Source organism: Carassius carassius, chromosome 22 (genome assembly GCF_963082965.1).
Source record: "Carassius carassius chromosome 22, fCarCar2.1, whole genome shotgun sequence".
NCBI classification, from domain to species: Eukaryota; Metazoa; Chordata; class Actinopteri; order Cypriniformes; family Cyprinidae; genus Carassius; species Carassius carassius.
In genome coordinates, this window is record NC_081776.1 from 5,211,374 (window position 1) to 5,271,624 (window position 60,251).

Here is a 60,251-nt window from a genome sequence, read left to right on the forward strand (position 1 = left end):
TAAACCCTGGGCAAATAAACGCCACCCACCCACTCTTAATCCCACTCATGTCTGATAGTAAATCACACATCTGTTAGCATTATCTCATTGCAATGAGATAACAAAAGTCGAAAATCTGTGTTGACATTATACTTTAATTGTTTTCTTAATTCAATGTTGTCGTTACATATATATGTATATGAAAATTGTAACTGAAATTATAGCTTACACTTCTATTATTTTGACTGTAATTTTTTTGAAAGGTTGAGATTTAATCAAATTTAATTAAATGATATAAAATATTATGCCAATAATATAAAAAAAAATAGTATTTTCTGAAAATATACTCAGTTTATTTATATAAAAAAATATTATTGCAAACATTTCCATATTATTTATAGCCTACAGCATACAACCACTTTAACTAGGCTATAAGCCAACTGATTGACTATTGATTAGACCTCTACTTGAACTGGTCCTACAAGATAAAAACGATATCGATAACGATAAAAAAAAAATATTGATCTTAATTGATCATTGACTTCCACAGAACTGATCTTAAGGGGAAGTCGTGGCCTAATGGTTAGAGAGTCGGACTCCCAATCGAAAGGTTGTCAGTTTGAGTCCCGGGCCGGCAGGAATTGTGGGTGGGGGGAGTGCATGTACAGTTCTCTCTCCACCTTCAATACCATGACTTAGGTGCCCTTGAGCAAGGCATCGAACCCCCAACTGCTCCCCGGGTGCCGCAGCATAAATGGCTGCCCACTGCATTACTAAGTTAATTGTTCATTTAAGAAAAGTCTGGACTGGTTATAAGTCCACTTATGTTGAACACATGCACAAGCACACATACACATTTTCCTTCCAATAAATTCTAACTGGGCTAAACGTATTGCAGAACATGGTATTTGTTTCCCCCTAAGGTTCCAAAGACAGAGTAGAAATATTTCCAATTATGTGGGTTCAGGTGTGCAATAATTTCCCTTATTCAACTGCACTAGGCAAAATATAAGTGTGAGCACAGAGCGTGTTTATGTTACATGCATCAGTGTCACATCAAGTGTGCATTAGCATGATTCCGCCGCACCTCTGCTGCATGGTCATAATTTTCTTTCCGTTCGTCAATGTTCCGTCTGGCTGCCTCCATCTGACAGTTTGACTGCTCGCTTCGGTCTGCCTCTCCATACTGATATCCTCCATAATATCAGCCCTCCTCCCTCGTATGAGGGAATTTGGGGAAAGTTTACTTTACGGGCTCATATCCTTCTCGCTAATATTAACAGCTGCTGAGTTCCTGATATTTTGACACGTTTTATCAGAGTCGCTTACCGCTTTGGGGAATGACATGCCATTGGTGTCTTGTTTCAGCGTTTATTATTATTTCTTTGATTTTTATAGCTCTCTCTCATGCTGTCAGGCACTATGAAGAGATTGAGAGCTGGGTGCACTTCTCCACTGATCAATTATTTAACATGCAAGTCATTGCAATAGGTGAGAAAAGAACACCTACATTAATAATCACAGTGGGAGATGGTGGAAGAAAAAGAGAGGGAGCAAGAGAGTTTATGATAGAGGGAGAGAAAAAGGATGAACGGCTGTCTAAGGCACTTTTAGACTGCAAAACAGTGAATCGCGACCATAAAATCTGTTCTGGGCTGCAGATAGAAGGGGAAAATAATGCTAAATAAAATTTATAAAAATCAACTCTACAATATAAGCATTCATAGTTAAGAGTACAATATAAATAGGAGGATAAAATGCTTCCCATTAGCCTGTAAACAACACTATAGGATCAAATCCCTGTGAATACATGAAAAATTATGCCAAATGCATAAATGTAAACCTTTTGTTGTTGAAGGTTGTTAACTTTAACAATAACTTTTAGTTTGGCACAAAGTACACACGTATCTCAAACAGTAGCAACAAGAATAAACATGGTGTTGCAATACAATATAGGCATGCATATTTAAGACAATAATATAAATATTAGAAGAAAATGCTTCCCATTAGCCTTCTAGCAACACCAGGGTCATGGGTTCAATCCCCTGTGAATGCATGAACTGATATAAATTTATGGCTAATGCATAAATGTAAATTTTATGTTGCTGAGGTCAAAGATTGTGCAACTCTATTTGGCATACTATAGTAGTAGAGAGCATGATGCTAACAATGCCAAAGTCATGGGTTCAATTCCCGGGGAATGCATGAAATAATAAAAATGCTAACAAATTTAACCCAAATGCATAAATGTAAATCTTTTGTTGTTAAAGTCAAAGGCTGTGCAACTCTGCAGTAGTTTGTGTAATGTGTATGTTGTTTTCTGTCTACCCTGTTTGACCTAGTTTTTCTTTCCTAGTTGTCATATTAATTAACTCATCAGTTCCTTTGTAAGTAAACCCTTAGTTCACCCTTTGTTGCTGTCCATTCTCATTCTCAAAGTCATGGGTTTGGTTGCTAGAGAATGCATGAAATTATAAAAATGTCAGTCAAATGCGTAAATGTAAATCTTCTGTTGTTGAACTCTCTAGTAGTTTGCGAATGTAATGTAATTTTAATGTAATTCTGTAGCTAAAACAGTAGAGCATAATGCTAGCAACACTAAAGCCTAGTGGTTAGAGCGTTGGACTTTTACCCGAAGGTTGTGGGTTTAAGTCTCAGGTCAGGCAGGAATTGTAGGTGGGGGGAGTGAATAACCAGCGCTCTCTTCCACCCTCAATACCACGACTGAGGTGAGACGAACCCCCAACTGCTCCCCAGCCCCACAGCACATGGCTGACTACTGCTCCAGGTGTGTGTTTGTGTACACTAATGTGTGTGTGCACTTGGATGCAGAGCACAAATTCCGAGAATGGGTCACCATACTCTGGGTTCACACGTTACTTCACTTCACTTTATTGGTTTGATTCCCAGGGAATACATGAAAACTGTACAAATTTCAAATGCCAAACAAATGGCAATATGGATAGGTTATGTGATGTCTAAATTCTTAAATAAAATGATCAAAACTACATAAGATGAATATTATATCACCCAAAATATAGTTTCACTTGCAACAAGAATAAACATGTTTTGTGCAACACAAAACCTTTAAATGTGTATACTTTTGTAACAATTTTGGACCTGCTTTGACTCACCACTTAGTCCGATCTGGATCAGATCTGGGTCCTGAAGCAAACCCAGTAGAGCAGCAGTGTACTAGAGTAAAATGAGTGTTAATGCATTGTCTTGTCAGTCCTGGTGTATCACTGAATGGGAGAGAGGCTTCGGTCAGTGCCAGAATTGCCATCTGCCGAAGTCCTCTGTGAATGCGCTAGTGTTAAGAGCCCAGCCCGGGCTCCATTAGCCACACACATACACACACACACACACACACACACACACACACACACACACACACACACACACACACACACACACACACACACACACACACACACACACACACACACACACACACACACACACACACACACACACACACACACACACACACACACACACACACACACACAGAGGATATGTGTTAATGAAAAACTATGCACTCTATTATAGGACCCACTCGGACTGAATCTTAAGGGACTTTGTGTGGTGGATTAGAACATTTTCAGGATGTAGGGCACTTCATGGGAGACTGTGCTTTGATTATGCATGACTGAAATAGGTGTCTGTGTGCGTGTGGCATGCTTTGCTTACTGTGCAACGTATGTTTTTGAGGTTGAAAGTTCTGTCCCTGGAGTGACCCTCCACAGTGAATTCCCATGTGAGACTGCTTTTGGAGTTACCTTGACTTCCTTTCTATTTTTTTTCAGCTCCAGGACTGCACAATACACAACAAGACATGCTTTCATAAAAAATGTCAAATGGTGCACTCAGTCACATACAGATATCTGACGTGGATAAAGCACCAGGCAAATGTCAAATGATATTCAAGAAAAGTGCAGTCAAAGTGCTAATTTACCCCATGAAGCAACTTTTCTCCTTGAATAATAATTGTTTTTTTAGGCAATTTTTTTTTCAAAGGTACTATTTATTTTCATATATGTAAAACATTTTAATGATAAAAAAATAAAGTTTTATGATCAATATCAAATTCAAAAATATTCAGTATTTAATTTTTGAATTAATTTTGGAATAAAAGAGCGTGACTTGATTATCAAAGGCCATTTTTGTGTTTATCTTATTTCTGTTCAAGGGATAAATGTATTAATTTGTATCAGTCAGATTAAGCCAGAAGGCAGGTGGTTTAAAAAAATGCATTCCTACTTTTTTTTTTGCAAGGTTGTTTGTTTTCCACATAATGGAATTGAGGAATTTATTAAATCAGAGGAGGCAAATTAGACCTACAGAGACACTTTCTTTCATTCTCCCTTTCACCACCTTCCACTCGTTCTGTATCTGTTTATCCATTTTGCACTCTTTTTCGCCCAATCCCTCTTTGAACCCCTTGTACAGACTCTTTCTTTGTTCTTTTTTCATTTCTTTCCAAACAGTCTCCTCCCTCTTCTTCAGAGTTTGTCTCTGTAACACCTCCCTCCTCTTCACCACCATCACATTTGCAGTATGAGCAATAAAACAGACAATTGTACATATACATTTATATTCAATAGGGATATTCAATAGACCTCTATTGAATTTATTTAAAGTTATTACACTTCTGTTGTACTTCTATAAAGCTATAGTCTAAATATATAATTTCTAATAATAAGTTAAAATCATGCTATACGTTTAAAAATATACATTTTATTCAATAATAAATTAATATTACAATGAAATTATATATTATATACATTTTTTATTCCTAAATTCCACATTAACATCCAAGTTACCCTTGTCATCTACCAAAAATCCAAAATAACAGATCTTTGCAGTATATGTGGTGATTATTGTTAGAAGAAGCATTGTGATGATCAAAACAGACTGATGCGCTTAAACACATACACACAGTGTACTCCTTCACACTGGCATCAGTTATCAATATTCTATTAGAACTGCAGTCCTCCACCTCAGAGACATCAGCACAACACAATATGGTTGTATGATATCTATATTGTGTGTCAGACACCCACTATAGTCGTTCTACTCTCTTTCTCATTCTCTTAATTTCCCTCCTCTGGCTCTTCTAGGCTTTTTACACTTCAAACTGTTAAAAGTTAACATGAAATTGACTCTGTTTACTTTTTCTTATTGGGTACCATTTTTCATTTATAATGCTTCTGCACTGACTTTCCTTTCATCACCAAATTCTCTTAATGTGTATCCCCTCCTCTTCATATAAAGACATTTATTACCATCAAATCAAATCAATAGTGATACTGTCCCACCTTTATTTTTCTTACTAAATATTATTATTTTAATTTTTTTTACTCAGGAAATTAGTTGCGTAGTAGAAGTACAATTTGTGAATGCCATTTAATATTGACTTTTACCCAGGATATCCTGACTTTACTGTAATTTACCAATGTTTATATATATAACATAACATAACATAACATAACATAACATAACATAACATAACATAACATAACATAACATAACATAACATAACATAACATAACATAACATAACATAAAGCAGTACAATGAAAATGCATTAACTAATTTCATTAATCTAGTGTAACAACATAAAAAAATAGCCCTGGTGGAGGTTAGAAAAAATAAACAAGGAAAAAGAAAGTGATCATCTATTAGAGGTGGTGCAGGCTGCAAATCCACACATTTTGTCACAGATGCCCTGTAGTTCCTGTTTAATTATGGACGTCTAATTGGCACATGGTGACACTGGCAATAACACTCATGAAAATGTTTTGAGGTCTGGTGGTCCTCTCGCCATTCACATGCACATACACACACACACACAGACACACACACACACATGCTGTAAGCATGGCCGGATTCCAGACTCAAAATGAAGCCAGTCAGTGGACGACCACTTAATGGAAACCTGGCTCTGACGAGAGAGAACAAGCGAGAGGGAGAAAGCTTAAGGGAACACACAACGGGAACGATGAGGGGATAAAATAAGATAGATGAATAGAAATGAGATGAGATCTCTATCTTCAGCTCATTAATTGTTCAAGATATCCGCTCCTATCTCCTTTGTGATTTTAACAAACCATCTAATTAGCTCTAATTTCAGGAAGTTTAAGCCTTGTGAACTTATTTACATATATTGTAAAGAAATTCCGCTTCATTTGATCTTTTTTGTTTTACATTCTAAACCGGCTGCAGTCTCACGTTTCTTTTAAGTTAGTTAAAGATTACTTGATGTAGTTGTAATTGTTCTGCTTGATGGATATAAAAAAGTCCCCCCCCCCTTTATGCTGTTTTGATACTTATTACAGAAGTTTGTATTAAAAAAGGCATAGTGAAAACAAAAGACAGACAAGTCGATAAAAGAGATCTTCTTCCTCGGGCAATGTCTGCGTAGAGGTGAAACCGAGTGATAATGCAGTCATTCGATCACACAATCTGAGAACAAATGAGCCCTCATTTTGTCTCCTCTGAGCCACTACCAGGAGTTTGAGCTGCTAGTGCCAGCTGAAAGCACATCTGGGAGGAGACTCTCGTTTCAGAGCCTGATTTGGCAGCAGACCTAATAAGGGTTCAATTAAAGCAAAAGTTCTTTGGGCGACAGCAGGATGTGATTACCCAGGAGTCACTGGGGTATATATAGTAGCTGTTCCTCTTTCCGTGTACGGCTGCCATTCTTGTGCCAGGACCTGAGGGATGATCCATTTGCACGAGGCATTATGACTGACTCCTTTCCCTCTGCTGAAAAGCTGCCAGGTTTCGCAGTCCAACTGCAGGTGTCGAGCTAATGCACACCCCTGAAGCTGTAAAGTACTGTCGCACAGTCATTATCTAGAGGAATTCACTAAGAATGAACAGATAGATTCTGTTAGAATCACTTTATTTACTCGAACAGTTGACTTGTTGAGGTTTTTAAAACTCTTTTTCTGTGACCTCCGGGGGCCAAAAGGGGCTGCTTTGGGCTCTGCAAAAAGTTTGTATTGTTGTTTATTGTAATCTTTTTAAACACACACACACACACACACACTTTTTATTGTAATCTTTTTAAACACACACACACACACACACACACACACACACACACACACACATATATATATATACACACACATATATATATATATATATATATATATATATATATATGTGTGTGTGTGTGTATATATATATACTGTATAATATATATTTATATGTGTGTGTGTGTATGTATGTATGTATGTATATATATATATATATATATATAGAGAGAGAGAGAGAGAGAGAGAGAGAGAGAGAGAGAGAAAGAGACAGGGACTTTGACTTAAAAAAACACTTTAATATCAAAAAATACCAGTTTATCTTCCCTGCATCCATCTCTCCACCCTAGAAAGTATTTCTGACTGTGATACAGTTATACCCATGTCTGTGGTTATCCTGCTCATTCCTGGTGCTTTGGGCAACAGACTCGAAGCAGTAAGATCAAGGCGTACACATCAATTGCAGTGCATAGCTGTGAGATGAAAGACAGGGTAAGGGTGCAGAAGTTCAGCTGGCCCGAGGCAGTTTCACCAGCTCCTGCCCATGTGGCTTTTTAACTTTGCAGATTGGAGATAACCTAAAGGCAGTGACCGGGGCTCTCTGCCTCTTCACCTACAACAAATATGGACACGTCCTTCAGCTCGAGCTGCTGAGGAGAATAGGGAATCGCTTTTTAAAGAGAGCAGTGGAAGGTTTCAGATGGCAGGAAGAGAAAGAAACGGAGTGAAAAATATAAGGATTATAGGCTGATGAATCCAACAGCTCTTATACTTCTGTTCTGCAGGTCCAGGTATTAGGATGCGATCACAACTTGATTGAGATCAATCAGAGATCAGGCAACAGGGTGATTATGACAGAAAATGGAAAGTGACAGAATATTCCTTCTTTCTATCAAGGACTTTTTCCCCCAAACTTTGTGCCTGGCAGTCAAATTTCCTCATCAGGATTTTGATGGGACTCATGGGCATACGCAGTGACAGGTTCATTTCTACAGCGTCTAATTGCTTTCAGCTTTCGCTCAGCCAGGTCCCTCATTAGTGTGCATTTAGCACACATACAGTAAACCCAAGCAGCCTGCTTCACACCCTACCTGACTTGTAAAAATGATATAGTGATACTCTTTTGCTCAAATATTTAGTTTACTGCAAAACCCTATTTTGTGTAAGAGTAGCTGTGGAATAGTATGTTAAAGCTGCTTCTGATTACATTATAGCCCATGCAAGTGGTAATCAACAAGTTGCACATGGGATGGTTTACACCAAAATTACAATTCTGTCATCATTCACTCACCCTCATTTTGTTCCTAAAGCCTTAAGAAACGAGAAATTGTGAATGATTTACTGGTTGTTCTTTCCTGTGCAATTGCAATGAATGCACTTCAAAACTTTGATTTTGACTTACTGAAAAATATATAATAGGCCTAATAATATGCTAAATTAAAATGGAATTGTTCTGTATAATATACATATATATATTATTTATTTTATATACATTTTCATATATTTATAACTTGCACACGCATAACAATATGCATGCATTGTTTTTATATACATTTTAATATAAGTATTACTTGAAAAGGCCTAAGAGAAGTGTGCTTTTCTAGTTTAACATGAAACTTACACTAGGCCAGATATTGTATTAGTATTATTAGCCATATTACAAAGTGACAGATTTATTTGTGACAAAACACCATAGTTTTATTGGACACACAGTCTTTGACAATCACCAAAAGTTATTGAGAGCTTTTAAAAGTTGATATGATTACTTTTTTGTCCGTTTAGCATTATTTTCTGCTTGCTGCATGTGACCACTTTTCTGCTTAATTCTGTTATCTTTGCAGTAGGTTTTCAATAAGTATTCTGACCTGAACTGACTAAATCATTAGACCGAACAAAAAAGGCAGAGCTTCTGCTTGAGTGACGGGTGATATAATGCATCGAGATGAACCTGAACATGACTACAGAGAGGAAAGTCTCCAAGACGGGAAGGCAGATAATGTCTTCACCCAGACACCCAAAATAACTGTGTGAGTTTCTTCGTATAGACTTCAGTCATAAAAAATAGTGTCTCAGGAGTTTAAAACGAGATTCAGCACATTCATTGCTTCTCAAAAAACAGACTGTCACAAAAAGACTGGCTCATTGTTGGATTATGGCAAACTACATTTATACATTTAAACCATCATCATCTCTCTTTGCATCTTGCAGTCATCAGGTAATCAAAACCGACCCTATTTACTTTTTAATGGACACCCTGGTCTTATTATGAATAGGTATTTGGTGCATATTATTCTAATCAGATATTTTTTTAATTCATGTTTTATTTTTCCCTATAGTTCTATTTTTCAGCCCCGACCCCATCAACTCCTAATGGATTAATTACACTTTTCCCCATTGACTATCATGTTTTGACCAGAAATATGCACAATTATAGAAAATATATTGCTTAATATTAATAGTATGTTTTTGCATGTTTAAAAGAACTGCAAAAACAATGACAGAAACTGTTTCCTTTTCCTGAAAGTGCTTTGGGTACTTTGAATACACTCACCTAAAGGATTATTAGGGACACCATACTAATACTGTGTTTGACCCCCTTTCGCCTTCAGAACTGCCTTAATTCTTTGTGGCATTGATTCAACAAAGTGCTGATGGCATTCTTTAGAAATGTTGGCCTATATTGATAGGATAGCATCTTGCAGTTGATGGAGATTGTGGGATGCACATCCAGGGCACGAAGCTCCCGTTCCACCACATCCCAAAGATGCTCTATTGGGTTGAGATCTGGTGACTTTGGGGCCATTTTAGTAAAGTGAACTCATTATCATGTTCAAGAAACCAATTTGAAATGATTCAAGCTTTGGTACATGGTGCATTATCCTGCTGGAAGTAGCCATCAGAGGATGGGTACATGGTGGCCATAAAGGGATGGACATGGTCAGAAACAATGCTCAGGTAGGCCATGGCATTTAAACGATGCCCAATTGGCACTAAGGGGCCTAAAGTCTGCCAAGAAAACATCCCCCACACCATTACACCACTACCACCAGCCTGCACAGTGGTAACAAGGCATGATGGATCCATGTTCTCATTCTGTTTACGCCAAATTCTGACTCTACCATCTGAATGTCTCAACAGAAATCGAGACTCATCAGACCAGGCAACATTTTTCCAGTCTTCAACTGTCCAATTTTGGTGAACTCGTGCAAATTGTAGCCTCTTTTTCCTATTTGTAGTGGAGATGAGTGGTACCCGGTGGGGTCTTCTGCTGTTGTAGCCCATCCGCCTCAAGGTTGTACGTGTTGTGGCTTCACAAATGTTTTGCTGCATACCTCGGTTGTAACGAGTGGTTATTTCAGTCAAAGTTGCTCTTCTATCAGCTTGAATCAGTTGGCACATTCTCCTCTGACCTCTAGCATCAACAAGGCATTTTCGCCCACAGGACTGCCGCATACTGGATGTTTTTCCTTTTTCACACCATTCTTTGTAAACCCTAGAAATGGTTGTGCGTGAAAATCCCAGTAACTGAGCAGATTGTGAAATACTCAGACCGGCCCGTCTGCCACCAACAACCATGCCACGTTCAAAATTGCTTAAGTCACCTTTCTTTCCCATTCTGACATTCAGTTTGGAGTTCAGGAGATTGTCTTGACCAGGACCACACCCCTAAATGCATTGAAGCAACTGCCATGTGATTGGTTGATTAGATAATTGCATTAATGAGAAATTGAACAGGTGTTCCTAATAATCCTTTAGGTGAGTGTATTGTTTGCTCTTCTGAGAAATAGCTTGTGATGTTCCTAATTTGTATGGATAAAAGCATCTGCTGAATGATTAAATTACTATTATTTAAAGCATTTATCTTCTTGAATGCAATTATTTTCTTTATTTGGATTTCCCTTTTCTCAACTACATGATATTGTAAAGTCCAAATGCTATGTTTTCAGGTGTTCACTCAAACCATACAAACATTGTTAAGGGGAGGGGTGAGATCGCTTCAGGGGACTCAGAGTTGTCTGAGGGCAATTGAGTTGATCGTGTGGGCCACGAGAGAATCACATTAGAACAAACACACTGTTTATTCACTTCCTTTTTTTTACCTACTCGATCACTCTGTTCCTGCAGTTAGCCACCATCTGGGGACCCCCCCGCCATGCGCTCCCTGCTTTTAGAGGACAGAGGGGTGGAAATTGGCACTAAGTGAAGAGATGGCATGCGCGGAACAGAGGGAACAATTTTAATTAAAATGTTTGCCCAGAAAATAATCTCCAGAGTAGCCTTGTTAATTATGACTAATGCCTGCAAAGGTAGCACATGCAAAACGCATGGCGTGTGGGGGTGTTCACCATAGAAACGTGCACGGACGTTGTTTTATCCCCCTCAAATGGAAGTGGGACATCTCTCCTCCTCCTTTTGTTCCTTGTTAAAGCAGCTTGTTTGGCCACCCGGTGATGTGGCTTTGTTGTTAATTGGGTCATTGCCTTTACTGCAGTGTGCTTACTCTCCAACCCTGATGTGAAATCCCAGGTGGGCTGTAGCGCAACACAAACTTACACTCATATACACACACTGTCCATATGTGCGCTTGCCTGTATACACACGTACGCATCAGTGCATTATCAAAGGAGAAATGAATATAGGAGAATTAGAGGAGGTAAATGCTGATTAGAAGCTGAAATATGAATTCACGCTTGCTAAACGGAGACGTCTGCGGGTGAATTTGTTATGTGGTTTATGAAGTCACCACTAGCCTTTGATGGTTTTAATTTATTTGAAAAACACATAATCTAGTCAAACAAACTTTTTTTTCCATGAACCAGCAGCAGACAGTTGACCCTTTGCTCACTAAGGCACCTTTCTGAATAGTTTGGGGAATGGGCCAGCGATTTACAAGAAAGCAACCGAAATTCATTCATTATTAATCAGTCTCCTAAAATAACCGATTGCTATAGTTGATTAAGAACATTTACAGGAAACCAGCAGAACAGTGAATTAGCAACCTCTCACAAATTAAAGGTTAAGGTTAAGGTCACCAAATAAATTCATCACATAACATGTTAGTGCAGCTGTTAGTGAAGTTTGTGTGTTAAACAACAGTACAATAGAAAATAGAAAGTCACAAGTATTTGAAAATAAAGTTGCAATTATGAGAGAAGGACATTACGAGATTGCAATTAAACAGGAAAAAGTCACAATGTATTATATAAATTATATTATGAATTTTTTTAAATGTGATAAATAACTAGATACTAGTTATCTAATTACCTTAATGTTTTATTTTTATTTTTTTAAATCTGAGGTGGGTACAATGAGTAAGATAAATAAAACAGGTCATTTTGAGACAGTTGAAAATAATAAATACATTGCTAGAAAGTTGCAATTATAAGATGTACTGTAAATTTGCAAATGTGAAAAAAAAATTGGAATTGAGAAATAAAGTTGCAATTATAAGAGAGGAGGACAGAACTGTGAGATATAAAGTGTTTTAGGCACAATTAATAGTCACACTGTAAATAGATAAAAGTTGTAATTGTGAGGAAAAAGGCTAAATTGTGGGTGGGTACAATGAGTATCTGATGTGAGATTTGATGAGGGGAGATGAGAGATCTTATTAAATTACTGTGCCACGTCATCAAGAAAAAACAACAAAAACATTCAACTTTCCATTTTCTTCTAAATGAGTGACATTCAGAGGTCAAAGTTGCTGCAAAACATGACTAGAAGCCATTTCTCTGAAAACAAAAGCATCTAAAAAGATAAAATGATAAATCTATGACATCTGTTTTTGTTGTGCAGTATGTCGACTCAGGGTCTTTCTCCTAATCTTTAATCTGTCTCAAAAGCACAAATCCTTTTGGAAATCCACAACCCCTTTCTCCAAAGCACCTCAAATATTTATTCAGTGTTCTGATGTTCCTTTGCTTTTATGAAATAATCAAAAATGTTTTAAAACGCATGCACCACCTTTCTCAGAGACGGTCGGGTAGGCGCTACTTCTGTCTTTATGGTCTGTAAAGGAACGAAGGGTGTGTGTGTGGGGGGTGTCTTTTCTTAATAATAAAGCCAGTGAGCCGCAGATCAAACAGCGGTTTGGTGTTACAGCAGATAGTAATGAAGCTCGGCAGCAGGTCTGGAGTCAGACAGAGCCGCATGCAAACACTGAGGAGAAGAGCGCAGGGTGCCGGGACGTGCTCCGATTCCTAATACTCCTGCCGCTGTGTGTGTGTGTGTAAATTTTACAAGCCGTTCCTGAGAGTGGTGCATGAGAGATCTGCACAGTTATGAGTTAAAGACAGAGTGCTGTGCTTATTCATCATATATAGATACAGACACTGTGGTCATCCGAGCCAAAAATTTCAGGTGGTCTTAAGGAAATTTAGTAGGCGACAGCCTCTTTTTGGCATTGCTCTTTCTCTATAAAATATTGTATACAGTGACATCACTTTCTTCTCCAGGACCAGCATATACCAGAATGAAGTTCAAAATAAAGTCACAATGTCACATATAAGAGGTCACATTGTGAGATATAATCATTTTGAGAGCAATTCTGAGAAATAAAGTCGTAATATGAGATTAAACATTGCAATTGTCAATTTGAAGTGAGATGTGATGTGTTTTATGTTGGTTTGGTAATGGTCAAGCCAGTAAATCAGCAAAGATGTGCTGGTTGACCAGATTTTATGAATAGCTTATACAATATTAGTCGATATATACGTACATTAATATATACGTTAACTGCAGGATCAGGAGAGAAGGGGATCTTGTGCACTGGGAATTTGACTAAACCTCACAATACCATCTTTCTCTAGAGCTATGCAGATGTGAATAGCCTAATATCAACAGTCAGGGCACTCATTTTGCCTCTATAATGTGCAAGGTTCTCTGCAGAGCACACACACATCCTGAAAATCATCCCATTTCTTGCTTCATGAGTCATTGGAGAAATTATTCACTGCACAAATATAGCTTACATGTTCGTCGTATCTCATTAGAGCAAACAAAAGAACAGAAACACTGAATAATTTTGATTTCTAGATGTTCCAGCTAATTATATTCTTTGGAGGCTGCCTGCAAGCAGCAGGACATCGTTTTAATTTGTATTCTCTAAAAACCCTATTAAAAGGAAGCCAGCCAAAAAGTTCTCTATGTTCACGGCACTTGTTTTTTTTTGTTTTCCAGATTGTAAAAGTGAAGCAAGGTAATTAAATGTAAAGTGGGCAGCAGTACTAGTTTTTATATCATCTGTTGTATTCAAAAGCCAAAAACAAACACAGCTCACCTTTAGAAGTGCATCCTTAAATTTGCTGCTCTCACTTTGAAAACAAACCAATTACAGCAATATGCAAAGTAAATATTAGTAATATTTTAAATGTAATATGTGTGAAATTCAGAGATAATATATTCAAAGGAATCACTGTAGGCATTACTCTGTGTGGGCCACAACAAACTAACGAACATGAATTCTTGGAGCAATTCATTAAAGGCCTTTTTAAGCTTTCAGCTAATAAAAATACCACAACAAGGGTTCATGATCCAAAAATGAGACTCAGGTCTGATCTGACATGCCCTCATCACTGAAAACCATGAACAAAAACACACAAGATAAAAGAAAGTATATAAATGTTTTGTGCAGTGAGCTACTGGCTGTTAATAAGATAAGATAAAATGATAGAACGATTGACAGATGGATACAACAACTAATAGAATGAATGAATGAACAATCAATAAATAAATAAATAAATAAATAAATGATCGATAGACAGAATGGATGAAGAAATGAACAAACAATCTAAAGATAGACAGAACACACAAACAATCCATAGACTGAATAAACAATCATTTGACAGACAGACAGACAGACAGACAGACAGACAGTTAGATTATTTATAAAAATAATTTCTGACATGTTGGTGTTTTATCTTTTACTGCTTATAGCTGGATAAAATGAAAACTGGGTCTGTCTTAATTTCATACTGCAAAGCAACAAAATGTGATTATTTAAAAGGGGGGTGATTTTTCTATACCCACTGCAGATTGATTCAGATTTGGTATTTGATGTCCAATGTAAAATCTGGGTTCTGAAACAAAACCAGACGTTAACCAATGATATGAAAATAATCGTATCCTTTTTGGGATCATTCCAAGTTCTCATATCTAAAATGAATATTTCCTTCATCTTTTAAAACAGGACTTATAAACCTTTTAAAATCACCATGGAATGTAGTGTAACATTCTTGACAAAGAGCTGGAGAAATCTTTGATATGCAGAGTTACAAAAACATGCAAAGAAATGCATCTTCCACACAGATATTTATATTAATGTTCATCTGTGCAACTGGAAGCTGCGTATCTGGTGATGGTGGGAGATCAGTTCTCTTATTCAAAGTGGAGGAAAACCAAACTGAAGACCAGACCAAAACACAGCACGAGCATGCATGCGCGCACACACACACACACACACACACACACACACACACACACACACACACACACACACGCACATGCAAACACACATCAATCCAACCAGAACGTGTTTAGAGTCATGTATTTTGTCAATCTCTCTGCATGCTAATCTGATGATGGATTAGATGTTGGAGAATGTGATGGATTTTGGCAGACCATCTTCACTGCTTTCCACTTCACGGACAGAGAATCTGAACAAGACTTGTAAGACAGTTTGAAGTTTGTCACCAATGCACAGCACCTGCTGGAATTCAAACCTAGCACCAGCACCAGCACCAGCACCAACATCTACACAATAACATTAGCCAATCCTATGGCATGGCAGGAATATATTGCGTCTAAAAAAATACATGCATGTACATGTTTAGAAGAGCAACAGATGAAGTATGATGACAAAGTGTAAATGTCAAATAGGCTAATTTGGATTCAATAAAATAAGTTTTCACTGAGCGTGTATCTAACCTGTTACATCAAAAACTCATTTCAGAATCTCAGAACAGATGGCTTGACATGTCCAAGATCTTTCTGCTATGCTTCATATTCAGTCATCAGTGCGCCTGTAGTAGCACTTCTCAGTATGAGAATATGCAAACGACTCTATAACCATATATTCACTGCTATTTAAGTTCTCGGTCTCTCCACAGATTTATTACATCATGATCATGACATAATACTGACAGATTTGATGCCATTGCGATGATTGACTTCAAAAACATGTTTTAATTGCTTATTGACAATCACCATATGCATATGCATGAAGCCCATTAAATTCGGGAAGTCGTGGCCTAATGGTTAGAGAGTTGGACTCCCAATCGAAAGGTTGTGAGTTTGAGTCCTGGGCCGGCAGGAATTGTGGGTGGGGGGAGTGCATGTACAGTTCTCTCTCCACCTTCAATACCACGACTTAGGTGCCCTTGAGCAAGGCATTGAACCCCCAACTGCTCCCCGGGTGCCGCAGCATAAATGGCTGCCCACTGCTCCGGGTGTGTGTTCACTGCTCTGTGTGTGTGCATTTCGGATGGGTTAAATGCAGAGCACAAATTCTGAGTATGGGTCACCGTACTTGGCTGAATGTCACTTCACTTCACTTAAATCTCCTAGCAGAGTTTAAATGTAACATAAAAAAAATATACATATATATTTTTTATTCTAGGTTTTTCTCATTTGTTCTGGCCATTTACTAGTGATTGTTTTTATTTAAAGAATGACACCTAATAAATATAGCATTTAAGGAATTTCAGGGAAGAAAGAAAGAGAAAAACAGAAAAATGAAAAAACATATGATATGTTTATTGATGTTTTTAATATTTTGTATTTTAAGATATGCATTCAATCTTAATCTTGTGCTGAATATGTGACCCTGTTATGTTTTTTTACACATTCCATTATGAATTATATGAATTTAAAACAGCAATATTTGACAAAAAATTGTGTGTAGTTTACATCAATCTTCACAGCTAACGAAGTGGCATGTAATATATTGCAACATCAAGAACGGGTGGCACAATATGGTCATATCTGATTGTTTTTTTCACTCAGTGTCTATGGTGGTTACAGCCCTGATAAAGAGAACAAAAAGCTCTGTTCAAAGCTGTCTGAGGAGACAATGTTTGTGTCTTCTTAATCAAATGAGTAGATCAGTTGATAGGATCATATCTTTTCCTTTTTGATTAGAAAGCATAAACCTTAGGTGAAGAGTTATGTGTTATTTTGTGATTCAGTCCATTTACCTGCACTTTAGAGAGACAGACAATATTTTAGAAAGTAAATAATGAATGTGTAACGAAATTCAAGTTCAGGTTCAAGTTTAAGGTATTCATGAATTGTAAAATCAATGTTGGATAATGTCATAATAACTCATCATTACTACGACCTCATCCTACAGGCATGATGTCATCGGTTACTCTCTAACCAGCATCCAGAGCACAGATTCATATTGTTACTTAGTAGTTCAAGGAGCCCAGTGCACCTTAAAAATGATTATGTAGTGCTTCATATTTTAAATTCATTTTGTTGAATACACCAGATATATTCATTCTTTTATCCTAGACTATGAGACCTTGGAGAGAAAACCAAATAATTGCCACATTACATCCATTGTCAGATCTCTCAAAAGCATTATATACAGTGAGACAGTCAGTGGACACAAAACTTGAAGAGAGGAATGAATCATGACTGACTTTTACCGATCTTCTAGATCACTTTGTTCTTGCTTGACTGTACAAAAAAATGACTGTTTGAAGTTGTAAAAAGATAAGATTATTGAAGTATGTTTAAATATGCTGTATGGAATTTTTTGACTGTGCTAAAACATAAAAATACCATAATATGTTTGCAGACATTTAGGAAACATGTTAAGTTCATATACTTGTTTCTATGGAAAACAATGCTACAGCCAGTTATTCTTAAAATATGTGTTCTGTATCGGAATGTCTGTATTTGTTTTGTTCTGTGTGATTCCGCCCACTGCCAGTTTACCCAGTAGTATTTTGGTTGCCAGTTGGCGGACATATTGTAGCCATGGAAGCCAGCAAACGGACTGACCTAAAAAGCCTCGACATTCAGCTAAAAATCTCCATGACCAGAGACATATTAAGACACAAATAAAACAATTAAGCGACTTACAAAGGCTGGTTGCCTTTCATCGTCAGTAGCCTAGGTTCTCTTGTGTGTCCTAATCTGGCAACCCGCTTGAGGTCCGAGTCTGAGGAGGGCGAAAGAATCAACTCTCTCAACCGCTAGCTTTCAAAATTATAAACCACACCTTTAACAAGGAAACACTATTTCAGTATTCAAAATTTGTCATTTAATGTTACTTGCCATTTTTTTTATTATTTATGAAATAAAAAAACAATTATCTATTTCTGAGTGAAAATTGTTTCTACAAAAACTCAGCACAAACTTGATTTAAGCATTAATTGATCTATCTTCATTATTTTCTGCTTCGTGTGATTTTGCCCACCTAATATAATAAAGAGAATGTAATGCTAAATATATGTAACGCCACATGCTCAAACAGAGGCCTTGATAGAGGTTAAATACAACATCAAGTGGTGGAGAGATAGCTTCGGTACAGGACACTTTGGACATCATCAAAACAGCATTAGTATAATGATGTATCTGGTCTGTTGATAATAGTGCAAATGCCCTGTATGTTGGTAAGAAAAGATAGGCGGGCATCAGATTGGTTTAGAACTCAACAGGGACCTTCCACCCTGAGACTCTATTCCGACACTTTCCTTATGACAGATCTGGGAGCTTTCGTCATTTTTGGTATGGAGAAAGAACCATCGCAGAACAAAAGAGTGACTGGTTTTGTGTGGTTCCCAACAGAGTAAGTCCTTGACACCCTAAGCCATGCTAAAAGTGTGAGGGAGGGTCTAAACCTGGCAACCCGAGATAAATTTAGCATTTTAAAATTTCTATTTCAGCTGCAATATTCTGCATTATAAACAAAATGACTAAACATAGTTGTAAATTACAAAAGGTAATTAAGATGTCTGCTATTGTTCTTCGTCCATATCAAGGCATTTGTGTGGTGATGAAATAATTTTAACATGTAATTTATCCTGTGTTTGTTAAGGTCTAATATGACGATTTGGTGCTTAATAACAATTTCTCAGTATTATCAGTTGAAAACAGTTCTGCTGCTTTTTTTTTTTAGGATTCTTTGATTAATACTGCATGTTAAAATAGAAATCTTTTGTAATATTATAAATGCCTCCACTGTTACTTTTGACCAATTTCATGCATCCTTTCTGAATAAACTTCTTTCAAAAGAAAAAAAAATCATGAAGATCAATGAAGCTTAAAATTATGGTCAGAATTATATAGCTAAACATATAAGAAGCCTTTTTTTCATGTTTAACCCAAACCAGCTGAGATCAAAGCAGCAGAGTCATCTTTCAAAATTTGTAAAGAGTGTGATTCAAGTGTAATGAAACTAAGGGAATCCATCACTTTAGAAAGGTGCCACATATTTCATATTGCATTATATTTATGATCCAGCGTAGTGCTGGATCTAAATACTGAATATACACATATAAATATTCATTTTATACATATACATAACGGATAGTTTCCTACAGTCTTCAAGTGAAAGACTGCATTTGTTTGAAGCAATATATAGATAAATATGATTCATAAAGTATATAGCCTAAAAATGTGCACGTAACATGCCCATGAATATAAGTATATAGATTCATATTATTTTCAATGTAAAATCAGAAAGGAAATATTTTAGGCAATGAAACTTTAATGTTTTATGCATTTTTTTAAAAACTAGTTTTAAATATTCAATATATAATTGAATATTTAAAGTGGTCATATGATGCAATTTCAATTTTTGAGTTACAAGCTCTTGGTGCATAAAGAAGATCTGTAAAGTTGCAAAGACTAAAGTCTCAAATCCAAAGAGATATTGTTTATCATAGTTAAGACTAATTTATTTTGAAAGATGAACCTCACGATTATGGGAAGGGGCATTACATTTCCGATCCAATCATAATGCATTTGGTCAGCTGGCCAATCAGAGCAGACTGCACTTTTTGGAAGGAAGGAACTTTGTAATGTTGTAATGTAAAATGTTTGAGAGAGGCGGGGCAGAGGACCTACAATAATGTACAGTATTTGAAAAATAATGTGTTTTTTGAACATTGAAGCATGTCAACATATTCTGTTTCACCAAATACACACAATAATGATTTTTAAAATAGCATCATATGATGCCTTTAAATAATAGTTTTTAATGTTTTGCTGTGTGAATGTGATAAAAAAAATGTATTTACATTTTTAATATTTTAATATTATTTGATATAGACTACAGCACTAAAGTGGACATATGCAATAAAAGGTATATAAAAGCCCCTATAAAACAGTATATTCTCCTGCATTTACTTACCTGTAATAAGTAGTGAAATGTATTCAGGTCTAAAAAAAAGAGTACACTTTGTAGTCATTAAGGATGACACCGTAGCAAATATCAACATTCAGTTCTCTTACGAGAGCTCTCTCGTACTGCGTCTTAGCTAAGACGCTACGGGAAAAGTCTCTTTTCACGAAATACTGAAGCAAAAAATTATCCTTAATTTTGTATTTTTGTAAAGCGCATTTGCAGCAGTACACAGCCATAGGTGAGACGGCTCGTTCGCTCATTGGCTTGTTCTGCGGCAACTGCACAGCCTATCGAGCGCGGGCTGATGCAACATCAGACCAGCACTTCTTGCCACTTCCCGCCGAAACGGGTGTGGCCCAACCTATAAAAGGAGCTCGAAAAGGCTGACTCACCTGATTTTTCATCTCTTCAGCGAAGCTCACGCATCGCTGGATCACGGAGGAAGCAAGCGCCGTCTGAGAAAGCACATCAGCAGGACGAGCCATTCTGAAGCTGCTGGCATCGCCGCCTTCCACTGCCGTTCCTGCTGCGCTATCCGGCGCCTATATCCTTTCAATTCTGTTATATCCAAGCTGTTCTTTATGTGTGTGTGTGTGTTCGCCCTGCGACACACACTCGTAAAAGAGCTCGCGTCTTTTTTAAGATGCCTTCCTGCGGCTCGTCAGAGCCCCACTCAGCGAGGGAGACCGGTACGTCATCTGTGTCTCCTGCCTGGGTGAAGATCATGCAGCGCTCGCGCTCGCTGACGGCGGATGCCCCCACTGCGAGCTGTTGCCATGGTGACTCTGAGGACTCGCCTGGCCTTTTTCTCTGAGCCTGCATTCTCCGCTGCGCTGAGGCGCCATAAAAGCATCGCTTCCAGCGGATTCCGGAACCGTCTTCAGCTCGCCGGTTTGCCCTGCTTCACCGGCCCCGCCTGCATCGCTTCCCGGTGGGCAGCGCCCGCTGTTTGCCGGCGCGTCGTCCGAGGAAGTCGATCTCAGGGCCGCGTCGGGGGAAGAGGACACGCGCTCTCTGCTAACTTCGGGCAGTGAGGGCTGGGCGAGCTCCGAGGATCTCGCGCCTTCTGCTCAGAAGCCCAGCAGACGAGCTGACATCGAGAAGGAGCCGGGGCGAATGCTCGTGTTGGCCGCGATGAGTCTCGGCCGCGAGTGGTTTGCACCAGCGCCCCCCCTCTCGTTCCCGGCTGGATGGTATTTCCCTTTTGGATGAGCGTACTTCTCAAAGCCCGCCTCATTTCTTCCTGAGCTTCACGAAGAGGTGGCGAAGGCTTGGAACGCTCCATATTCAGTGCGAACTCGTTCGTCTGTCTCAATAGCATTCTCCACACTGATGATGCTAAAAACAGGAACTACTACTCACTTCCACCGGTGGAACAGGCGATAGCGACGCATCTTTGTCCGCCCTCTGCTGGACGGCGGCAAAAGCGGTGTTGCCATCTAAAGCCTGCTGTGTGACGCTGCGTCGGCACTACTAACGATGGCTGCTTCATCGAAGCGCAGGTGTACGAGTTCCGCTGTGGCCGAGCTCTCACCCAAGCGCGCCGCTGTTTCAGTTCCAGGAATTGTGACTGTCTCAGCGTTTTCTGCAATGCGCAAGCCTGCACAGTTGCCCGCTTGCCTGCACACAAAAGCCGTTATCACAACAGCTTCAGCAATGCAGCTCGAGACCCCCGTTCTCGCTCTACCGGCCGTCGCCCCGCGCAGCGGGGACCGCGGCAGAGGATTACGGTGAGGCCGGGAGCCCCGAAGCTATCCTAGGAAAGCCATCTACGCATGCTGCATGACGCTGCGTCGGCACTACACACGATGGCTGCTTCATCGAAGCGCCGGTGTACGAGTTCCGCTGTGGCCGGGCTCTCACCTAAGCGCGCCGCTGTTTCAGAGACTCAAGTCGATCACGCGCACTACATAGTAGACGTGCCCACTCCTCAGTGCCCACAATCACTATGTCACACGCGTCATGTGGTTTCTGTAAAAACGAAACCCGTGCACGTTCGTCCGGCCATGGCCGATGGTGCTATAAATGTAGTGACGATGCCCACTCCTCAGTGCCCATCTCCACATGTAAGCACAGCCCTGCACACAGGGCCTGCGCCCATAAAAGCGACTCAAGTCATTCCCGCACACTGCATAGTAAGCGTGCCCACCCCTCAGTGCCCACAATTACTATGTCACACGAGTCATGTGGTTTCTGTAAAAAAAAAAAAAAAAAAAAAACCCGTGCACGCTCGTCCGGCCACGGCCGATGGTGCTATAAATGCAGTGACGATGCCCACTCCTCAGTGCCCATCTCCACATGTAAGCACAGCCCTGCACACAGGGCTCGCGCACATAAGATCGACACAGATCGGTCGAGCGCGCCGCATAGTAAACGTGCCCACTCCCCAGTGCCCACATACACTATGTCACATACGGCGCGTGGCTTCTGTAAGAACGAGGCCCGTGCACGTACGCTCTGCACAGGCAGACAGCGAGTTGAAAGTGGCATATGCAGCCCACAGTCACTCGCAGACAAATCGAGTCCCACGGGACCTGCTCACCCTTCCCCCAGTCGGTTAAGCGCCGGGACGGGGTCGAGGAGGAGCGATCTGCCCGCTGTGATCAGCGCGCTCCCCACCTCAAATGCGCAGCACACCGGAGCGCCGCCTTTGCCATGTTTAACAGAGCGCGCTTCGCATCCAGCCCTTAGCCATTCATGCAGATGCATGGTCAGCGCTTCCAGGGGTTTCGGATTGGGTGCTAGCCATTATAAAGAGACGCTACTCGCTACAGTTTTTTTCGACGCCCTCCGCGCTTTTCAGTGTGCGTCGAAACTACGGTCAAAACAGAAGTAGCACACATACTTCGGGCCGAAATATCAAAACTGTTGAGCAAAGGGGCTGTAGAGCCTGTGTCTCAAGCTCAAAGCGAGGGGGGGGCTGTACAGCAGATACTTTCTGGTGCCCAAGAGAGACGGGGGTCTCAGGCCCATACTGGATCTAAGACAGCTGAACAAGGCATTGATGAAACGCAGTTTCAAAATGCTTACGACCAGGAAACTCCTCGCGCAGATTCGCAAAGGGGACTGGTTCATGTCAATAGATCTGAGGGGACGCGTATTTTCAAATACAGATAGCGTCAAACCACAGGCGATATTTGAGATTCGCCTTCTAGGGCCAGGCATACCAGTTTACAGTCCTCCGTGGCTCCTCGTACGTTTACGAGGTGCATGGATGCAGCGCTCGCTCCTCTCAGACTCAGAGGCATACGAGTGCTGAATTATTTGGATGACTGGCTGGTTCTGGCCCGATCACGAGTGGAGCTCGTGGACCACAGGGCCGTTTTACTCGATCACCTCGAGAAGCTCGGCCTCAGTGTCAATTGGGCGAAGAGTTCGCTGAACCCCAGTCAGGCGATCCTGTTTCTGGGTATAGTTCTGAACTCGTGTTCCATGACGGCGCGGCTGTCACCACAGCGCGCGATGGGCATTCAGCGCGCAGCAAATTCTTTCCGCTGCGGCGCGACCGTGTCGCTCAAACACTGTCAAAAGATGCTGGGTCTCATGGCCTCAGCATCTCCGGTTCAGCGGCTGGGCCTGCTCCGCATGCGCCCCCTGCAGTTCTGGCTGAAGGCTCGGGTGCCGCGCAGAGCGGGGGCGTCTGGCCGGCTGCATTTCAAGGTCGATCAGAGCTGTGTTGCGGCTCTAGCACCTTGGACAGCGAACGGCTGGTACCGATCAGGTGTAAGCCTGGGGACTTCCCCGAGTGTGAAAATGGTGTCGACGGACGCCTCCACTTCGGGATGGGGAGCGCTGCTCGAAGGCAGACCGTCCTTTGGCCTATGGTCAGAACGGGAAAAGCTCCATCATATCAACTGCCTGGAAATGCTGGCAGTGGAGAACGCGCTGACGCGCTTTTGTCCCCATATCAAGGATCACCACGTCGTAGTCCGTGCGGACAACATGTCCGTGGTGTCCTACATAAATCGCCAGGGCGGTCTCGGGTCCCGAAACCTGTGCAGGCTGACGGAACGCCTCCTGGTTTGGGCTCAGCGCAACGTGTGCTCGCTGAGAGCAGTGCATGTGCCTGGACTGCAGAATCTGGGTCCAGACAGGCTGTCCAGAGGCAATGTTCCTACGGGCGAATGGTCTCTACACCCGCAAACAGTCCGGCTGTTGTGGGAGAGATTTGGCATGGCGGAGGTGGACCTCTTTGCGTCCCACGAAAATGCTCACTGCCCCGCGTTCTTTTCCAAGAACGAAAGCGCGCTGTCACGGAGATGGCCGTGCTGCCCGCTTTATGCGTTCCCTCCCGTCTCCCTCCTTCCGCAGGTGATAGAACGGGTGAGAGAAACGAGATGTTCAATACTGCTTGTAGCACCTCTTTGGAAGAACCAACCATGGTTCCCAGATTTGATGCAGAGGCTGAATCCTCCCAGACCTCCGTCAGTCCCTATGTGGGACCTCGCGGCGGTTTTGGAGGCCTTGAAGGGTCCCCCTTTTGAGCCTATCCAATCGGTTAGCCTTCAGCATCTGTCGTTCAAGACAGTATTCTTGTTGGCTCTCGCTTCTGTGAAGCGTGTGGGTGATTTGCACGCGCTCTCGGTGAGCCAGTCGTGCTTGGAGTTTGGGCCCAATGACTCAAGGGTCATACTCAAACCTAGGCACGGTTATGTGCCGAAATCCCTCAACACACCGTTTCGGGCTCAGGTTATTGCCCTGTCTGCCCTGCCGGTGTCAGGGGAGGATGGAGACTCGAGTCTTCTTTGCCCTGTCAGGGTTTTAAGAGCTTATGTGTCTCGCTCTGCTGCCTTTCGGCAGACGGAGCAGCTGTTTGTCTCGTTCGGTGGACGTTCCAAGGGAATGGCTGTTTCGAGACAGACTCTATCCAGATGGATAGTTGACGCCATAGCATTAGCTTACGCTTCCAGGGGCCTTCAGTGCCCGTTGGGCGTCAGAGCACACTCCACAAGAGGCGTCGCCTCGTCGTGGGTGTGGTCTACTGGGATCTCCTTGCAGGATATATGTATGGCGGCAGGTTTGGCCTCGCCGTCTACATTCATCAGGTTCTATAACCTGGAGGTCCCCGCCTTGCAAGCAAGGCTGTTGTCGGTATAGTCGAATCAGGGCCCTGAGGGGAATTCTGAGTTCACGGACGCTATGCGCTGCCGACTGTTATATGGGCAGTATTGCTTAAGACCCGCATTGCCACATTGGTCAGGCCTTGCCTCGGCTGTGTGATGTCATATTGCCGCATCTACGGATTCTGCTAGATATAGGACGGAGGGCTTTTTCCCTTTTCTGTCCTGGACTCTCTGTGAGTCCCTCAGGTGACTGTGCACTGTAAATCCTGGGCGTTGCTTCAGGTTTATTGGTGTGTGATCCCTGCGCGTACGGCGTTTTACATTGGGTTCCCGTAGCATCTTAGCTAAGACGCAGTACGAGAGAGCTCTCGTAAGAGAACGTACTCGGTTACTAAACGTAACCTCGGTTCTCTCTAGAAGAGCGAACGAGTACTGCGTTCTCTGCCGTACGCACGATTCACTCTGGTTCGCTTCGGCGATGAAATAAATCAGGTGAGTCAGCCTTTTCAAGCTCCTTTTATAGGTTGGGCCACACCTGTTTCGGCGGGAAGTGGCAAGAAGGGCGCGAAGTGCCCTTATTGGTCTGATGTTGCATCAGCCCGCGCTCGATAGGCTGTGCAGTTGCCGCAGAACAAGCCAATGAGCGAACGAGCCGTCTCGCCTATGGCTGTGTATTGCTGCAAATGCGCTTTACAAAAATACAAAATTAAGGATAATTTTTTGCTTCAGTATTTCGTGAAAAGAGACTTTTCCCGTAGCGTCTTAGCTAAGACGCAGTACTCGTTCGCTCTTCTAGAGAGAACCGAGGTTACGTTTAGTAACCGAGTACGTTTCCAATATTTTTAAAGGTTTCAACCAACTTCTGCTTCAGGATACAAGTAATTCAAAGACGCTAAAAATTAAACATTTTTGTCACAACAAACATTGTTCATATATAAGCAGCATATGACAGTAATCAGCATGCATTGTTGCGGCTAATTGTTTTGTGTTGGTTTTTGTTTAACAGCGCTAAAATGCACTACACCAGGTCTTTTGTTCAGGTTTAAGAGCCTGAAACGGCTGACAAGAACATGTCGAAGATGTATTTGCAAGTTTATAAGAGACGCAGGGAGAGAGACAGACAGTAGAGGACATTGTTGTGTAAAGCAGACAAGTCGACAGAGAGACAGATGTTGATGGTGTGTACTAAAGAGGATGCAGTGGATGTAAAGAGGGGGAAAAAAGATCTAAGAAAATGGAAGTGGGCATGGAAGGAGAGTAATAGATGTAGGTAAAAAGTGGCCAGAGACGTGAAGGATAACAGAGTCTTTAATGGCATAGTAAAAGCCAGCCTGGAATAAATTATCTTCCATCCTGTAGGATTACTCATGTAATTATTTGAATGAGGGATTTCATCAGGGTGTGCAGAGGTGTTGAAGAAGGAAGGCCGAAGTGATACAAGAGTGAGGACAATTTTTGCCCACGTAAATTAAGTTTTAGGCACGTGCAGATAATTGATATGAAATTCAGAGTCCTTTGATTAGGACTAAAAAGTGAGAATGTAATAATGTGGAATGGACTCATGTCAAATGCAGATAGAGAAAAAAATAACAGAAATGAAAGTAAGATTGAAGATTAATAAGGATATACCCCAGTGATAGGGATACATTTTAATTTAGGAGGCCCAACGAGAGATTGATGGAGAAATTGGTTATATCTTGGTGATAGTGATGTGTTTGAATTTCATTTGTGAGAATGATCTTTGGAGAGACTCCAGAAAAAAAGCGTACACATCCAACTTGTTACTGTAGGTACAGATGAAGAACACAATCCAGAAAAATGAAACAAGTATTACTCTTAAGATCTAAACTGAACACAGCAAACAAAAAACCTATTTATATAGCGACATCAGTACAATGTACTATGTATGCAAAAGATGAAAATATGAAATCATCAGATTAACATGATTTTAGGAAGTCACATGTTTGCGTACATAGTACAACCCCTAGTTTTTATGCACAATTTATTGGTAAACAGCTGATTTTTTTTATTGTTGTGGAGGGTCCTTTCTCATATTTTGACATTTTTATGATACAAATGTCAGATCTCATCAAATGTAAAGTTATTCTTTAAAAGCACTAATTTGATAAGATAAATTATACAGAATATTTTTCATAATTTATAGAACAAATATGTGACGTCTAAATTCACTTATCTTATAAAATAGATTTTTCTTTTAAGTGTTTTATTAAAAAAAATATATAAATACAAAATATTACAGAATTTCAGTATTAGCCATTTATAAGTTATTGGCCATGACAATTAAAAATATTATCAGCCTACTGATAATTACCAAACTGAAAAAAAAGCATTTGGTAAAATATTTATATCAGTGTTCTCCTAATATTCTCAGAATATATAAAATAATATGTAGATTTTTACTGGTATAAAATAAATTGTTGTAAATCATGTAACTTCCTGTGGGCAGATAATCTGATGATGTCATTACCTGTCTCTAATATTTCACATTGAAGATTGTTTAATACAATTCTGAAGCATTAATATTAGTGTGTAGACATTTACTCTTTAAATGACCATCTCCAGAACAAAAAGAAGCAGTTTTGACAGAGAATTCATCTCTGCTAGAATTTATTCAACATCCATAACTCTTTAGAAGGCATAAAATTAAGTGACGAAAAACAAAAGAATCTCCCAAATTTTATCTTTCACTGAAATTTCACAACACATGAATTAACAACGCACAGAATCTGTTTGGAAATTCAGAACAGCATGCTGGGGAAAAAAATAACTGAAGCACAGCAGTAAACCTGACGAAAGCGTCTTCAAAGAATAGGCCTCACTGGGGCAAGAATGAATGGAGAAAGAAAAAAAAAAGAGGAAAGCCACAAGAGACAATAAAGCACCCCTGACCAAATGCAAACAAGTGTACAAACAGCAAGAAAAACTCTTATGAAATAAATAAAAAAGATGAGACAGAAATCCGTCTCTCAGACATCAACCCATCCTAGTTGCCGTTTACAATATAATTCTTTTTATCTCTTCGATCTCTCAGTGCTCTGATTCGTTCTTTTCCTCAGGTTATGAAAGATTAGCAATTGATTGTGTTCGTACACACAGGAGCCCACAGACGCGCACACACACACACACACACACACACACACACACAGAGAGCTTTAATTTGTTCTATTTGTTCATTTTTATTCATCCTTTTATAAGGAGGAGATTAAAACCCACTGCATATCTAACAGAACGGTCATATTAGGCCTAATGCCACACACAGTCGATTCTGAAGAGCTGTAAAACACATGGGAATAAATTATCACCAGGAGGAATGTTAATAAATAATAGTGGGGAACATGTGTATCAAAGTGCAACATATTCTTGTTATGCAAAAGCGCACTTTGCGTGCATGATGAATTTTTGATATTCGGAGGAGGGGCGTTAACGGCGGCGCTTTAGAAGAACTTTTAAATATTTGACCTCAAACAAACACTTCAAACTACTGTAAAAGTCCACACTGCTTTAGTGAGGGACCATCTGCTTGAAAAACACTCACAGTTTTACACGCTTGCAGTAAATCATACAACAAAGAAGGCATAAAAATGTGGAGAACATTTGAAAATATTCAGACACTTATTTGTTTCTTTTTCACCATCAATATTTTAAATGTTACATTCCTGTTTAGGGCCGTTCTCCCAGTGAAACCCAACATGGCCCCAAGTTCAAAAGAGCAACATATAACAACAGAAAAGATAGAAAAAAGTAGGATGAGAGACTGAGACTCAGAGAAAGAGAGAGAGAAAGATAGAAATGGTAAAGACCCTGAACCAACTTGTTTGCACTAAGCGCAGTGTTTCCTCTGGGCACATCCTGTAACTTTCAAGAGTGGATCCAGAGAAAAAGAAAAAAAGTTTTTTCCAAGTCAGATGTCCATTGAGGCTACAAGGTTACAAAGTGGCAGCCAATGAGAAGAAAGCTTGGCTTCCCATCATCTCGAGGACTGATTGGCTTCCATGACTTTAAGTACAAGTGACTGTCACGCCGATTCAAGTGCAACGCAAGAGTCAAATTCAGAAAACAGTTCAAACATCCATGTCAGAGAGACAGAACACCACTATATTGTGTGTCTGAGCGTGGCATACGTCAAAATAAATGGATGGAAATATCCTTGTGAATATCGAAATTAGTGTCTCTTGTCCACTCTATATACACTACGCAGCATCCGTACATGCTCAAACTGGGACCCTGATTGAAAGAATGGGATGGGGGGCAGGGCCCTGTTCAATCATGAGCTCCTGGGATTGGGCAAGTCGAAAACGATGGGCGGGTTCATAGGTTGGAAGTTCACCGTGCACGCCGAGGCATTAATGAACGTGGTGGTTCCATCTGCCATCATACCGTAACCTAGCTCGCAAAAACATAAAGATATTACGCTTCTTTAAGTTGAAGAATGTCATACATTTGTTGTTTTTGTGAAAATATTTTAACATGCATTTAAAAGGTGAACAGTGACACCAAATGTTATTAAAGGAATAGTTTGGAACTAAGTAAATTGCAAACAGCAAAAACGACACATAACAGCTAGCAAATGGCTGCAATTTTTGCTACGAGTGGAGATATTTTTGCTCATTTCTGTACCATAACATAAACCGAGTCAAACATAGACATGCAAAGCCCAAAACACAAGCTTTACACACATGTAAAATGCAATCATATTGCAGACTAAGATGAGAATCCTTCATTAAAAGCATTTTGAGTGTGTGTGCTAAATTTACTGTGAATATGAATGTGATCTAGTTTTTGCAATGAAGCTGTCAGAAGGCAAAGCAGCATGGGACAGACTCTGCCCTGCTAACCCCAAAACAGGCAGATAGATTGACGTGGCAGCATGAACAAATATATTTGAGATCACAGGGCTGTGTGGATTTCATGCATATGATGTATAGACAATTGCGACTCTTATCATCTCATGTGATTACCTTCATGAATGTGTCCAAATACATGTAGTTTGGGCTGAACTCTTCTCTGGACAGTGTTCAACAGCTCCATACAGCCAACACGCTGCATCTTCCTGGGCACCCAGTCCAAAAATCCTACAAAAAGGTAGTATAATGACTAATAAGAAACATCAAAAGGCAAAGAAAAAGACAGAAATATATGATGTTAGAACAGACATTTAGGTTAATTTACGCTTGTGGAGTTACAAGCTGAACAAATGCCAGATGTACCAAGTTAGGGAAGAGAATCATAATGAATTTAAAGACTTTAGTTCTGATTCCACTACGTGTTTCATATTCTTAATGATGTTTTGGCAATTTTAAGGAATAAATCTTTTTTTTATTTTTATAAAGTCACCATAACACTACACCTTGAGATTTTGCACTAAATTTTAATTAGATGATGTGACTGGATGCTCTAGGAAGGTTATCAAGCAACTAATGCGTGAACTAATAAATATTCATGAGCAAAGCCTTAGGCATAGTAGAATAAGTAATTCACATCCTGAATTTTGATTGTCCAAAAGTCCAAAAATGTTTACACATCCAAAACCAATAACATCATGAAGTTTGATTCCAGATTTCAAACCAGTTCTTTATTTCCAAACCCACACTAAGTATAGAGCAAGTACAAAGATTTCAAGTTTGTGATCTCAGTAAAGAGTGATCCTTTTATGATCCCTGTTGTTTACACAGGACACGTTATTACACCCACCTGCACTGTTTTTAATTGTTTTCATACAAAAATGAAATGAATATTAATTTGAGAAGAGACTTACTCTTATATATGAATTAACTGAATCTAAAATGATCATTACATACTTGATTTTACAACTGTAGTCTGATGTCTACACATACATAATGCACAGACCCGCTGTAAATCTTCAGAGATGTCATATGGGGCTAATTTGCAACACTATGATAAACACCCACATTAGCACAAATGTATAGTAAGACAAGTCTTTACCATGAGAATTACACATTGTCAAATCTCAAAGCCCAAAAGCTTAGTATTTTAAACTGCAGCTGTCTTTATGCACAAACTTTCGTTCTCAGTACATATGACTGTGTGTGTGGAGGGATTTGCTGCACTATGAACAGTGTCTCAGTGTTGCATGCTTTAGCAGCCTGCTGTAGCAACTCCATCTGCCAATGCCTCATAGCAAAAGAGTGTGCGTGTGTGTGGATGAAGACAACATAATGGGGAATAACCATTACCGCATGCTTTGTGTGTGTGCATTTGTGTGTGATTTAGGTCTTACCCAGAGGAGGGCAGTGTGTGAGAAGAATATCTGTGGAGTCTGGGATCTGATTCCATTTGTCCAGCAGTGCTTGTCCTCGTGGTAGATTAAAACCCCAGCCATAGTACCATGGCTGCCTGAAAACATACATAACAGAGGAAAAAACACTGTTAAGGCCTACTGATGCGACCGTGAACATCTCTTCCCCTGTGCTTCAATGATCTTTTACGCAGACTGCTCTACCGCTAATGAAAACAAGATGACATTTCCATTAGGATCTGTATATGGAGGATCTGCAAAAGATCTTGGGTCTATGATGATAAAATAACAGAAAAACACCCAAATCACAAATAGCAATCACTTTGATCTGGAATCTTTCTCACATCTTTTATGAAATGTAAGCGAAAAAAAAAAGATTTTAAAAAGGAGTGAAAGGAGTGGAAAGGTCACAGGTTTCAGGCCAGCTTAAATTGAGTGCTTTCATTTCTACCATCACACTCTAAAAAAGGGATGGAGTAGGAATGATTTGAAAAGCATGGTTCATGAATATTAATTAAGTGATGTAACATTCGCCCAGTAGTCCAAACTGTGCGTAAAGGCTGGTAAGTGGGCGCAACACACTGAAGGATTACCATTTGTGCATTTGTTCAGCCCACAGCAAATGGAATCGATTGGCAGAGGGTTCTACTTGGCCTTAACGTCATATAAACAAAACAAAAGATCCCTTAACCCAGTGGTTCCCAAACTTTTTCTGCAGGGCTCCCCTTTCTGAAGATAAGAATATTTTCGAGCCCCCCCACACTGACACAAACATACAAATCCTTTGTTTCTAAACTCCACTGGACTTTACTTAACATTGTAAGTCATACAAAATGGCAACTTCTTCCTGAACAAAACTAAAAAAAAAAAAGACAAATCACCTTCACAATTATTAAAAGTGACACTGCATCATGTATCATAAAATTTTACCATGTAATGGTGTTCATGGCTTTCAACACATCTTCTTATAAACTCCATTCCTGCATGAAAGTGGCCTTTTACACTTTACCAGCTCTCTGAAGAAAATAACAAAATCCTGAACATTTAACTCTGCAAAAACTGCACCTTAATGTCCACATCTTTTCAGTGACTGGTGTGGGCTTGCTTCATGCTGCAGATCTTCTCAAATCGGGGTTGCAGCTGTGAGACTGCTACTCTTAGTTCATTTTCAATGTCCAGCTTTGATCTGTATTTAGTCTTGATGGAGGCCACAGCAGAAAAACCTATCTCACATAGGTAAGACGTGGCAAATGGAAGGAGTGTGGCCAGAGCTCTTTTACCTAGCAGTGGGAAATCTTTCTCCACTCCAATCCAAAATGCAGCTAGTGTCTTATACTTAAACTCAAGCCTCATTGTTGAATCAGAGGTGACATCAATGAACTGTTCATTCTCTGTAGTGCTGAATTCGGCAGGTGGTGTTGCACTGAAGGGGTCTCAGATCCAGTCATATTGTGTAGGATCCTGCACTGGGAAGTACCTCTGGAAATGCTTTTGGAGGGCAGAGATGTGAGCTTTCATGCATGGGATCACTGTGTTCTGCAATTTGTTGACCTCAATGAATGACTTCAGGTTCTCAAACGAGTCTATATTTCCCTCTGTAACTTGCTGCTCCCACATCTCAAGCTTTCTTGTGAATGATGTGATTTTATCTGCCAGATGTGGAAGGTGTGTGTTGCTGCCCTGCATCTGCAGATTTAGCTCATTGAGTTTTTGAAACATGTCACTGAGGTACGCAAGTTTCATGAGGAACTTGTTGTTGTTAAACTTGTGGGCAAGTTCATTTTCCTCCTCCTCCAAAAAGATGCGGATCTCATCCCGCAGTTCAAAGACCCTGGATAAAACCTTCCCACGTGACGTGAAACAGAACAGCTGTGTGGTCGGAGCCCATTTCCTCACACAGTGCAGAGAAAATACGTGCTTTGACATGTCGTGTTTTAATGTAGTTCACTGTAGTGATGACATCCGTCATAACATCGTGCAGGTCGGGACTCAGCTGTTTAGACGCCAGCGCCTCTCGGTGTATCATACAGTGTGTCCACTGCACGTTAGGGGAGATGCGCTTGATGAGCGCTTGCAGCCCCCCTCTTCTCCCAGCCATGGCCTGAGCACCGTCTGTGCAGATCCCCACACAGTCCTCCCATTTCAGATCGGCCTCTCTCAAGTAAGTGTCAATTATTTTAAACAGTTCGTCTGCAGTGGCTCTGCTCGTCACTTGTTTGCAGAAAAGCAAATCCTCCCTCAAATCATCGGCATCAATGAATCTGACGTATGTTATCAATAAGCAGTCTTTATTACTGTCAGTCGCCTCATCCATCTGCAGAGCAAAGCGTCGGTCCCGTATCTTGTCATTTAGCTGCTCTTCTATGTCTTTTGACATATCATAAATACGCCTTGAGATAGTATTGTTTGAGAGAGGAATTGCCTTTAGCTTGCTGGCAGTGGCTTCGTCGATCATAGTTGAGACCATGTCGATCGCAGAGGGAAGTATTAATTCCTCGGCTATAGTGTGTGGCTTTTTACACTGAGCAACTCTGTAGGCAACTTTGTAGGATGCGAGTTGAGCATTTGCAGGCAGGGATGCTGCTTTAGTAAAGCGACTCTGCTGTGCACGACACTGTGTGAGTTTTTTTCTGAAGAACTCCACCGGCTTGTCTTTGTGCTCGGGATGTGTTGTCTCCAAGTGGCGTTTTAATTTGTTCGGCTTCAGACTGTCGCAAGCTAGTATTTTTAGACACACAACACACTGTGGTCTTTCCTCCTTACCCACTGTTGTGCTGGTGAAGCCGAGTGCGAGATATGCCTCGTCATATTTTCTTGTCTTTGCTTTTGAAGTTGCTACATTTGGTGAAGATTCATCATCTGGTTTGCGTTTAGCTGGGAGCGCTGTCACAAACTTGTCCATGCTGTTATGCTAGCATTGTAACTAACCCGGGAAGCCGTAGCCGTGCCGCGCCCCCCCTGCAATACCTCGGGGGCGCGCCCCCCAGTTTGGGAACCACTGCCTTAACCCAACCCAATACCTAAACATAACTACTATAACAACTACCTTCCTTACAATCAATAAGCAACAAAATAGGATTTTTTTGAGGGAAATCTCTTAGTTAATAGTGAATATGTGTTACATTTTATTACATTTTTTATTAAATATATATAAGAGAAAAAGATGAAAAATAAAAAGAAACAGGTAGAGACCAACAGTATTTAAGGATAGAGAGGGGGTTGATGGTTTTGCCTATGCCCCATCACTTTGATTGCAGATGCACCAAGCTTGAGTGACGATATAGAAATTAACATGTCACTAACAATCTGTCCCCAGATCCATCTTCCTCTGCTTTGGCGGATTTGCACATTTATGCATGCGAGTATATTAAAAGACTCTTAGAGAGAGTGTGTGTGTTTGTGAAAATGTTAAAAGACTCTAAGAGAGAGAGAGAGAGTGTGTGTGTGTGTGTGTGTGTGTGTGTGTGTGTGTGTCAGTTTACACATGAAGGTTCCCTTTCCTATGTGGATTTTGTAATTTATAGAGTAGTCACTTGAAACATTTACTTTAATAGCTGGCTGACGCATCAGTGTCCTGCACTGCAAAAAAACATATACACACACACACACTCACACACGCACACACACACACAGAGCCTTTGAGGGGCGATACAGATCGGCCCTGAGTTCCATCATCTCAAGAAGGTCAAGAGGAAAAGAGGAAAGAAGGGGCTCGTGGGAAAGCAAATGCTATTTTCATTTGATTTCATCTGATTAATATTCAAATCACTTCTATCATCAGAGTCTAAACATTTATGATCAAACATCCGAAGGCCCACGGACGCAGTCTGATTAATTCACATCTCTAATCTTAAAACATTTAAAATGGCCTTTGCATATTGATGATGCAATTTAAATATTCATTTCCGTCTTTACACGGACGTCTCAATTACACTGGATCGAGAAAGGACTCATTATTGGTATCCCAGACAGATTTTTCTAACTGAGCAGAGAGGTTAATAAACAGAAAGAAAATGAGAGAGGGAGGGTTGTGTGTGAACATAGACAGAAAGGGAGACACTGTGATAACGGCATTAAAATGTCTTAAAAATACTAGCAATCATGTAATTCAGATATTCTGATTTAATGGAGATTTTATCAAGCCAAAAGATCAGATGAACGTGCAATTCCTTCAAATGGGACAAGGAATGACTAGTATACTTGATGTACTAAACCATCTGTGTATTTATCAGTTCAGATGTTTTTTTCTTTTGTCAAGGTGAATAGAAAGCAAAGACAGCTGTTTGTTGTCATGCCTTTACTCCCATGATGCCACATCAGCGCAAAAGCAGAAGAAATACTGCAAACTAAATTTTTCAATTTCTGAAGCAAATGTAAAGGGTGTTTGCCCACACAAAACTCATTACCACAATGCTAAGGTTTTCAGATTCAAATCACTGTTCAAATTATTATTATTATTTGTATTATTATTCATCTTGTTTTATAAGGAACTACTAATAAAAAGCAAACCTAATCGGATGTCTGTTTGTCACTACTGGCTTTAAAACAGTCATGGGGTGAAGTAAATGGACTGCATTTATATAGCACTTTCAACAGACCACATGGCCATCCAAAGCGCTTTACAATTTGCCTCACATTCACACACTCATTCACACACCGACTGCGGTGTCAGTCATTCAAGGCACCATCCAGCTCATCGGGAGCAGCTGGGGTTAGGTGTCTTGCTCAAGGACAGCTCGACACTTGGTCAGGTGGAACCGGGGATTGAACCACCAACCTTCCGGTTTGTAGACAACCTACATGAACCACTGAGCCACTGCCGCCCCAGTGTAGGGTTTGGGTAGAATCAGTGAGGGTTATGCGAGTGCAAAACCTCTCTTGGCCAAATGATATCAGTGCAGTTTTGCCATAAATCTTTAAACACATGGATGGGGTGGAAAGGCTGTGCTTCAATATTTCATCCCATTGGTTAACTTCAAGGATTTTAAAGTAAGAGAACATATACACACAAACACACACAAGCTATCTGCAAATGAAGAGAGCTTTTGTTCAACATCCTCACCTGGCTGCTGTAATTACAGATGTTGGTGGTATCTTGACCCTAATTACAGAGGAGGTGTACACATTATTCTGTGTGTGCGCATATTAAAGATAGTGTATTTGCATGGCACAGACGCAGGTATGTAAGTGTATAATTAGTAATGTGACGTTTCTGACACTGACCCAGTTGTGTCCATGGAGAAAAAGAGGTTGGGAATCTACAGAGATAAGCCGTTACATCTCTGAAGAGTTAAAGAGGCAATATCAGACAGCCTCTTTACCATGCAAACACACACACATAACCTCATTAAGAGAGCCTGTTTCAATTAATAACTTGCGGGTCACAACAGCCTACTGAGATTTACCAGCACAAAAGAAGTGCTGTCAACATCACACAAGCACTCACTTACACACTTGAACTATGAATGAACTGTAATAAAACTTTTCATGAAATGGAAACATTTCTGAATTAAATTGCTTGTTAAACAAGTAAAAGTAAATAAAATCAAAACAAAAACACATTCATTGGTAATATCTCAAATAACTATATCATAGAGAAAAACAAACAAACAAAGAAATATAAATTCACACAAAAACAATGTAGGTTGGGACTTTAAATCATTTTTAATTTATTTATACATTTTTATTTTATAAAATTTAAATAAAAGACAAAATACTAAAATTATTACCAATTAATGTGTTTATTTAATTTATTTTATTTTATCATAGAGAATGAAAAAAGAAATATAAATCAAATGTAGGTCAGATGTTTAATAAAATAAAACAAAATAAAATAAATATCTCAAATGATTGTATCATGGACAATCAAAAATAAATAAGTCGATAAAATTATATTGCATATGAATGTATGAACTGTTGAAAGTAAGACAAGTCACATACATTTGAAAATAAACAGTGATTTTTTTTTATTTCATGCCCACTTTTAAGATTCCTCTTTAACAAGATGGTTGTTGGGGGGAGGGGGGAAGAAACATGGCCAAAGTTAAAAAAAAACGAGTTGGACATGTGACTAAGCATTTTTGTGCCAAATACACTCCTTCAGGAAAATGTTTTTTTTCCGAGTATGGCCCTTCTCCAGGAAGAGCGTGCACACACAGCAACCAGAGCAACATAGCAATCACACCCATCAACATGCCTCGTGACTCTTTAGCTCCACCCACGGCACACCTCCAGGAGCTCGGCTGTTTTTGGAGTAAAATGTAAAGCGGTATATTTCTTTTATAAATCCGATAAAACTAAAAACTCTTCGGAGATATGAAGGACGCAGTACTACTCTATACTGTAGGTACTCATGATTAAAATGAGGTTGCTAGAAACTGTGTGTGTTATGTCCCCTTTAAAAGCACAGCACGCTGTCGACACATACACATATTAAACTAAAAACACAAGGAAATATCAGTTGATCATCGTGACCCATTCTTAAGTTTTAAGCCAGTGTTGTAAATATAGGGCTGTGTGCTGGTTTATAGTTGTATATTCAGGCAGTGTTGCATATTTAGCACAGTGTAGCTTTATTTTTCAGGCCGTGTTATATATTTAGTGTGCTGCGTCATATTGTGCTGAACTGCAGGGCCAGCTGGACTTTGATGTTTAATCTGAGAGAAACAAGCAGTCCATTCACACAGGGCTCCAGTCCGAGCAGCACAGCAGGAGAGACACACACTGCACAAAACCAGAGAAAGAGAGACAGAGAAACCCTGGAAAGCAGAGTATATCCGTCTCTGACAATAAAGGGATTAGACCAGGCTTGAGCCGATTGGAGTGTGTGGGTCTGTTTATGTTTCTGTCAGACATAGCTGCAGATGCTCTTTACAACTTGTCTGAGTCCCCCACTCTGTCTCTGGGTTAAAACGTGGTAAATACGGGATATTTGGTCCCCAACATGACTTATGCAACACTCAGCATGTAAAAGTGAAACCAAGAATACTAGCCACAACACATACACAAGTTCACAAAAACATATGCACTAACTGATACACACACACACACAGTGGAGTGTGTTTAGTAATTGATAATACAGAATTTGCAAAAAACGAATAAATACATTTTATATATATATATATATATATATATATATATATATAAATAAAGAAAAACAATTGAGGTCAGCTGTTGATAAAAAAAATTATTACAGATTAATGTGTTTTTATTTTATCATAGAGAAAAAAAAGAAATATAATTCTACACATAAAAAAATCTAGGTCAGTTGTTGATTGGCATAAAAAAATAAATGCATGGATAAATTATTTACAATAAGACAGGTCACTTGCATTAGAAAATAAAAAGTTAATTTTAAAAGTCATGGCGACTTTAAAGATTTTAAGGGACTTAATAATAACACCGCTGTTGAGCTAGGTGGGCGTGGTTTCACCAACCAGCTCCCGCCACTTTGCCCAAGATGGCGACGGCCCGCTCCACCCAGTTTGAGCTTCAAAAACGGAAATCTACAGGTGACATCACGGACACTACATCGATGTTTTTATACAGTCAATGGTGTTAACCACATGATCGTCTTTGGATAATGAATTTGGACCCTAGGTGAATGTTTCTGCTCCACTGAATCTGATCTGGACAGTCCAAAAACCAGCAGTAACAAATCCATCTGTGCAATGAGACATCACAGCCTGACACGTCTCTCAAACTTATACACACACACACTGGCCTGTGCACACAGCAGACTTCAGAACAGCTGTGTGGACTCACACTCATCAACAGGAACATTCACAGCACTGATTAACATAACGAGCCAAGAGCAGGGACACACAGAAGTGTTTGATAGCTGATGCAGGGCTTTAAAGGAATGGATCGAGCAAAAGCGACACACAAGCACATTAGCATATTCAGATTTGGCGTGGTGCAATTGGCTACGATACATACAATGAGAACCAATAGAGTTTGACATTACTCATGTCAAATCTGACACCTATGTGCCAAATTTTTATATATGCACAAATTCCCTTTGTCTCCCACGAAAGAAAGAACTTATACAGGTTTTGAAATACACTTGGGTGAGTAAATAATGACAGAATGCATAAAGAAAAATCCCTTTAAAGTCAATCCATGCATTCTTAAAAGCAGTTCTTAAATGTCCATGATTGCATGAATAAAGACATCTGCGTCTGCAAAGCTACATTCGGCATTCCTTTTGAAAAATCAAGCGTAATAAATGCTTACTGCAAGAAAAAAAAAGCCTCAATGGACAACATCTGCAGAGAAGTTCTCATCTTGCTACTGCTTGTAGGGGTATGTGCTTCCACAGAAGAGACGAAGATGCTCAACAGTCATGAGTCATACTAAATTAAACTTCTCATTTATACCATACAGGACAAGAAAAACTTCCTGAAAGAATCCATGGCCCTTCACAATGATGAAGAAGAGCAGAAAAGGAATGAGAGACATAACGAGGAGTAGAAGAGATTACAAATATTAATCAATTGGAAGAAGAGCAAAGAAGAAGAATAATAGATAAGTTTTCATTAAGTTCTTTCAATAGCAGTTTTCTCTTAAACACAAAAACAAAAGCTCACACTTGTCTTGGTTTTGTCTGCTTAACTAAACTTTTTTTTTTCATACTGAAAACACATACATTATAATATAATATAATAACCCGGAATATTCATTTAAAAATCGTTATTAAACACTATTACCTTTTTAAAAGCATTGCAAACATCTTTACTGAATCTTTTAATAAAACTAAAGACATACTGTGTAGTATCCTAGACCAAAAAAAGATACAAATTCTGAATATTTGCAGAGTGTGACTTTAAACTACAAAGCATATAGTGTCTGGAGATACTTCACTGAACGATTACTTCCGTTTCTTCCATCAGGTCCCTTGGCTTTGTTTCTCACCTTTCTTCCGGGAGGATTTTAGGAGTGCTGAGAGATATGTGCGACTCAAACAGACACCGTACATGCAGCGCTAATGAGCTCCCTCTGGAAGCCCTCAAACACTCATTTCACATAACACTCATGTCATACGTTATAATTGCATTGGCAATACGTTAGGTTGTGTATTAGCAGTTTGTAAACGGTGCTGAAGTGGACAGAGAGAAGAGAACAGGATAGACATGGAGAGAGTTTAAAAATGATTGAAAGAAGTTAATAAGGATGTGTGTGTGTGTGTATGTGTTTTTGAGAGAGAAAGATGAGCTGTCGCCAGGCCCCTCTAGTCTGAACTGTGAGGAGCAGGTGCAGGACAGCAGCACCAGTGTGTGTGTGTTTGTGTGTGTGTGTGTAAATGAGTGTGAACGTGTGTCAATGACCATGTGTGTTAGAGATGAGACAGACTTATGGAGTGGCTTGGAGTGATGCAAAGCTATTGCCTTCTGGCTCATGGACACACACACACACACGGTGAACCGGTCAGGTCATAGAAACTTACTACTGCTGTGTTAATGCGCTTTGTGTTGGCTTACCAGCATGGCCTTTTGGTTCAGCTGAGAGGCGCAGTTTGATACAATTTCAACCCGATTTTGTGTCTCAGCTTGCCTGAAACGTTCAGGGACATCTAGAGTAAGTGCCATGAGGAGCCATTTAAATATTGTTTCAGTAAAAATGCAAGGCATTTTAAATGTTATTTATAAACATTTATTTAATAAATAAATCATAAAAAAATCTGCAACACAAATTGCCCTAGATATTTAGAATGTGGATAAAAATTATATTTAATCCATATAAATATCAATATATTATGGACATAACAATATAAACAATTATAATATATTAAAATATTGCATTCTAGGCATATCTAGTATAGTAGAGTGTAGTATAGTATAGCATATAATTTCAAATTATTAATTCATATGAATTATTTAATAAATATAAACAGATATGCCCTTATATAAGAAAATGCCCTTATAAAAGATTAATAAATAAAATGTTAAAAATAAAACTGACACTGGCCAATACATAGTGACAATTTTAATTGATTAATTCATATAATATATTTGATAAATAAACACAAATGGACAAAAAACAGTTTTGTAAAAAAAAAAGCTACACAATAAAAAATACAATTACTTTTACCAAATATTTCGATTTTTAATACAACAGCAAAGCATTTAGTTTTCAAATGATCTTAAAAAATGAATGTTTTTTTATACAACCCTTATACCCCAGATAATCATATTTGTGTGAACGTGCATCTGTGTAAGGGAATAAAATGTCTCCAGCTCAAATTGGTGGCAAAAAATACTAGCCACACAAGTTTTGCCACATGCTTTTGCATTTCATTCCTCCACAGCTGTGCGGAGAAAATAAATATCCAGTTCAGAATCGAGAGCAAGAGAGGTGTAATGAGCAGGAGAGAGAGAGAGTTAACATGTAGAAAGTGAGGTAATGTAGCAGATGTGGTTGTCTGGGATTGAGACTATGCTGCTAAAATCAGCAGCTAATTCTGCCTGTTTAACTGCTGGACATTTTTTTCCTCCTTCTTCCCCTCTCTTTCCCACAGAGTTATAGTTGCCGTGGCAACCGTGGCAAATCTTCCTTTTCTCAAACAGATGTCCCATTTAGTTGGAAATTAGAATGTGTAAAAACCCAGGAGACTCAAATTATTTCCAAGTTCTCCAGGAGGAGGGAGACGGAGAAGAAAAGTGGAGTGCGGAAAAGAAAGGAGTGGTGATGGAAGGAGAGAAAAAGAGGAAAAGGGAGGGAGAGGGGAACATATCCTCCTCCTCAGGAACTGTGAAAGTGTGTTGATTAGCCATCGCTGTAGGGCAGCTAATTCTGACGCCCGACCACACGCCACAGCCAGCACTGAAGAGGCAGCAGACGGAAAAAGACACGAGAGAGAGAGAACAAGATGAACGCAGGATGGGTAAGAAAGAACCATTGTATGCTCCATCTTTTGCTTAATATGGTGTATAATTTATTCTCTGAATCATTTTTTATTATTTTTTATTTATTTTGGATGCAGAACACGACTGATAAAGTGAGTGATATTATGTAGAAGGACATAGGTAAACTGAATTATCTTGTCTGTTTTGCAGGTAAACAATTTCAGCGTTTATGAGAATGTAAAGAAAGTCCCCAGAGCTTCGCACACTCACATATGTGCGAAGACATAAGCGCAGTGTGAGCGAGGAGTTTCGCCTTGGAGACCAATTTACAGGTAACATCCAGCCAAGACATGAAGCCCCAGAGTCAGTCACTTTAAATAAAAAACGTCTCTTGTTTCTATCGTGTTGCCAGCAGAATGACTGACACAGAAATCAGACTGAAAAGAGTGGAGTGCTGGATGCTGCAGTATTTGGTCCACACCTTAAAGGCCCTTGATTCATGTCAAAATTCCCCAATGCATTCAACTCGATGGAGTAAAGCATTAGAGGATAACACTTGGACCAATGCTCAAAGTTTTATTATTTATTTGCAAAACAGTTCGTTACTGAGGTTTCAAAGTATAGCCAGTGATTATGCATATCATTTGCAGTTATCAGGGTTAGATATTAAAAAGGTTTTGAGGAAAAAGAATGAGACGGTGCTAAAAAAATGCACTAGATATTAAAAAAGTGGATCAAAACATGTTTATCTTTGTATTATTGATATAACAAAATATAAAGTTATAATATATCATATTGTTTTATTCTAGTCCTATATAGTTACAGGTTTTAACACCATTGTGAAATTATTATTATTTTTTTTAATTACAATGAACTGATAAATACAAATGAATACTGGACCATAGTGTTAATTTAAATTCTTAAAAAAATTGGATAACAACAACAATCTGACTGTACTGCGTAACAATAAAATTGTCTATTTTTTTTTTTAATAAGCAAAAAATGGCGGTAAAAAAAAAAACGAGACTAAAGTGCCCATTTTAATTAATTAATTCAAATGAATTACTGATAACTGGACAACAAGACAACCTTGCTACTACACAGCCTCATAAAAGCCTATAATGCTCATGCCTGGTAGTTTTAGCCCAAGACATGAATCATGTGTAAAAGCATTTTTAAAAATCCTAAGATCTTACCAACCAGCTGGAAAGAGACAAGGTTGAATAACTTTTCTGTGTGTGAGCGTGAGGGGTCTACATGACAGGACTAGGCCGATCCGACACCCCCCTCTCCCTTAGGCATCTCAGATGTTAATTGAGGAGGTCCTCATGTGGCCAGCCCTACATAGCCGAAGCAGTGAGCTCTTATCCCCATGGGGAGACACGACTGATACTGTACTAATCTCTTCTCTTTTTTCTAATCACTCACCACATCAGCCGCCACTTTAATTAATTCACACAGCCGTGCCAACCAGGTCAGGCAGTTAAACGAGCTGTTTTATATACATCCACCACCACACTGGCCTCTTCCTCTCCATCATTAGGCTCAGTTCCTCCTCTACTCCTTTTTAATAGTTTGCTTCATCCAAATGAAGGGCCGTTCATTATTCTCGTGCCATATCCCCTTCATCAGTGAAGAGGAGTCATCAAACACAAGGGAGAAAGGTATAGCAGAACAGAAGAGAAGAAAACACACATCCTCTCTGTCTTTCACTTAACTTTTTTTTTTTTTTGGTTTTGTTTTGATGAGCTTCTTTAATTGGGCACTACAGAGGAGAAGCAAATCCTCAATAATTAAAAAATCTAATTACGGAGCCTTTTGCATCTCTGGTATTAATTATTCCTCTTGGAGTCAATGGATAGTGAACATTTCTTCTATTTTCATTTCACCTTTACTGGGGAAAAAGTCTGCTTGCTTCTTTACACTTTATCCCCTCCTCTTTTCATTCTCTTCTCCTCCTCTCGTCATAAAGAGCATAAACAACATAATTAAAAATGCTTCAATCCCTCTTACATACACACATATTGGGTGAGCAGTATGACTAAAATAACTTCATCCTGAAATCTTTGCTATCTTTTATCAAAAACATTATAAAATTAAACTATAAACAGTTTACAATACATACTAAAAAATTCACATTATATTACAATATTTGTATATATAATCCAAATACTTAAAACTACTTTAAATACTTTGTAATCCATAAACACAATAGCAACATTTCTAACGACTGAAAGATGTTTACAATAACATGTAAACCTACATGCATATATGTTGGCAACCAGGTGTTTTTGTTTTTAAATATATAAATTAGAGCACAGGTTTTTGACATGGTTTAGATATCAGTTTGAACTCTATAGGAGACATGACAGTTCTAAGGCCTATTTTCTCAGGAGAAAAATAAGTACGTTTTACACTCAAAATATTAAAGAGCGCTCATTTACATTTTTTTTTCTTTTTTTTCAGTTGGAATTACTGCAGTATTACAAATTAATTTTACAGTACAAATTACATTCCATTTCCTCCTTGTTCTATTCTGGACGATGTTTGAAACATTCCATTACTAGTACTTTTCATGTTATTGCCTCCTTAAGATGAATCACTTTGATAAAAGGGTCTGTTAAATGAATAAATGCATTTTTAAATGAATATGCATAATAATAAAAAAATCATCTACAATACATTTTATTAAAAATAGTACAGCATGCCACACACTGCCTGAAGTCATGTCAACTACCCAAATAATAGAGCAAAAAGTATTACACTACAATATTACACTTTTTTTGGACTTTTCCAATCCATCACAATCTTATTAACCACCAAAAGTCTTTTGATTTCAGTGCAACTTCATTTTAATCTCCTGAGTTTAAAATGCAGTTTTCTCAATTACCTTCTACCTGCTCTTTTACTGCTGGTGCATAAACATTCAGCTAGCAGCTTTCCACTGACGATAACCCCCTGCAGGGCACACAGGATGTGTTTGTGTTCACCACGCATCATCGTGACTTGTCACCGTGTCTGTGAGTAACTGTCCATATGAACGCGTACTCAGGAGATGTGGGAAAGTTTAGGCTGTGTGTGTGTTTAGCTCTGAGCGATATGTGCTGTGGGTCCTACACATTGTTTGTGCTTCACGCTCTCTGAAAGGGACAGCCATCCTTAATACTTCATCCACCCACACCAGCTCACACACACGCAAACACACACAAATAGACACAAATGACAAATGACTTGTAAACTTGCATTAGCGTCAGCAGAACAGAAAAACACGCCACGTGTTTCCCCATGCAGTTCTTTTCATTCCAGAATCACCACATGACAAATAGTCAGGATTTAGGAAAGAATGCAACATTCCAAGATCTCATTTAGCCGTGTGTGTGAAAAGCATGCAGATTATGAGTATAGGGAAGGGTCCAAAAACCAGATTGATTAGACTCAGATGTTCTCTTATTTGTTATTTTTCTATTTCTATTGTAGTAGAGGTATTTAATTTAGCATTTGATCTGCACGGTACAACCATCTTAGAGAGTTTAAAGCATTGCTGCTACAGCCGCAAGACTCATGCTGTTTTTTAACATCTTCTGCAATAAGCCCTGTGATAGTGTCATGTTTCAAGCTATTTGTATTTAAAAATGCATTTCAAAACCAACAAGTGGCTTTCCTGGTCGCTTTGTAAACTAGATGAGATAAGACATGATCAAAATGAAAAACAACACTTTTTTTAACTGCTTAGTTGTTGTTTTTTTTATACAAGTGTATGGCAAGATAGTGTATAAGCAGGTTTTTGTTTGTTGTATTTAAACCTCACTTTTAAAAGCTAAATAAAAAATAATTAATAAATTAATTCATTTATTTATTATAAAATAATAAAAATAATAATAATAATTCCCTACCTCTATAATAAACTTTTAAAAAACAAATCCTATAAAATAAACAAAGAAATAAATAAAATTACTATAACAATAACTGCTACTTAAAAATATTTATAACAATTATTAATTACTGATACTTTGTTATATTAAAATATATCTTTGTGATGACTTATCTTTTACATTTATTTTGTATTATGTCATTTTAATATGAAGAAATTACAATTACTAGAGACAAATCATAAAACAAATCCCTCTCTCTCTCTCTTTTTTTGGCAATATCTCCATGTGATTTAATTGCATTTACTATTTATTTATTTATTTATTTATTTTTGCAAGTTTAGAAAAAACACCAACACACACTGTTGTGCAGGCCAAAATATATATTAAAAAAATCATAACCACAATTTGCTAAATTGCACTTTGCTAAATAAATCAGAGCAGGTGCATATGGTCCTGATGCTTCTACTCAAGACCTCTGCATTTTGTTTCCTTCCGTTGCGCTGAAGTTGTTCTTGAACACAAGAATTTGTAAAAAATGACTAAACTGAGTTTGAACTGCTCTCACTGACTGCATGTAAAAATGCACTTGCACTGTTAATAAAGTACAAATATTGTACATTTAGGGTTACAAAAGATTATAACTGAGGCAGTACCGTCAAAAGGTAAACATTTGATTTACAGCTAAAGGATGTATATTAATACCAATATGCACCCTTTAGTGGTAGATAAGGCACAAAAGGAGTCCTGTACCAGTGACTAGCTTTTGTACTCCTGAAGGTTCAAATTTAACAATTTTTTTCTGACAATGCAGATAGAGTGAAAGGCAAAAAAGAACTTGATAAGAGAGAGATAAAGAGAAGTGAATTGATGTTGCTGTGGTCTCCACTAAACTTGTAGTTATATGGACAACATAAACTCAGTTCCAAAACCTACTGCCTTATAACTTCTGACTAGGAAGCTGCTTTCTAAGAGGCCATCGTAAATTAAATGAAACTTCATAAGTGATTGATTTGGAATACATTTTTCCCCAATTCATTCTTGGATTATCATGTTTCTTAATTCCTTCTGAGATTGTTTCCTCTGTGAAGGATACATGCAATTATGAAAATCTGGCCAAAACAAGGTACCAAATATGTTTCCTACCATTTGGAATAACACTGACACTTAATACATTTTAAAATACCGTCTCAATAGAAAACTTTAGCAACAGAGCAGCAGATGAAGAAGCCAAAAAGATAGAAATGAAATGATAAGAAGATTGACAACTCTACTGAGCGATGCAGCCCTGCAAAGATCACAAGCAGCCATCGCCCGCAGCAATGCAGGACTCGGCCCATAAATCCAGCGACTTAAAACCTCCATGGAGATGAGTTTTGCCCCAGAAATGAATGTAGCACCTACAAAGAGGGAGATGAAGCTCACAGACACACTTTCTGTCTGTCTTCCCCTGTGGTGGAATGCTATTACCAGATCTCAGTGGTTTTATTAGGTCCGCATGGTGTAAACACACACACACACAAGCATGCTGGCACGAGATGAGGATTTCTGTCAGGACATATCGGAGTGGATTAGTACTAGATGATTTTAATCTAGCTCACGAGTTCATGACTGTTGTAAACACCATCAGCTTGACAAGCCACACACTCACACACACACAAAAATGCATATTTATCAACTCTGATGTTATAAGGGCTTACTGTAATATTTGCAGAAGCCGTCTGTAAGTGAACACACCTTAGATGGGCCACACACACACACACACAAATATATCATAATATAAATAAATATATTAGAAATAATAATAATAATAGTAGTAGGAGGAGGAGCAGTAGTATTAACAAGTAATTATTGAAACTTATAAACTAATAATAATTCTTAGTTTTATTATAATAATTATTATTATTATCTTTAGAATTATTATTGAAATATCTATTTCTGATTAATTATCTTTCACATTTATTGCTTTTAATATAAACATATTAAACCCAGAATTACTAGAGACACCTTTTAGTTATAAAAGAAAACATAATTTAGCCCCTTTACGGATTTGTTTTTCATTTTAGCGACACCTCCATGTGGTTTCATTGTGTTTTACTATTCTCGTAAGGACGTTTTTGCTCCTACAAGTTTAGAAAATGCACCCACAGACGCTGTTGTGCAAGCAAATTCATTAAAAAAAAAAAAAACAATTACCTGGCATGCAGTTACAATACATCTGTGATTATACATAGAACTCAGGGCCTACAAGTCACACAAACACACTTATTCACACACACTGGCACAGAGGTAAACTGCAGGACATGTAGGGTTGGCAAAAGAAGTTTTAACAAGAGAAATAGACAGAATGAGGGAAGAAGGAGCAAAAAATGAGGTAGACTTGAGGGGGAAGGGACAACACAACAACATATGGTGACAAACACAGTGACAGAAAGACTTGAGAAAGCGCGCTTGTGAGAGAGAGACTCACCACGGTGAGCCGTAGATGCGGAAGCCCCTGACGGTAACATCAGAGTCCTGCAGGTAGATGCAGTTGGTGAGCAGGGACTGAACGTTCTCATAGTTCTCCGGCTTGAGTTTGGAGGCCGAAGGAAAGTAGTAGAAATCCTGCTTTATCAGGTCCGCCATAAACTCCTGATCAAACGTCAGCTCGTGATTCCCGGCTATAACGATTTTTATCTCGTATGGCAGAGTGCCTGAGGAAAGAGAAAACAGCCATCACGAAGAAGTGCCTTCATTAAATGAGTATCATTATTTATGTTTTTATTCATCATTAATTCATGCAATGTTTCCAGGTTAAGTAAATGCAACACTTTTTACTAACAAATTTCTAGAGCTTTCCAAGTCATTTGTGGTTACAATATAAGGACTTTTATGAATCATTTAATAGACAATGCACTCAAAAAAGCTATTTCTATCTGATCTGACTTAAGAATAACTAGAAAAATCTATATCGCTATAGCTCTCACCATGACTTTATAGACTTTATATGGTTCAAACATGCAAAAGTGTTAAACAGAGCTTAGAGACACTACTATTTTATTGGTAGCTAAAATCATAATCAAATTAACCAAAATATTTCATAATTGAACACATTTGAATTGCAGGTGGATGAATACTGTGGAATTCTTGGCTGCTTTCTGCAGGCAAAGACACTGAGTGGGCCTGCCAATAAGGTGGGCTACACCATTCTCCTTGAGGTATTAAGCTGGTTGATATGGGTATTTTTGTGTTTTTCAGCTTGTAATAAATCAGATATTGATGCAGAACTCTTATGAAAAAAACTAGTTTTTTGCTTTTCTCTGGAACAATGGAAATTAATGTAGCACTTCATAATTCTGACATCAATAAAAGCACAAATATTATTACTCCCCATTCCGTCTCTGTCTCCATTTTTCACGGTTCTATAAAATTTTCACCGCACCGGGGAGCGAACCTGTCCACGCCTGACAAACACAAAGACAGTCTGTCCCCACAAATCTCCTCTCTCCAAATCACTCTCCCCACAGCCCTGCCGATCTGAGGCGAAATTACGGCAAACATCTGGAAATGTTCCCTTTATTTGAAAAGTGTCATAAAAGAGATGAGACACGTCAGAAAGTGTAAGGCTTGAGGTGTGACGGAGAGTTCAGTCAGCTTGTGTTTTGGCAAATACGCAGCCAAGCGAGTCCTTGAAAAGCAGCAATTAAATTGTGGGCGGGAAGGATGTGGGGGGTGCTGGTTTTGAGGACCTACAAAAAAAAAAAAAAAATGACAGTGCACACACACACACACATATGTTCAAAATGTGTGACTTAACAGCAATTTGTCTGACACTTAACACATGCACAATACTCCATGGCACCTCTAAAAATCTGCAGCCATAAGCACAATTTTACCATCGCTGAGAGATGAATGTAAAAGTAAGACCTGGACAAAATTTGAGAGTTTTATGTGTGTGTGCCAGATGCTTCACAAAGATCAGCACAGGAGTTTTGGAGATTTAAAGCCTCCTTCCAGAGGCAAAGCTCTGATATCTTTTATGGTTGCTCAACATTTTTGTAATACACGTAATAAAGAACTACCTTCCAGCTCAATCGTTTGCTTTACCATGATATGATTTGATTTCCAAGCAGATTTAAGAGAGTTCATATCTTCTAAATCTAATGAATGTCAAATCCATAATTCAACATCAATTTCTCAGACAGCTGTCAATACACCCTCTATATTGCACAGCTCTATGGAATACTCCAGTCTGATTTTGTTGTACCAGGCAACAGATTTCTTCACATTTCTTGTAATTGCTATGCAGTCTGTTTCTGCTCGTATAATAGATATTATCTAAATATCTATGTAAAAAGTTGTAGAACAATGAACAATGTACAGTTAGCTGTTCATTATCACAAAATAAATCCCAGATCCCTCTGCTTCACTTCAGGGTCCTGATCACCCTGTCAACTATATACTGTCATTTACCTCAATGGTTCTCAACTGGTCTTTGTATTCAAACTGATTTAGCATACAAAACTAAAATGTTAAAAAATATATATATATATAAAAAAAATACAGTAGTGGCAAAACACCATATTGCTCAATTAGATGCACAGCCTGTCAAGATACAGGGATGGGATTTTAAAAAATCGATAAGTCTGTTTATTTAACTATCCTAATTATGCAACATTTTATGTTTAGTTGCTTTGTAATGTTTTAATTTAGCATTTTTTTCCCTGCCATCCACAACCCTGTTTTTTGAGATCACGACTCACCAGATCTCCTTCTGCTCATCTAAATTCTCACCACATAAAGGCATTTGCAAACGTGCGTTCTCACATCCAAAAAAAGATAACTATTCCGTATTGTGTTTATGTTGTGCAACATCGGTTTCACATACATGTGTAGGCACTGCAAAAGTGTGAAAATCTCCCCGTGCATATGTTCATCTCCGTATACTCATTGCCTTTCTTTTCTCTCCTTCTTGCGTTCCCTTTTCTCTCATATAGATTCCACAAATGGCCAGACTACTTCAAAGGCAGAATTACAGAGAGAATCACCATTTAACAATGGAGTCATTCTCTAAAAAAACACAAAGCAAAAAAAAAAAAAAAAAAGTCTTTGGAAGCAATCAATCACACAAATACAAAATGCCAGCAAGAAGGAGGATGGAGAAGACGAGCCCAAAGCTTTTGTGATGAGAAGGAGCGGGGAAACGGGAAAGAAAAAAGCATGCCGATTTCAGCCCAAAACGCTAAATCCGGACATTTTTGCTGCTTGTTGTTATTAGTTTCTATCTTCTTGGGCCCTTTGTCTTTGATTTCAAAAGCACTTTCAAGGCAGCAATAGCTTTAATTTCACTGTGAATCTGACAGACAGCTTCTGTTCTTTTCACTTCAAAAAGAGAGCAATTAAAGTGGATGAATGCAGGCCCGTGCACGTTCACACAGACACATACATGCAGCGAGAATAGCATGTTCAACAACTCACACATACACAAGCACTTGTCATACAAAACGTCTCACTCTTAAACATGTCTTGTGAGCTGCATATTGACATATTTGTGTGTATGTGTGGACCATTAGAATCAGGGTTTTAGGTGTATAAGCCCAGAGGAAGTGTCCAGATTTGAGTGCTATTGTCATTTCTGTTCTAGTGGGTGGTCTTTGGACTTTGATGGAGCAAATCCTCCAACCTCCAAAATTCAGAGCTCATTCAAGAGGATTAGGGCGCTGTCTCCCGCTGTGTGTGTGATGCAGACATTGTGTGAGACATTTGCCACCTACGTGATACAGTATGTGCACTTTCTTGTAAGTTGGCTGACTGAGAAAATATAAGCCAACGGCATAGCTGTAGATTTAACACACATGCCACAAATTAAATTTAATCATGGCATATTGTGAAATATAAATGGAAAACCACAGATATTGAGAGTACATGATATTAAAAGATTTTGTCAAGTTTAGGCAAATAATAATAATAATAAAAAAAAAAAAACTTCTGTTTAAACCTGTCATGTTGCATTTGCAGTGTATGCACTGTTGATAAATTATTTATGTCACTACAATACATTAAAAAATGAAAAACTGAAAATACCTGCCTCTCTTTTCTGTTTCACAGCGTTCAGCTGAAGAATTTTTTTCTTAATTTCTTTAACTGAAACTTCCGATACATACATCAAGTGTAGATGATGGTAGATTTTTTTTTAAAGAATTCCCCTTTGTATTTAGAGAATTTGGGGTACAAATATGCATATTTTTTACAAACTTTTTTGCCCCCAAATGAAATTTTTCCATGACCATTTCAACCCACTTTAGGAGCCTTTTTAACCATTAACAGGCTGTTTTTTTCCCCATGCTTTTAAAGTATCCATATAAACGCCCTCTTCACATGTAAAATGGGCAGCAATGCTATAATGTGTGAGCTGTGGGTTGTTGGTCTAGTCTAAAATAGTTTGCAGCATCCCATACTTCAATAACAGCTACTTTGCAAAGTCTTGATTACATTGCAACAGATTCATAAAACAATCTGAGTTGGGCCAAGTGTAAAGTTCAAACGTGTGTGGCCACTGAAGTTAAGGAAGCACAGAAAATATCAGTTTTTTTTTTTTTTGGACAGAGCATCATATGCTTTTATTTAAAAACTAAGATCAAGGAAGATTTGATTTTGCATGATATGACTCTAATGCAGATTTCTGACATTTGATTTATTTGATACATACTTCTCACTTGTTTCAACCCTTCGGTTCACCCTCTTCCCTCTTTTCAGATCTTTTTTTTAGTCCATAATCCCGGCTCAACAGAAAACAGTGACGCTTTGAAGAAGTGGAGAGAAGAATATTTCTGCCAACATGCACAAACACATAAACAGTGTAGGTGTTCTTTGTGTTTCTTCATGTGCCCATGTGAAATGTAAACATACAGTATTACGAGAGGAACACACAGACACACACAGCATCCACCCATGGATAAGAATTCATTCTCAAACACAAACTCACACACAGGTGGCAGGGCACAAGGTGAGAACATAGACTAAATCTCTACATAATACTGCATGTCTAGATATAGTTGTACAAAACAACAGATAGAGAATTGAAATGATGGTAACATTTTCTCATTATGTACTCAGCTTTTCCTCTCCAGAATGTTTTTACTTTCTGAAAAATGCATTTCTCTTTTCTTGTTTGTACATTAGAAAATTTCAGTTTACTCCTAATCATACTACAAAATATCTAAAGCATGAGTTGTATGGGCTGCATTTGTAGAGCTTTTGTTTCCATTTTAGATCCTGACAGATCATATATGAATCGTTCATTTAATGGAAAAGAGAAATTCATTTTTAAAAATGTCTCCTTTTGGTTTCCATTGAAAAATAAAAGCATACAATTAAATAATATAGGCTATCTATTCATATTATTACTTTTTAAATTAATATTCCATGTATAATCTGCATCAATCTTCTTTAATTTGCAAGAAAAGCATTTATGAAAAAGTTTTAAAATGTTACAGTACTAAACTAATAATATGCCATAAACACAAAGATCCATAGACACAAATTATTCAACCGCAAAACTACACAAAGATTTAATGTGAGGAGTGTCAAGCTTTCTCGTTTATAATCCATAGCTAAACCTTCAGCTAAGTAAACCCATGGCAGGGTGAAAAAAAACGGGAAAAAAAGAGCTGTTGAGCTTGAAAGGAGAAAAAGAGAGAGCACATTAAAGTTTCATGATGGTTTTCTCTCCAGATACAGACCAGAGAAGGGAGAATGGAGGGAAAACTCCAAAGTTGAGAGGAGAGAGAGGAAAAAGAAATGGAGTTAGAAAGGTGTAAACTTTTTTCCCAAGATTCTTCCACCCCACACACATCTCACATAGCCCACGCAGCTGTCACATCACCATTGGGCTAATCTATTATTCATAATGTGGACAGGACAAAACAAAATGGGAGAACTACTGAACCTTCCTGACCTGAGAGAAAGAGAAGCATAGGCTATTATCTATTTCAACCTGCTTCTCTAACCCTGGTCTGCACATAATGACTTAGAAAAAAGTGTAGGAGAAACAGTGCAAAAACAGATTCACACTCAAAAATTCAGCCTTGGCTATGCGCAAATTGTCTTAAACGTACAGAAAACAACAGTGAAAAACCTTCAAGAGCTCAAACAAGCAAACTTCATCTCAAATTGGACTGGACTTCTACTAGAGTCTGCACTGACATAACATAAAATAACTATTGATTGTGTTCTTCAGCAAAACACCCAGCCAGTACAGCACATTTCAGCCATGTCTATGATCTCCAGAAAGGTTGTAGTAACACTTGTGATTACTGGGAATTCATGTCAGATATATCCTTTACACAGTTCTTGAAAGAGCCAAGAAATGATCCTGAAGCATGCTCTTCGGTCAGTGTAAGCCCGAAGGTTACAAAGGGAAGATACCAACACGGTTTCTCCCGCTAGTACAGTTGTTCAGCAGGCAAATGATTTAAGACTGATAAACATACACGGAGACCTGTGAAGATACAGATTTGCTTAAAATCACACAGCTTTAACTGCGCTCCAACACTTCTGCTAAACATTCGTATATTAGCATTGTTATTTCATGAACATCTGTACTTCCTAATGGTTTCTTCGTTCTAATTCAAATTAACTGCTTGGGCAGACAAACCGGCAAATGAGACAATGCTGTAATCATTTCTCACATGAGTGAAAAAATAGTATTTTTGTCATCTAGTCAAAAGACAAAAAAGCTCTTTTCACAAAGAGTAAAAAATTTAAAAAGTACATTATGTAAAAAGGTATTAAATGGGCAATAATAGCTCAGAATGGACATCTACAGTTCACAAGTGTGGTCAAATGGTCAAAAGACTGCAACAATAATATTATCATGAGTGATGTAAATCTTACCGACCAAACTTTTGAACAATAGTGTCAATTAATAAATCGAATTATTTATATGATTTGTTTTAAATGCGGAAAGCCTATAAATGAAGATAAAGAAACCACATTATTACAGCAGATTAGTCAATTATTACATAGACATTACAAAAAGTGGCTTTAGAAGACAACCAATTATGTATTTCCATATCACTGATCATAACTCTATCAGTCTAGTCCACAGCAATCCATTTTTCTATGTTTTTGTGTATCTAAACACACACAAGACAGACATCTTTGATTGCTGTGACACATCTTACTGTTTATTCCCAGTATCTCACACCATGAGCACCATTTTATTATAGCTTTCCAGATGCTAAAACACAAAATATAGTAACAACTATAACACATAACACAAGTTTTCTGAGCTATTATACAAATCTCTGTTATACCTGATAACTAGAGTTTGGATCCACATTATTCACAATAAAAATAAATAAACAAATTCATGCACTGCCAGACCTCCTCTGAGTTGCTTTTATACACTGTGCATTGTCATTCACCATCACTACTTTGAGGTCTAAGGTGATGCTCCATTATTAAAGTTCCCAAACTGGCTGAAATATTAAAGGTCTCGAAGAGCCCAGAGAAAACAAAAAACAAAACAAGAGGAAACAGATTTTGCAAAAACATCAACGTTGAAGCAAAAAGGAAAAAAATATATATGACTGACAAGGAAAAGGGCCATGAGACTAGGTTAGAGTTAAGAGCATCACCATATGAGGAAGTCCATGTGAGACTGTGTGTGCGTGTGTATTTGCACACACTTTAAAGTATTGTGAGGTAAAAAGTAAATCATATCTCTGAGGATTGTTGCTGGATAAAGAAAGGAGTGAAAGCATGTGTGCTGCGAGTTCTCTCAGATACACAGGAGCAAAGATACAGAGACGAGAAAAAGAACCACGTTATAAATATTTATACAGAGACAAAACGCGAGAACAAATGCGAGAACTTCCTTTTTGGCACAGGGACAGCGTGCCTGAAAGAAAGAGAGAGACAGGAAAGCGGAGAATCAATAGCGGGAAAGAAGCTGAGACACACGAGCGGGAGTCGTAATCTTACTGGTATCTCCTGCACCCCGCTGACTAACCTTCATACATCCATCCAGATCTCCTGCTTTCTATTCCCTCTCCTGAAACACCACCAGTCATCCTTCTGAGTCTCTTTATTTATTACAGATCCATTCTTACTTTTTTTGGAGACGTGTACAGAGAAGTTATAAATAAAAAAAGGTATCATGACAATGACCTCTACATGCTTCTAATGGTCTATAAGATAAACATCTTAAACCTCCATATTCTCCTTGTGATAAAATGACTTTAGAGGCTTTTGCATTCAAAAGTATTTTATCAAAGGCTGTTTATTCATTGAGATGCAATAATATCTAATGTAGCTGACATCACAAAGCTATGAATGTTCAGAATGAGCTGTTCTGCATCTGAGTTACAATGAATAGTATTTTTGGACTGGTACTGGTTTTCATAGTACACAAACTAGGCTTCTGCAGATCATTCACAGATCTTCACACATCCCACATACGGTATTGCATGTTCACTTACTTTGGCTAATCTGAATATGCTTTTTTGCTAAGAATAAGACTGCAGCTCTCTGAGCTCCATTTAATATATTTTATCATATTTAAAGCCACAAAATCAGTGCAGAAAAATTATTTAAAGAGTATGCAGATTTAGTCAGAGATCCCATAAACGTATTGTGTAAAATTTTTTATCTGATTTTATCTTAAGTTGCTGACAAACGGTTTCTTAAAGAAGAGAAAAAAACCTCACCAAGCCAGTCGTTAAACTTCTTGACTTCGCTGGGCAGGCCGAGCTCTGTGAAGTCTCCAGTGTGCAGTAAGACGTCACCGTACGGCATCTGAATAGTGTCAGTGCGCGAGTGTGTGTCGGAGATACAGACAAACCGCGTGTAGCCCGGGGGCTTGGGGCTGTCGTGGGGTAACGGATCTACCCTGTGGAAAGATAGAGGGAGAGAGAGAGGTGTGGCAATACATAAGGTTATAAATCGTTCCCTCATGGCTTCACGGTTGTATTTGAAGAAACGTGTCTCTGAGGAACATAGCAGAGTTTTGAATAAGAATGGCCCACTTTAAAGCATCTCCTTCTCAGTCGACCACACAGACTCTACCTACAACACACACGCAGACATTCATACACATTTGCAGATATATAGTTGTGACCTGTTTTCCTTTGTAAATTAGTATGAATAAATATAACTTAAGGAAACAATGAAAAAAATCCACTCATGGACAACAGCATGTGCAAAACCACACATATTTTCAAAAGCAATTAACTAGTTAGTTTCTGGAATGATTGATCAAGTCAGGTCACGTTTATTAATATAGCACTTTACACAATATAAATGCAAAAGAAACAATAATGCAAATTTCTTCAAATATGAGACAAATTCAAATCATGTTGTAAAGCAGCTCTATAAAAGACAACAGTGGCATTATTCCCCTAGTCATTAGTCAAACAAAAAAGCTCTCTTCAAGAAACCCACAATTATTAAAAATCTCCAGTTCTCAATTGGGTGATTTCAAAGAGAGTTTTCGGTATTTTAAAAACACAACACGTAAACACAACACGTAAACACAATGCTTTTATTCTTAAAAAAATGCATAATTTTTAAAGCAGCATGTCCATCTAAATATCCATGGCTGTGGCAGCGGTGCTTTAAAGGTGTTAAACATCCCAGTGAGAGAAGTTTAACATGCTAACTGACAGCTAAAGCAAAGCATGTTGTCAGAAAGCAAATTAAAGTGCTGCTGCTTATAATCTAAATAAAGACACTTTTTGGACTAGCTGACCATAGAGTCCCATACCAAATGTGAGTTTCTTACATGTGGACGTGGGGTGGCTGGAAGCGACCCTGGTTGATGTTGTAGAAGGTGAAGGCTTGAGTCGGGTTGGAGCTGTATTCGTCCACCTCTACAACTCCTCTTCCTCCTCTCTGCGACTGTTGCTGCTGTCGTCGGGCTGCCATGATTTCGGAAAGTGTGAAAGCCATGGCAACACACACAAACACTATGACTTTCTCTCTCACACACGCACTTGTCTGCGGTGCTCAGTTAAAGGGTTTCCACTTTAGCTGGGCTCAGGTGGTTTAGTGCAAGTCTTTGGGACGGTCCAGGACCGTATTCAGTGGTTGGCCCACCGTACAGATCCGCTGCTGGGATAGTGAGCCTGCATGCTTCCCCTCAATCACAATACACCAGTGGCCACAATACACCTGAGAAAAAAAAGGCATGAGAAACAAGATAAAGGGAGGTTTGAGCGGTGACAGCGGCATATTATCAAAACCCACATTCAGATATGTGGTCGATGGCAGTATGTCCCACTCTCCTGTGTGTTAGCTCCGAGATCTTACACAAAGCCATGGTAACCATTCTGCCATAATTTCCATTTCTAGCAAAAGAATTCCCTGCACTTTTAAGATGTCAAAAAAAAAAAGATGCGACACAACAGAGACAATTGTCTGGGGGGGAAAAGAGGACACAAAAGCCCTCTGAAAGAAAGGGGAGCAAAAATTTTATTTTTCTAACTGAAATAACAAGGAGGGGAGAAGCTGAAAGCATTCTACTCCACTCCTTGAGAAAAACATGAGTGCTCAAACCATTAAGAAACCTAAAACATCGTGAGATATGTAGAATAAAAGGAATAACAAGTCATAAAGATAGATGATGACTAATCAAACTAAGTAAAACTATGTGGTACAAAAGCTTTGAATGATGATCAAATGAAAACTAAACAAAAATATCATAATTTACTTTTACAAAAAGCGTGGTGGTGGTACCACAGTAAACATATACACTTAAAGTAACTACATATACTACATGCTACATGTTAAAAACATGATTCTAATGATATCATGTACAAAAATTAACACCGACATACTTGTAACGATTTCTGTTAGTGTAACATTGCTCACAAAAGAGCTCTAAATTAACTAAATAAATATTAGCTTTTTACTGAGTCTAATTTTACAATGTGTGCTTTGCCATATAAACATTGTAATCCATTTGATAACAAGAAATAAAAGCAACACAGAATATCAATGCCAAAAAAATAATCACGCCTGTTTAACAAGCGTTCAGGAATTGACTGTATCTATGGCAACCGTATCCGCTTTCCAAACAGACGAGCATCGTTTATAAAAGCGCACCCTTAAATAAATATTCATGCATATTCAAAACTATGCAGTGCTGATCTACATACTAGAAATATACTTACCTATTCAAACTCAAGCGTCTGACGCCGACACGTTTTCTGGAACGCGCTTGGTAAAGACGCCTTATAAATAAACGGCAAGAGCGTGAAAACGCAGCGGGTCCGGTTCGCAGAGGCTCCCGCTGGTTTGTTTGAACTGAAGTCTCGTGGTGCCCCGGTATGTGTGTGTGTCTCTCGGTCGGAGACACTCCCCCTTCGCGCTGCTCTGTATCTTTCTCTCCTCCTCTTGCGAATCTTACTATGGCCAAGAGCTTTTAGTCATGTTTGTTGATAGATAGTTTTGTTGTTCACAGAAAAATAATCCAAATAATTTTTCACCGTTGATAATAATCAATTATAATTTCGCCAAATCATGTGTTAGCTACTTTTATTCACATTTAAAAATACGCTTGGACGTTTTATATCGTTGTATACAACATTAAACGACGGTTTTAGCACTCAAACACAAATGTTCCAAAGCGGAATCAGAATCAACGTCTCTCTTTCAACCAATCAGTTAGTTAGGCATCTACTGTATAAACGTCACGTACGTAATTAATATTCATGAGCCTTTCCCGTAGTTGGATTTGTTAATTCGCTCGGGAATGGATTGATGGATGTCTATATATCTGTATTAATATATATCTATAATTTACATCAATATCTGTGCTAACCAAGGATTCA

At 38.8% G+C, this 60,251-nt stretch overlaps 1 protein-coding gene across 1 annotated transcript; it reads right to left on the reverse strand.

Annotated features, from left to right (window-relative positions):
* Nucleotides 1-28,039: 28,039 nt before the first annotated feature.
* Nucleotides 28,040-59,845, reverse strand: LOC132098765 (metallophosphoesterase domain-containing protein 1-like). Its single transcript, XM_059504932.1, has 7 exons — nucleotides 59,592-59,845; nucleotides 58,202-58,590; nucleotides 57,129-57,310; nucleotides 48,905-49,130; nucleotides 31,704-31,819; nucleotides 30,424-30,537; nucleotides 28,040-29,848 (listed from the first exon to the last, which is right to left on the reverse strand). Exons 2-7 carry the CDS (start codon nucleotides 58,366-58,368, stop codon nucleotides 29,730-29,732), a joined length of 924 nt encoding a protein of 307 aa, XP_059360915.1. The 5' UTR covers nucleotides 58,369-58,590; nucleotides 59,592-59,845; the 3' UTR covers nucleotides 28,040-29,729.
* Nucleotides 59,846-60,251: the final 406 nt, after the last annotated feature.

Bases quoted from the DNA above. Each gene is read 5' to 3' on its own strand.
- LOC132098765 (XM_059504932.1), bottom strand. From the start codon at position 58,368: ATGGCTTTCACACTTTCCGAAATCATGGCAGCCCGACGACAGCAGCAA. The intron at 31,820-48,904 runs GTGAGTCTCTCT...GTATGTTTTCAG, and splicing joins CGCATCTACGGCTCACCGTG to GCAGCCATGGTACTATGGCT. The intron at 30,538-31,703 runs GTAAGACCTAAA...ACCTTTTTGTAG, and splicing joins CACACACTGCCCTCCTCTGG to GATTTTTGGACTGGGTGCCC.